Genomic DNA, 71,156 nt, shown 5'->3' with positions numbered 1-71,156 from the left:
CAAAATCAGAACTAAAACCCCTGTCTTTGAAGCTCTCAAATAAATGCTCTGGCCTCTGAGACAAGGTCAGCTTCTTCAGAGCTGTTAGCTTAACACAAAGAAAACAGAACCCAGTCAGTATCTGACCCCTCACCCTGGTCCCTGACCGCCGCCCGTCGTCATAACCATGCCTGACCCTTTATCTCCGCCACCAGCTCACTCCACCCTGACCACAGCTTGACCCCTAACCCTGACCATGAGTGACCCCTAACTGAGATCCCCATTTTACAGATGAAGAAAAAGAGCCTGGGGAAGTCTAAGTTCTTCTCTGAGTCCTTCCTGAGGGCCAGGCTGTCCCCCTAACACTGGTCACTGTCTCACACACGTTTAGTGCTGGCCAGAGTGTGGAGGGTTTCGGGCAGCCTGGTCTCAACACTGGTAAATAACTCTGTGTCATATCACATTTACTAACAATAATAAAATAAACACGTGGGGCCCGTGTGCCAGCCAGGAGGTTAGCATTTTCATGTCCATGATTTCTTCAAAGGCTCTCCCATGCTCTGTTAACTATCAGCAGGAGACACAGGTTTGATCCCTGATCCAGGAAGATCCCACATGCCAGGGAACAACTAAGCCCATGAGCCATGACCACTGAGCCTGTGCTCCAGCGGCTGCAAGCTGCAACTAACGAAGCCTGAACTTCTAGAGCCTGCGCTCGGCAGCAAGAAGCCACCACAATGAGAAGCCTGTGCACAGCTCCTAAAGAGTAGCCCCTGCTCACTGCAGCTAGAAAAAAATAGCCCGAGCAGCAATGAAGACCTATCACAGCCAAAAAAAATTTTTTTAAGTTTTTTTTTTTTTTAAAAGAAAACCTCCAACCAGTCCTGTCACTTCCCACCTTCTTTCCTCCATGTACCCAAGGCTTGCCCTTCCCCACCGTATGATCAAATACACACGCACTGTTACACTCACACGCCTCCTGGGCTGGAATGCCCTCGCTTCCACCACAAGACTGACCCAGGATTCCCCCCCGCCAAGACCTTGCCTTCTCAGGAAGTCTATGGGGTCCATAGGGTCCCACGTTGGTCCTGCTACTGATCCCCTCCAGAAGGCATCACCAGGCCCAAGAGAGATAACAACCCCCTGGTGCCATCTTCACCAGGTGAGGGAAGGTCACATGGCAGAGGTTACTTGTCTTTACACAGGCACTCACACACGCACATGTTCACCAAGTGTGTTTATAGAGTTCTGAGCAACTGTAAACTTGGCTCGCTCCGCCTGCCCCCAGGAGAGGGGAAACCATAAACACCTCCTGCTCTGGCCAGCTCCCTCCAACGAGGCAGGTCACCTCCAGGGACTTGGACACCTCATCACTGCAGGGACTGGCTGTACTCATCTACTTTCTCCTCGCTGAACAACACCTAACCTTCTGTCGCCAGCACAGCTGGAGGGCTTGCTCCCAGGATCCTGCTCATGCTTCTCCTGAGCCTTTGCCCCAGCTGTACCTGCCCCTGGAAATTCCTCACTCCTCTCTTATTCCTTCCAAACTCACCACCCTGGAAAGCCCACATTAAGTCTCACCTCCTCCAAGACGCTTCCACTGATCTCTGTCACATACAGGGAGTTCATTCTAGAAGAGCCTTTAGGACCAAAAAAAAGTCTGTACAATAAGACCTAATGTTTCACTATTAGAAATTCATTCCTTCGGCTTGAACATCACTCTCCACTCAGAAAGGGTCCTTGGGTATTTATGCGGATGTGCCCTATAGAGGTCATCATTACACAGGGGACACTACATTAGAACATGCATTCTGGCTCGATCACTACCTGCTTGAGGGCATCATGGCCCTGTGAATGCACAGTGAGGGGATGGGCCTGAAAATCTCTCGGCTCCCTCAGCTCCAGCAGACAGTGGTTTCTCTTTCCAATCAAGGCTTTTTATTGGGAAATCACACACTTGACCTTCCCACTTTGAAATGTCGCCATAACTTTAAAGGGGAAGAGAAATCCGACTGAGTCAGGCCTAAGGCAGGACAAAAGTGTCAGTTATAAGGGAGGCCATGCATCACAAGGCTTAGGGAATGGTAAAGAAAAACCACAGAACATTTCTTCTGGAAATTTTAAAATGCAAGAAAGACACCCCTCAAAGTCTGAGTCTGAATTTACTAGGCCATTTATTACTATATTATTATTAAAAGGAGAACGCGATCTCTCCTTGAGCAAGGGGGTGGGGGGAGGCCTTGATAGAGTTCCCAGTGCCAAATGATAGAGAGCTGAATGGCCCAGGGCCTCACCCCCACTTCCTCCATTGTCCCCCATTTCACTTAATGAAGGTGCAACCCACAACAGCCAACGAGGCTTGGAAAATCAGCCTGTTGTGTGAGAGGATTTCCATAAATCTCCCTCATTCAGGTGGTGACAGCCCTGTGCCCTTCTTGGTTCCTGGGGACCCTCGTTAAGAACAGGTGCTTTCTGGCCAGCTCCTTGCACCTCTGGGCCCCTTGGCTGTGTAGGGGTGGGAGAGGAAACCCACCCAGCCTCCCCAGAGCCATCTCCAAGGAAAATTGCTTTGGGCCTGCGGGACCGGGGACATGGGCTCTAACCCACCAATGGCATGGCAGTTTGGAGGGTCATTTGGCATATATTTGCTAGCCACCCATTCAGGTCCCAAGGGCTTCCCAGGTGGCGCTAGTGGTAAAGAATCCGCTTGCCAATGCAAGACGTAAGAGATGCGGGTTTGATCCTGGGTCAGGAAGATCCCCTGGAGAAGGGCATGGCAATCCACTCCAGTATTCCTGCCTGGAGAATCCCATGGACAGAGGAGTCTGGCGGGCTACATTCTATAGGGTCACAAAGAGTCAGACACGACTGAAGCGACTAAGCACACACAGCACATTCAGGTCCCACCTTGTGAAACTTTATAGACCTGCCTTATGGAGTATGGTGACCACTTGTGGCTATTTAATTTTAAGATTTAGTTTATTATTTATTTATATTTTTTTATTGCGCTGGGTCTTCGTTGCTGCATGCGGGCTTTTCCTGGCTGTGGCAAGTTGTGGCTACTCTTCATTGTGGTATGCGGGTTTCTCATTGCAGTGGCTTCTCTTGCTGTGGAGCACAGATTCTAGGCACACGGGCTTCAGTAATTGTGGCACGTGGGCTCAGCAGTTGCAGCTGGAGGGCTCTAGAGTGCTGACTCAGTAGTTGTGGTGCGTGGGCTTAGTTGTTCTGTGGCATGGGAAATCTTAGTTCCTGGACCAGGGATCGAACCTGTGTCCCTTGCATTGCAATGTGGATTCTTAACCACTGGACCACCAGGGAAGCCCCATGGATATTTAATTTTAAATTAATGAACATTCGATTTTACAAATTCAATAACTCAGAGTTTAGTTTAAGTGCACAAAATAAGTGCTCAGAAGCCACATGTGACCATCTGGAAATTTCTTTCCATCTATTTTATTGGACAGCTCTGCCAATAACTGTACTAGGCAGAGCGGCCTTCCAGAGGTGATGATGGTTCAGGGCAGAAACTCCAACAGCAACCACCAGGAACAGAAATCTGGTACTGACAATGGAGAAGCCTTCAAGGGCTCAGGGAGTCCTATCTGAGGGGGAAGACACAGCCCCTGTCCTCAGGGAGCTCCCAGCCCAAAGAGGGTTAAATAATTCCTTGGCCAGATCTTGTTTTCCCCGAGCAGGTGAGGAGGAAAGGGCCCAGCTGTCACTTAGCAGGCTCATTAGTGATGTCTTCTGGGGCCTTGCCCTCCCCAGGGGTAATTATTAACAGGCCTCAGGTGTGAGAGAGCCTGCAGCCTGGGCCCCTCTCCTCTTCTCCAGCCAACCAGGCCAGCTGCGCATCCTGGGGGGCCCAGAGTTGAGAATCCCACCTGGAGACAGACTCAGGCTGAGTAAACCCCCAGCCCCCACTCTGAGCCAAGCCTTGCTTCACATTTGATAAGATGAACCTCCATCCAGGGACAGGGTACTGACCAGGAATGCTGCCAACCACCTCCTGATTAAACAAAAGAAACTGTTCCACACTGGGGGGTCCATCCCTCAGCCTCACGTGGGAAGGCCAATCCCCCCAAACCTAGGCCCAGCCTCCAGCCTCATCAGCAGGAATTTTCCACATTTGCTGAGATTTCTGTTTGCCTTCCCCATTAGCCTGACAAGCATGGATGGAAAGATGACTAAGGCAATTAGTGACTGACTATAGCCGGGACAGAAGGGCCAGTCCAGGGACTAGAGTGTGGCTGGAGAGGCTGTGAGTCAGCCAGAAAGCGTGAGCACCCAGGGCCTGAGCCAGTCTGGGAAACTCAGGCTTAAGAGGAGGAGGTCTGGGAATAGAGGAAAGCAAGGGATGTCTTCAGCCTTGTTACCGTGGAAACACCCGGCAAGAAGGTGCAAGCCCCTGGGTGGGTCAGTGGGCCTGAGAAGGAAGAGGTCTATTCTGCAGCCACAGATGGCCACCCAGCCCAAGCCTGGCCTGCAAGGGACCCAAGTTCACAGATATTGACAGGGGCCTGGGGGTGCCACCACGGAGCCCCACCTGGATCTTTTGCTGGTGGGTGGAAAGGGTGGCATCAGGAGTGAGGTCTTAGAAACTTTTTCCCGTGGTGGATCCCAAGCAGGCCCCCAGCCATCATCCATTTCAGTAGGTTTCTGATTCTTTCGACTATATAATAGACCTCTATTAATAAAAAAATCTGTGGGGGCTCCCCTGGTGGCTCAGTAGTAAAGAATCTGCCTGCCAATGCAGAAGACACAGGTTCAAACTCTGATCCAAGAGGATCCCAGTACCACGGAGCAGCTTAGCCTGTGAGCCACAACTATTGAGCCTGTGCTCTAGAGCCCTGGGAACAGCAACTACTGAAGCCCACGTGCCCTAGAGCCTGTGCCCTGCTTCAAAAGAAACCACCACAATGCGAAGCCCGCTCACCACAACTAGAGAAAAGCCCTCCCAGCAAGGAAGACCCAGTGCAGCCAAAAAATAAATAGAATTATTTTTTAAAATTTGTGATGTGTGCTCTAACAAATGTGTATCTCTTTATAATTTACATGTATTCTCATACAAAGTTATATACATCATTGAAAAATACACCCCAAAAATAAATAGACATTTTAAAAAGATGAAAGAAAAAATAAATAGAAGTCAAGTTCCAATTCTTTCCCAAACATTGATGGACCAGTCTTGCCACACCCGATTTTTGGAGACCACTGATTTACTTAGAGTGTGGCTGACACATTGCTAAGCCCATTAAATGAGCAAATCTTCTTGTGTTTGCAAGTTTGACGTCAGCCAGTCCACCCAGGGGAGTGTTAAGCTTAGTTGCTATCTTGACATGAGTTTGAACTTGAGCAGACCCTTATCAGGGGGGTGGCAGAGGAGGTGGTGCCATCTGACAACAAGCTGAGACTCCCCTTCTCCACATCTAGCCCCCCAACCCCACCAATCATAAATTTTGCCTACTTCTTCTATGTGGAAGGCCCTGTCACCCCTCTCCACCTTGGCAATCACTCATCTTTCCAAACTCCAAATCTCTGCTCTTCTCTAGGATGTCTTCCCTGAATCTCAGACTGGTCAAGTGTTCCACTGCTATGACCCCACAGCACAGTGTGGATTCCTCCATTCTGGCATTCATGACGTTGCACTAGAATGAGGTGTTTAACCCTCTGCTCTCTCCCTGGATTGTGAACTCTAACAGGGCAGGGGGGTACTATATTCTTTTTTGTATCCCCGGCCACCAGCATGAACAGACACGGGCATTCCCATTCATATTCACCCCTTGACTGGCATGGGTGTGAGTTTCTCAAGTTGTTTGAGTCCTGGCTGACTCTTTGCGACCCTATGGACTATAGCCCACCAGGCTCCTCTAGGCTTCTCTGTCCATGGGATTCTCCAGGCAAGAATACTGAAGTGGGTGGCCATGCCCTCCTCCAGGGGATCCTCCCAACCCAGGGATCAAACCAGGGTTTCCTGCCTTGGTAGGCGGGTTCTTTACCACTATCACCACCTGGGAAGCCCTTGACTATCATGGGATCACCTCCCAAATCAGCTACTAGCACTCAAATCCTTCCCCGGCGTGGGGGAAGAGGGAGGAGAACAGCCCAAGACACTGACATATATTAGGTGCTTAATAAATTCTAATTAATGAGGGTCTATGGAACCACTGGAGAAGACTCTTGAGAGTCCCTTGGACTGCAAGGAGATCCAACCAGTCCATTCTAAAGGAGATCAGTCCTGGGTGTTCATTGGAAGGACTGATGCTAAAGCTGAAACTCCAATACTTTGGCCACCTCATGCAACGAGTTGACTCACTGGAAAAGACTCTGATGCTGGGAGGGATTGGGGGCAGGAGGAAAAGGGGACGACAGAGAATGAGATGGCTGGATGGCATCACCGACTCGATGGACATGAGTTTGAGTGAACTCCAGGGGTTGGTAATGGACAGGGAGGCCTGGCATGCTGTGATTCATGGGGTCGCAAAGAGTCGGACACAACTGAGCGACTGAACTGAACTGAACGGAGCCACATCTATGTCCAAGCAATGAAAGTTTCCAAGAGGGAAAATCTCACTGGGCTGGAGAGGTAGTAGAAAGTTCCTGAGGAGGTAGATGAAGCTGGACATCCAGGACGAACACGGTGGAGCAGGCAGACAGCAGAGGAGATGGAATTCCCAGGGGAAGGAAGAACATGAGCAAAGTGGGGATTCTAGAAAGAAGGCGACCAATCCAGAGGGCAATGAGGAAGGGCTGAGTGACGCATCTCACCCTGGCCTGAAGGGGTTTTCCCTGTCCCATGCCTAGTTCCTGGGTTCCTCTTTCCTTGAGTCCAGAGTCTTAGCAAATAGGCTTGGGGCTTAGCATCTTAAGAGAGGGGCTTTCCAGAAATTCCACGCACTGGCAGAGGAGCAAGGCCCCCTCCCTGCCCCCACCCTTTGGAGCACTCCTCATTAAGAGCTTTCCCAAGACAGGCAAAGGGATTAGGCTGACTTCTGGGTAGGTCGATGCCTACACCTGCCCCCTCTCCTCACGTGTGGAGAAGGGAGGGAGGCACAGGAGGGAGCCAGGGGTGCTATCTGTTTCTCTGCTGATCATGAAATACAGTTAAAAACAAGGCAGGAAACAAATCTGGGCATGCAAAAGTGGGCCCTGTAAACCCCCATGTCCACCCTGGCCTCTGGGGGATCCTGCATGAGCTGGTGGTCGCCCAGGCAGTGGTGTCTACAGCCGCAGCACTGACATCCATCCTGAACAGCCACACTCAGCCAGAAAAGGGTGTGTGGGCTTGTCCTGTGGCTAAGCTCCCACCCCTCAGAACGGAGCTCCGAGAGGGCCAGCCGAGGAGTCTGCTTACTTCTTGACCTGACTCTGCCATCTGCTAGTTGGGTGACCTTGGATAATTTCCTCATCCTACCTGTGACTCTGTATCCCTAGTCATACAATAAAGGAACTGGGTACAGAGTCCCTTCCACTCCGAGGTTTTATGTTCTAAGTCTGAGGTGCTTTCTGCCCAAGGTTCTTCAGCCCAGACATTCTAGAGGACTGACCCACACATCTCAAACTAACCTGCTCTGGGGTTTCAGGCTGAGGGCCAGGGCACAGTAGTAAAGACCACGACAGTTCGGAAGCAGGGAGGACCAGCATTCGAATATTCAGGCAGGTTCCAGTGGGAGAGGATCCTCACTGGACCTTCTCTGAGCCAACCAGATCCCAGCAAAGCTGGGCACACAGATTTAGGGTCAGGTTGCCTCTGGTTTCTCTCCTCTCCTCTTTTTTCTCAGGAAAGAGTAGTGATCATCTGGAGTAAGAATGGGGTCACATAGAACAAATCATGAAATTAATCTTGTTCTCTCTTTTTACAGGGTCTCTGGTCCCAAGAGACACCATGGGCCCTGTGGTTCCAGGGAAACCAAAGGGGGCTTAACACCCAGTCATTCATTGGAGCTTCCCATCTTGTGATTCTCCATGCATGGTCTTCAGTGGAGGAGGTTCAACCTCAGGGAAACTTCCCCACTGGTGTGAGGTTCCAAGGACATGGCCATATCTCAGGGGAGAGCTCTAAAGTAATACACCAAGGTCCCATCCCACCCATCCACGAGTAATCCAGTGTAGCTTTTCCAGGTGCCTTCAGCTTTGAGGATGACTTGGGTGGGTCCTGGAGCCAGTTGTCCATGCTGCTGCTGCTGCTGCTGCCACTAAGACGCTTCAGTCGTGTCCGACTCTGCACGACCCCATAGACGGCAGCCCACCAGGCTCCCCCGTCCCTGGGATTCTCCAGGCAAGAACACTGGAGTGGGTCGCCATTTCCTTCTCCAATGCGTGAAAGTGAAAAGGGAAAGTGAAGTCTCTCAGTCGTGTCTGACTCTTTGCGACCCCATGGACTGCAGCCTACCAGGTTCCTCCGTCCATGGGATTTTCCAAGCAAGAGTACTGGAGTTGGGTGCCATTGCCTTCTCCTAGCTGTCCATCCGTACCGTTCCGTCGCTCAGTCGTGTCTGACTCTTTGCTACCCCGTGGACTATAGCCTACCAGGCTTTTCTGCCCATGGGATTTTCCAGGCAAGAATACTGGAGTGGGTTACCATTTCCTTCTCCAGGGGATCTTCCCAACCCAGGGATCGAACCCGGGTCTCCCGCATTGGAGGCAGACGCTTTAACCTCTGAGCCACCAGGGTCCATAGGTTAAAGCAAATAAGATCAAGAGCACAGGTCCTGCCCTGACAGCTTAGCCCTGGGAAATCCTCCACTCCGGACAGAACACCGCATCTGTCTCACCACAGCCTGACTTTGTATTAATAAATATGAACAAGAGCAAATCCAAGTCAGGACTACAGTAAGATATAATTTTTCACCTATCAGATTGTCAAAAATTCAAGAAAAAGAATCTGAGAGCATGCTTTGTTAGCTGGGCTGTGGGGAAATCCTGACAATTATCCATTGCTGCAGGAGGCTTAATTGTTACAATATCCAGAGAACAATTTGACAATATGTATCAAGGTTACAAAAGCACATACCCTTTGACCAACAATTCCAGATCTGGGAATTGATGCTGCAGATATACCTAATAGGTGTGAAATGACGCATATACAAGATTATTCGCCGCCTCATTGTTTGTGAAGGCTAAAGATGGAAATGATCTAACTCAACAAAGGACTGGTTGAATAAATGACAGATCAGTCACTCAATAGAATACTATGCAGCTGTAAAGCAGAAGTGGAGGCATTAAGGCATTCTTTAGGTAGCTTTATTTTGAAATCATCCGAGAAGAATAAACTGAAGAGACCAGATACGGAACCATAGGTAAAGTGGACTACATTTTGTGGAGGAAAGAGGGGGAAATATGAATAAAACTTTAAAATTCATGCCTTCCCTCCTGGAGACAGCATAATAACTCAAGAGGGTTAGAACCAACTTGGCCTGCTCACATCTTCACCTTGGATTGAAGAGTACCGAGGCAACAGGAGAAAGTCAAACTCTGGATGTTGGCTGTCACGGATCAGGGAATGGCACTGCTAGACCCTAGCTGGAATTAGTCCTGTCCTGGGTCCTCCTCAACACCCCCCAGAGCCTTCTCACCTACAAGCTAACCTCAGGAAATGAATTTGTTGCACACTGCCCATGGCCTTATTAGGGTCCATTGTCCTGGGCCAATGAGGAAAGAGCAGAAGCGGAGCTTAGTATGTTAATGAGTCATTGTGTCTAGTACAAGCAAACCTGACCCCCACCCCTCTCCAGGAACCCCTTCAACAGAACAAACATTCTGGTGGTCTGTCACTCTTCACATTGCAAATGATGATTTGGTTTCAGCACTAAGGTATATATCCTCCCTTTGAAATTGATCACTTGTATTCTTTTCTTTCGGAGAAGGCAATGGCAAGCCACTCCAGTACTCTTGCCTAGAAAATCCCATGGATGGAAGAGCCTGGTAGGCTGCAGTCCATGGGGCCGCGAAGAGTCAGACGTGACTGAGTGACTTCACTTTCACTTTTCACTTTCACACATTGGAGAAGGAAATGGCAACCCACTCCAGTGTTCTTGCCTGGAGAATCCCAGGGACGGGGGAGCCTGGTGGGCTGCCATCTATGGGGTCACACAGAGTCGGACACGACTGAAGTGACTTAGCAGCAGCATTCTTTTCTTTGTATTTAAACTGCAAATTGATTTCGGTTTTTGAGTCATGTACAAGGGGCTCAGAGGTGAAGAATCTGCCTGCCAATGCAGGAGACTCGGATTCCATCCCTGGGTGGGGAAGATCCCCTGGAGAAGGAAACCCACTCCTGTATTCTTGCCTGGGAAATCCAATGGACAGAGGAGCCAGGCGGGCTACAGTCCATAACGTCACAAAGAGTCAGACGTGACTTAGCAACTAAACAGCAAAAGCTGCTAGTGAAAGCTGTTTTATATTTAGTTGTGTGTCTATGTATATCTAAGCAAACCTGATTGGAGTTGATACTGGGGTCCCCTAAGGATATTTTAACCTTGAAGTCCTAGTTGGGGGGTATCCTCTTGGGAACACAGTAGATGTTTAGAAAATGTTTGCTGAAATAATTTTCTAATTTAAGTAGGAATCTCAGATGGAAGCCAGAAGTTCCTGCCAACCCCCAACACTGGTCGCAGTTGGTGAGGAAGCCTGGCCTTCATCAAGGAGAAGCAGGTGCCCATACCTGGCCTGCACCTTCCATGCACCTGCCTGGGGCCTCCAGTTTTCAGCCTGACCTGCTGGAGGTGCAGACCAGGGCAGACCGATGACAACAAGGGGCGTGGTCCCCCCAAGTCGACTGGAGCGCGTTCCTGAGATAGGGATGCGATGGCAGGAATGTGAGGGGCCAGAGGCAGTGATGGACCATGCCAGCCCAAGAGCTGAACAAATATTGACCCTAAGCAGGGCGGCCTCTTGAAAGCCCTCCATGGGATGCCTCTCGCTGTTCTCCTATCTTCAGCCACCCTCACCCAGTGCCCCCAGCTGTGGGGGAAGGGAGTAAAGGAGAGAGTACCGCTCTCCCCTTGGGACCCAAGGCCCAGAGATCCTGGATAGGGACACCGTGTGGGCCTCGCTGGTCCTGGCATGAGGTTCCAGGAGCTTCCAGGCCTGGGTCTCCTGGTCCTCGGGACTCTCCAGCCTGGATGTCGGTGGCACCTGGAGCAGGATGTGGCTTCCCTGGAGCTGGGCTGCCCTTAAAATGCCCATGGAGGCCCTTGTCCCAAGGCGTTCATTAAAAAGGAAACTGGCTGCAGGCCACACGGACCCCTGCATAGCAGTTGACTGCCTTCCTAATTGCTACTACTAAGTAACATTCACTAAGAGACTCCTGTGTACCAGGCACTAAATGCTTTACATGTATTAATTCATCTATTCCTCACAACCACTTTAAGAAATGGGTATTTTTTTTTTATCCCCATTTTACAGAAGCACGAAGGCACAGGGAGAATGAGAAATGCCACGTGGAGGAAGGTCTGTCAGAGATTCATCAGGCCGGTTGGTCTGTGCATGCAGAGATGTGGAGAGGGAAGGTACTTTGAGAAGGCTGGGTATCTGCCTCCTTTTATAGATGTGGAGACTGAGACCTTGAAGGGGAATGACTTGCACAAAATTACTCGAGGCTATAGAGCAAAGGCACCGAATGAAAGCTGCTGATGACTGGCCGACATTCCTAGGAAGCCAACTGCTGAGCCCTAGGGTTACCTGAGGTCTCGTCTTCCAAGAATCCCAAATGCTTTGTTTTCTTTTCCTACAGGCCTGATACTCTGGGTAAACACCCGGCCCCCAGCCCCTGTCCCCACTGGATCTCTTTTCCCTCTCCCACCTCATTCATCCTCACCCTGATGCTTTCTCATATCGCCCCAGCAAATATCCTTCCAGGTTCCAGTCACTGGGCCCTCTGTTCTGTGGTTTCTCCCGTATGTTTTGGAAAAACCTCTATTGCCCTCTATGAGGGTATCGGGCTGGCTGAATCACAAGATCACACCCCTCCCTACCTCTGAGATGCTAGGAATCTCAGACTTCACTTCTGTGTTTGAAAGAGTGACTTCTGTCTCCACTTGGACCCTGATTGGACCCTGCAGGGAGCTGGGGTCTGCTCTTAGTTTCACAACCAGGTTGGGAGAAGGTCACAAATAGGGACAGGATATGAACACTAGGATTCTGGCTGTGATACTGTAGTATATAGGTTTGCAAGATGTCACCATCAGGGAAAACTGGGTAAAGGATACACAGGATCTCTCAGTATTGCTTCCTGTCGTTGTTCAGGAAGCAATACACTCAGCTGTGTCTGACTCTGGGACCCCATGGACTGCAGCATGCCAGGCTTCACTGTCCTTCGTCATCTCCCAGAGTTTGCTCAAACTTATGTGCATTGAGTCAATGATGTTATCCAACCATCTCAGTCACCCTCTTCTCCTCCTGCCCTCAATCTTTCCCAGCACCCCAGGGTCTCTTCCAGTGAGTAAGGTCTTTTTCAATGAGTTGGCTCTTTGCATCAGGTAGCCAAAGTATTGGAGCTTCAGCCTCAGCATCAGTCCTTCCAATGAATATTCGGGATTGATATCCTTTAGGATTGACTGGTCTGATCTCCTTGCTGTCCAAAGGACTCTCAAGAGTCTTCTCCAGGACCATAGTTCGAAAGCATCTATTCTTCGGCACTCAGCCTCATTTATGATCCAGCTCTCACATCCATACATGACTATTGGACAAACCACAGCTTTGACTATTTGTTGGCAAAGTGGTGTGTGCTTTTTAATCTGTTGTCTAGGTTTGTCACACCTTGTCTTCCAAGGAGCAAGCATCCTTTAATTTCATGGCCGCAGTCACTGTCTTCAGTGATTTTAGAGCCCAAGAAAATAGTCTGTCACTGTTTCCATTATTTCCCCATCTATTTGCCATGAAGTGTAACTGCACATAAATCTTCAATTTTAGTTAAAATCCAAATGTATTAAATAATGCATCCATGTGTACAAGTGCCTCAATTCCTGGCAGGCTGCATGCCCAGCCTCACAGAGATTACCCCTGGGAGATGGATGAGTGCCTCTGAGGGTCAGGGGATGGTGAAGACAGGACTCTTACCATTTTACTCCCATATGAATAGTGTGAAGATAAATCTCTTAACATGTTTTGCTTTTCTAATGAAAGGAAACAAGTTAATACAATTTTTAAAATTAAAAAAAAAAAGAATGGGGACAGGAAGGGTGGGGAGCTTGGAGAGGAATATTCAAGAAGGAATTCACTCACTGCCACCCCCAGTCTCCCAGTCAGATTTCATCATTCCATCCTCACAGGGCGAGCCAGTCTCCAAGGCCTGGGCTAGACCCCCAAGAACCGTTCTGCTGGTGGAGAAAAAGAGAAGGCAAACTGGGATGAGGTGGGGTTGGGGGCAGCCTGCAGCTCCCTGACTTCTGAGCCTGGTCTCCCCTCAAGGATGCCAAGGAAATCTGGCTGGAGATGAGGATGGGACCCTCCAGCTCCAGCGGACAGGCAGCGCCTTCTGCTCAGAAGGAAGCTGTGCGTATGTGTGCCCTGGCCTGCCTCACCCCAGGCTGACCCTTGCCTCCCAGGTCAGTGACCTCTGGAACTTCAAGAACACTCAGGGAGCCTCCCACGTCTCTGTCTATCTCCAGGTCAGAATCACTGACCGAGATCCCCAAGCAGGGAGAAGCCTCCTGGGCCCTCCACTTAGCTCTCACTGCCCACACACCCCTTTTCCAGTGCAAAAAGGGCAGGGCAGCCCCCCAGAGCCCCACACAGACTAGCAGGTGTCCCACCCTCACCCCCAGGGCTGTGTGAGAGCTGATGTAGAGTCTGCGTCTCGAAGGGGAGGCTCTCAAAGAGGCACCAGGTTGCCCCAGGCTGCCAGGACATGCATTCCCCGGGTCCAGGAGAAACAAGGTGAGAGAGGAGGATGCCCAGACACCTTCTGGGGACCAGGGACAAGCGCTCAGAGCAAAGCAATCCATTGTTGATGCACTGAGCAGGCTGGGAACCAAGGAGGTACCTTGGGATGGGGAGGGAAAGCCAGGCCCAGAGCATAAGTGGGTGCTTCAGAGAACAGAGGAATCCCTCTGCTTCGTTCACCTGCTGCAGGTGAAGTGGGCTTGAGAATTCCCTGAGGGCGGAGCTGTGTCTCCCCGGTCAGACTGGGGCCCCATGAGGACAAGGCTGTGTCTCCTCCTCAGATTGGGGTTGTCTGAGTTTTTCTTCCTCATCATGCCAAAAGTTTCTAGAACAGGGACTAAGAGCCAAAAATAGAAGTTAAAGAAGACCAATTCCAAGCCATAACCAGAAAGAACTTACTTTTTTATATCATTTATTAATAAATTATCTTTATGGAAAATAAAGCCCACAACACATTCTGGATATCAAAAAATTTTCAGTTTGGTCATCAATCTCACCTACTCTGAGAAACCTATCTCTATGTACCCTCAGGAAAAAAGGAATAGTTCTAATTTCATCTCACTTGCTTTTAAATTAGGCAATACAACACCTCCAGATAGTTCTAACATCAAGATAACACACCAGGATGCTTTTGTTGTTTAGTTGCTCTGTCTTGTCTGACTCTTTTGCAACCCCATGGACTGTCACCCACCAGGCTCCTCTGTCCATGGGATTTCCCAGCAAGAATACTGGAGTGGGTTGCCATTCCCTTCTCCAGGGGATCTTCCCGACCCAGGGATTAAACCTGAGTCTCTTACATCTCTTGCATTGGCAAACAGGTTCCTTACCACCAGCACCACCTGGAAACTCCCCAATATCTCCATTCCTCCCCATTCCAGCCACCATACGTAATCACCTACAGCAGCCTCCATGAACACGTGTCCTCCCAGTGTTTGTTAATGTAAATATAATACAAGTGAATACTCTTGCTTTCCCCTCCACAGAGAGAACTTTCTGGCATCTAGAACTAGTTTAGTCAAAAACTGAGGTCTGTATCTCAGGTATGACTCTGACCTGACTGACTTTCAGGCCCCTCACCTGGATGGGGTGACCACCTGTCGCCCCGCATGCTGTGAGGAAGGAGGCATACAGGTAATGGCCCAGAATACAGCAAGTGCTCAATAAACAAGTGCTTATTGGGTTTCTGCGGGGGTGGGGGGCTTAAAGGAGAAATTATCTGCAGCCGGCCTGCTCTCTATGCCCTTAAATTGGGCTAAGCCGGGCTTGTGGGCAAGTGGATGGGAGAGAAGAGCTCTCTAAGTGAAGAGGGCGGGTGAGGAGAGGGCACCGTGAAGTGGGGAGAGGCCAACACGAATGTAGAGCGAATGGCACTTCTGCGGTCTGTGGGTTCTGGGAATCTCCCCGCCAGACATCCTGGTCCTGGGAACAGAAGTCGAGCCGGTGTTTCCCTGGCAGCCTGGGCCGGGCAGCGGCAGAGGCCCACTCTAAAGCCCTATCTAAGGTACACAGCATTATCTGCATCCGCCCCACCCCCCACCCCAGGGAGCCCAGGCCTCCCGGAGGGCCTGGCTCCCACCGCTTCGTTAATGTTTACCATCGCTGGAGAACAGTGGGCACACACAATACAGGCCGCCTTCCCACCCAGAAATGCACACGGGGCTCGCAAACGCCACACGCAGCAGGTCACCTCCGAGGGTCCCCGTGAGTCCCTCTCACAGACAGCCAGGTGGGCACCAGCCTCAAGTCCCTGCACCCCCAGCTGGCAGCCCTGGAGCCTTCAAGCACAGTGAGGGACAGTGAGATAGATCAGCCAGACCTCACTGTCCAACCCACACATGGCAGGTGCAAATCAAGACGTGCTGAAAGCGTAGAATGCACCTGGATTGCGAAGACTGAGCCTGAAAAACTATCTCAGTGAATTTTCATTTATTGATTACTGGTTGAAACGATAATATTTGAGGATATATTTGGGTCAATCAGCACGTGCTGAGTCACTTCAGTCGTGTCTGACCCTTTGCAACCCTAGGGACTGTAGCCAGCCAGGCTCCTCTGTCAATAGGATTCTCCAGGCAAGAATACTGGAATGGGTTGCCATGCCCTTCACCAGGGGATCTTCCTGACCCAGGGATCGAACTCACATCTCTTAACGCCTCCTGCACTGGCAGGTGGGTTCTTTACCATTAGTACCACGTAGGAAGCCCTCAATCAGAACATATAAGTTTATAAAATCTATTATTAAAATTCATCTCACCTCTTCACTTTACTTTTTTTAATGTGGCTACTAGCAAATTTTAAAATACAGATGTGACTAACATAATTCTATTAAACAGCACTGATAAGAGCGTTACAGGAAATATATCTTGGAAGCTGTACCATTTCCCTCCTGTCAGACCTGGTATAGGGTCCCACCACCTCTTCTGGTCCTCAGAGCCTGCCCTGCCTCCTGCCATCAGACTGGGAGCGCTCTGAGGACTGCATCCAGGTCTCTGCTCTCTCCAAATTTCAACCCAGTGCCTAGCTGCCTAGAGGGCTGGAACGGGGGCGGGGGTGGGGGGGTGGGGGTGTGGAGAGGTGGCAACGTAGGAGCCAGAATCCACACCCTCTGCCAAGTCAGTGAGGGAGTGGCCCAGGGAAGGCCACGCCCCCAGTCTTGTGGGCTGCCATAATCACAAGTTGTCATTTCATTCAGTCTGTCCTAAGAGGAGGCATCATTTTCCCAAGACTTCAGATGCAGTCATTCAGCAAATCGTGGAACACACCCGGCTTGGAAATGGCTTGGAAGGTTCACAAATGGCAAAATGTCATGGGGAACCCACAAATAAATGTAGGAGAGGTCATGGCACACGGTCTGTCTCTTTTCAGCCTCATTCCACCATTTTTAGATACTCATTTTAGAGCCCTTCCTAGAAGGGCTGTTCTTGGAATGAAAGACGCCCCACATCCACTCTTTCCCAGACTCAGTGCCCTACTCATTTCTCACCGAGTCTCCTCTCCAGGTCCTTGCCCTCTGTGTACATTCTGCACACACTGTCTGTCCCCACCTTCCCCTCCCCCAGCTGAACCCAGGCTCCCTTACGTGCTGTGCTCAGCAGGTCAGTCACCTCGCTTGTTCTGGATATGATACGTCTATTAAGCCAGCCTGTAACTGCCTTTCTCGTCAGATCATTACACGTTACCACTGACACATCATGCGTTGTCAACAAGCCTCCAGGTCTTTTGTTCTAAGTCTCTCTGTTGCCTCCCAACTTAGACAGTTGGCCTTGGGGACCCCCAAGCAGGACCTGGCAGATGCCATCTTGTGTCACTGATCCCTCACAGCCACCTGCTGCGGCCCTTCTGGGTCCTGAGTCCCTCACTGGTACTTCACTGCTCTTGTCAGTCCTAAGGTCAGCCCTCAGACTTCATCCCAGCCAACTTCTCAGTACCATTTGGCACAGTTGGTCACCTTCTTATCAAAACCTCTTTGTCACCTGATTTTCAAGCCGTCACACTCTCCTGTTTTTCCTTCTACTCCCCTGGCCGCTCCTTCTCGGCCTCCGTCACTGGTTGTTTCTCAGCTCCCCAGCTCTGTAATGTTGGAATTCCCCACAGCTAGTCTTTGAACTCCTTTTCATCCTTATCTTCACTCACTCCCGTGGTGATCTCATCTAGACCAGGGGCTTTAAATATTATTTATAAACAGATACCTCCCAAATTTAAACCTCCAGTCCAGACCTCTCCTCTGAATCCCAGACCCACATTTGTCATCTCCACCCAGATGTCTAAGGGGCATCTCAGACTTAGCATTTCACACCCTGACCTGATCTTCCCACTCCCAGCTGATATGTCCACCCACAGGCGGCACATGTCTCAGGATCTCGGTCACCTCAACTCCATCCTTCCAGTTCAGTTCGGTCGCTCAGTCGTGTCTGACTCTTTGTGACCCCAAGGACTGCAGCACACCAGGCCTCCCTGTCCATCACCAACTCCCAGAGCCTGCTCAAACTCATGTCCATTGCGTCGGTGATACCATCCAGCCATCTCATCCTCTGTCGTCCCCTTCTCCTCCTGCCTTCAATCATTCCCAGCATCAGGGTCTTTTCAAATGAGTCAGTTCTTCACATCAGGTGGCCAAAGTATTGGAGTTTCAGCTTCAGCATCAGTCCTTCCAATGAATATTCAGACTAACTTCCTTTAGGATGGACTGGTTGGATCTCCTTGCAGTCCAAGGGACTCTCAAGAGTCTTCTCCAGCACCACAGTTCAAAAGCATCAATTCTTCAGCACTCAGCTTTCTTTATAGCCCAACTCTCACATCCATACATGACTACTGGAAAAAATAAAGCTTTGACTAGACAGACCTTTGTTGGTAAAGTAATGTCTCTGCTTTTTAATATGCTGTCTAGGTTTGTCATAGCTTTTCTTCCAAGGAGCAAGCATCTTTTTCATTTCATGGCTGCAATCACCATCTGCAATGATTTTGGAGCCCCCCAAAATAAAGTCTCTCACTGTTTCCATTGTTTCCCCATCTATTTGCCATGGAGTGATGGGACCAGATGCCATAATCTTAGTTTTCTGAATGCTGAGTTTCTCTTTCACTTTAATCAAGAGGCTCTTTAGTTCTTTGTTTTCTGCCATAAGGGTGGTGTCATCTGCATATCTGAGGTTATCAATATTTCTCCCGGGAATCTTGATTTCTAGAAATCTATAAATATCTTTCCAGTGGCTCATACCAAAAACCTTGCAGTTACAGTCAACTCCTCTCTTTCTCTCCCATTCCGTACCCATATCAAATTTGGCAGCAAACCCCATTGGCTCGGCACTGAAAACATATCCAGATCCAACCATTTCTTGATCACTTCCAATCCGGTTCAACCCACTATCATTTCTCGCTCAGATTTTTGCAACAGCCTCATGACTTTTGACCTCACTCTTTGGATTACTACGGTTCCCTGCTCTGCCCTCCCCCACTAGAGTCTATTCTCAACATAGCAGCCAGAAGCATCCTATTAAATTCAGATCCTAGCCCTCCTCTGCTCAGACCCTTCAATGGCTCCTGCCTTACTCAGAGTAGAAGCTGAAGGTCTTCACAGGGGCCCCCAGGCCCTTCATGACCCAGTTTCTCTTGCTTCTCTTTCCTTCTCTACTGCATCCCCACTCACCCCCGCTCATTCTCTCTGCTCCAGCCACACTGACTTACTTGCTGCTTCTCCAACACTCAGCTTGCTTCAGCCTCCAAGGTTTAGCAACTGCCCTCCCTCTGCAGATAGCTACATGCTCCCTCCCTCCTTCCGGTCTTCACTCAAGTCACCTTCTAAGGCCTTTCCTGACCACCGTGTCTGGAACTGCCACCACCTTCTGGCACTGCTTATCATTCCTTCCCACTTAATTTTTCTCCCTAGCACTTTTTTTTTTTTCATTTCTAATATACTATACGGGGCTTCCCTGGTGTTTTGTACAGTAAAGAATCCGCCTGCAATGCAGGAGACCCAGGTTCAATCCCTGGGTCGGAAAGAACCCCTGGAAGAAGGCACAGCAACTCACTCCAGTATTCTTGACTGGAGAATCCCACGGACAGAGGAGACTGGCAGGCCACAGTCCAGGGGGTCACAAAGAGTTGGACACGGCTGAGTGACTAACATACAATATACTATATGCATTTCTTATTGTGTTACTGTCAGTCTCCTACCACTATAATATAAACTCCAATGGGGCCAGGGTTTTTGTCTGTTTTGTTCACAGCTGTATCCTTGGCTCCTAAAGCAGCACCTGGCATGCAGTAGAAGTACGATCAATATTTGTTGCATGAATAAGACAGGACTAATGTGACGAGTTGACTCACTGGAAAAGACTCTGATGCTGGGAAGGATTGGGGGCGGGAGGAGAAGAAGACGACAGAGAATGAGATGGCTGGATGGCATCACCGACTCAATGGACATGAGTTTGAGTGAATTCCGGGAGTTGGTGATAGACAGGGAGGCCTGGCGTGCTGTGATTCATGGGGTCGCAAGGAGTTGGACACGACTGAGCGACTGAACTGAACTGAACTGAATGACTATCCTTGGCCACCGTGGAATCCACTCGAAATTGGAAACTGTCCTATTTTAGAGCTAGCAATGCCCTTGGCATGTGGTCTTCTAATACACTACATAACTTCCTTAATTGTTCCTGGCTTTCATTTATTGTTTGTCTTTTCCTGTAGAACATAAGCTCCATGAAGGAATTTGGGTTGGGGGGAGCACTATTTCCTTCATTGATATATCCCAGTGACTAGGGATATAGCAGTCAAATTGGTAGGCCCTTCAAGAATCTGCTAAATGAGTGGATGACCATTTATCCAGCTACTGATTCATAAAACCATTTTAGGATCCAGCTACATTTCTCCATCTTGACCATCAAATTGCCTGAGAGACTGTATCAAGAATTCTGTGGAATCCCCATACTTCCCACAATTTCCACATCTTCCAGTCTCCAATCCTCCTGCGAGTCAGAAAGCCCATTAGTCAGAAATCTTAATACAAGAAAAGTATATGAAAACTGGAGTTTTCTTCTGTCTGATTACCCAGCACCAGTAAGACCTAAAAGTTTGAAAACACAGTGTTAGCCAAAATATAGGGAGACAGACCCACTCATATATTTAAGATGGGGACAAAAATTGGCATAACTCCTGTGGAAGTTGACAATTTGATGATGTTCTGTCAAAATTAAATATGCACAAGGATTTCTCCGGTGGTCCAGTGGTTGAGAATTTGCCTGCCACATGCCGAGGGGCAACAAAGCCCGTGTGCCACAACTACTGAAGCTGGTGCACCCTAGAAACAAGAGAAGCCACTACACTGAGCATACACACCCCAACAAACAGTAGCTCCTGCTCTCCACAACTAGAGAAAACCCATGCACAGCAATGAAGACCCAGCAACAGCCCAAAATAAAAACAAATTGAAAAAAAAAACCATCAAACATGCACATAGTCTTCAGTTCAACGATTCTACCTCTGAGTATTCTATAAAAACACACGCATATCACAGGTATCAAACATACAGAAAGTGACATATATGCAAGTTTGTTTGTTGTAGAGATGTTGATGACAGAGAAAGTCTGGGGACTGTGGAGGGCTGGCTGAATAAACAATGGAGCATTTGGATCATGGCTACGCCCAGGGCGTTAAAAAGTGAGGCAGTTCCACATGCATAGCTATGTAGAAATCTCCAAGATAAATTGTTAAAGGCAGAGAAAGATTTTTAAATGATAAGTGAAATACACTTTGCCTTTTTAAAGGGTATGTGAGTAGGTAGGTAAATGGATGGATGGATGGATAGATAGATAGGTTATATCACCTATAGATATCATCTATGGATAGATAGACAGATATCACCATAGATGATATGCATCACCAATGATAACACCGATTGCCTTTGAGGATGGAAACTGGGAGGCCAGGAGGCAGGGGTGAGAAAGAGACTTTTCACTGTATACTCTTTGATCTTTGTAAATTGTATTCCATTTTATCCTTATCTATTTCTTAATACTCTTGTTTTTAACTGGGAAATGGCAACCCACTCCAATGTTCTTGCCTGGAACATTCTATGACAGAGGAACCTGGCAGTCTACAGTTCATTGGGTCGAATAGAGTCAGACACAACAGTACGCACATACATGCATACTCACACACACTTGTTTTTAACTGGCCTGACACACTAGTCACAGTGAGCCCTTCCTGGTGGCCCCTTCCTTTTCTAAGTACCCGCAGACCATTTCTTTCATAGTCTACAACTACCCTGGCCCAGGACTGCCCTCAGCTATGTAGTTGCAGGTTCCAACCTCCTCCTCTTTTTGGTACTGAACCACATTTCCTCTTTACCGCATACCCATGCTTTAAACTTCCACTGAGGGGGCCGAGTGGACCCAACAGACTTGTTCACAGGCTTCCTTTCTGCCTGCAATGGCATATTATGCGAGGAGGCCCTGCTACCTCCCAAGAGGGCATCTCCTTCCTCTCCCAGTGGGGTCCTGGCCTCTGGAAGAGGGGCAAACCCCAGGAGTGCGCCCTCCCTCCACTCCACATCCGCATTATGCCACCAGGCCCAGCGGCAGCCTCTTCCTCCCTTGGTCTCCCCTGGGGCTCTGATCCTGGCCAAAAAAGCTTGAGTAGGCACTGGTATCTTTCACAAAGTTCTGCTTGTTCTTGTCTTCGAGGCACCAGCTTCCCAGGCCCGTTGCCCTGTCTCGTGTGTGCCCTTCCCACTGCTGCTCGAACCCTCTCAAACCAGCAATCTGGCAAAGCCTGTGCTGCCCAGTTTCTTTGGCCACCTCCCCCTCTTTCCTCAGCCTTGAAACATAAACCAGCGCGTGTGTGATTGCATAGTCTGAAGGACGTTTTTGGGCGCTTCCAAGCCCCCTTGAGACATCTTTCCTTCCCAGAGATTCTTTCCACGGAATCATGCCTATCGTCGCTGAAATATTCTCAGGCTGACTATGGAAAGTTTTACTTCAGGCCCTCGGAAGCACTCGTCAGGATATTTGCAAGAACATGCCTGTTTCAGTCTGAGCTCCTTGGCCTCTCTCTTCCATTCTCTGCACCAGGACTGAGAGATCTTTCTAAGATGCATGAATAAGGACTTTCCTTGTGGTCCAGTGGCTAAGATTCCATGCTCTCAATGCAGGGGGCCTGGGTTCAATCACTTCTCAGGGAACTAAATCCCACATGCTACAACTAAGAGTTCACATGCTGCAAATGAAGGTTCCATAGGTCTCAACTTTAAAAAAAAAAAGATCCCACATGCCCCAAGTGAAGATTCCAAGTACTGCAACAAAGGTCAAAGATCCCGAGCGCCACAACTTAGACCTGGTGCAGCCAAATTAATAAATATTCAGAATAAGATAAAATGCACAACTGGCCAAGCCCTTCCACAATGGAAAGCCATCCAAGACCCTATAGGATAAACACATGACTTACAAAGCCCACCATGGTCTGGTTTCCACAACACCTCTCCACATGCACCTCCCACCTCTCTCTTTGTAACTTTATTTTTTTGTACTGGGGTACCTAGCCAATTAACAAAAAATGCTGTGATAGTTTCAGGTGAATAGCAAAAGGACTCAGCCGTACATATACATGTATCCGTTCTCCCCCAAACTCCCCTCCCATCCAGGGTGCCACATAACACTGAGCAGAGTTCCCTGTGCTGTACAGTAGGTCCTTGCTGGTTATCCATTTAAAATATAGCAGTGTGTACTGTCCATCCCAAACTCCCTAGCTATTTCTTCTCTGCATCTTTCCCGCTGACAACCATTAGCTCGTTCTCGAAGTCTGTGAGTCTGTTTCTGTTTTGTAACTAGCTCCATTCTTTAACTAAATCTCGAATTGTGCACACTTTCCTAGACACAGTACATTATTTCCCATCTTCACTTTTCTTCTCTAGCTGTTCCTTCAAATTAGGACAACCTTCCAACTGTTCTTGATAAGGGTATTCTGGGCCTCGCTCAGGGGCCACCTTTTCCAGGAAAACTTCCCCTTCCCTGACCCCTTCCTCCCCTGGGAGGACTAATTCTCCTCTGCTGGTTTCTCTTTGCTTCCTGGGACTGAACTTGGCTCTTATCACACATGGAAGACCCTGCTCATTCTCCTAGCCCACATGCACCCTACCCCTTCCTCCTTGCCACCAGAGCCCATATCTTTCCAGGTGGTGATGTATCCAGGCCCAGAGGATGAATAAAGCTTCATCTAAACTACCATAAACATCCTGTTGCCAGCCGCCTGAGCCTCACTTTCCCTACCTCCCTTGCAGCATCCTTTTACTCAGCCAGTGAAATACAAAAGGTCATTTTCTAAGGTTGCTTCTGGGGAACATGTTTCTTCCCCAATGAGAATACAGTCCCATTACTTAGAGATTGTCACGTGGAGTGAAGTAAATCAGAGAAAAACATGTGATATTGCTTATAGGTGGAATAAAACAAAAAATGGTACAAATGAACTTCACAAAATAGAAATAGAGTCACCGATGTAGAAAACAAACTTATAGTTAACCAGGAGGGGAAGCCAGGGCAGTGGAGAAGCGGGGGTGGAGGAGAGGGATAAATTGGGAAATTGGGATTAACATACACACACTGCTATACATAAAATGGATCATTAATAAGGACCTACTGTATAGCACAGGGAACTCTGCTCAATACTCTGCAATGACCAATACGGGGAAAGAATCTAAAAAAGAGTGGATATTCTGCCTGCCAATGCAGAGGACATGGGTTCAGTTCCTGGTCTGAGAAGATCCCACCGGCAGCAAGACAGCAAAATTCGTGTGCCACATGTACTGGGCCCATATGCTCTAGAGCCCCCAATAAGAAAAGCCACTGCAATGAGAGGCTCAAACACTGCAACTTGAGAGTGGCCCCCAGTCACTGCAACCAGAGATAGCCCTCAGGTAGCAGCAGCAAAAAAGACCTAGGGCAGCCAAAATTTAAAAAAAATATTAATAAAAAGTAAAAGAGTGAATACATGCATATGTATAACTGATTAACTTTGCCATACACCAGAAACTAACACAACATTGTCAATCAACTATATTCCAATAAAAAAATTTTTTAAGGACAGTTCCATTTTCTTCTTGGTCTTTTTCTTTTCTTCCTTGAATATAAATGTAGGAGGCACCATAGCTGCCAACTTGCAACCATGAAGCAACAAGCATTTGGAAAAAAGCTGACATATTGAAGATGGCAGAGCAGAAAGAAAAAGCTGGAGTTTTTTATCATCTGGTTGAGTCCTGCCACCAAGCCTGAAGTCACCTGCCTTTAGACTTCCTGTTGTGTGAGACTGATAAATGTCTTCATTGCTCAAGACACTGTCCACTATGTATTCTGTTCAGTTCAGTTCAGTTCAGTTCAGTTGCTCAGTCATGACCAACTCTTTGCGACCCCATGAATTACAGCACACCAGGACTCCCTGTCCGTCACCAACTCCCAGAGTTCACTCAAACTCATGTCCATCGAGTCAGTGATGCCATCCAGCCATCTCATTCTCTGTCGTCCACTTCTCCTCCCGCCCCCAATCCCTCTCAGCATCAGAGTCTTTTCCAGTGAGTCAACTCATTGCATGAGGTGGCCAAAGTATTGGAGTTTCAGCTTCAGCATCAGTCCTTCCAATGAACACCCAGGATTGATCTCCTTTAGGATGGACTGGTTGGATCTCCTTGCAGTCCAAGGGACTCTCAAGAGTCTTCTCCAGCACCACAGTTCAAAAGCATCAGTTCTTCGGTGATCAGCTTTCTTCCAGTCCAACTCTCACATCCATACATGACCACGGGAAAAACCACAGCCTTGACTAGACAGACCTTGGTTGGCAAAGTAATGTCTCTGCTTTTTAATATACTATCAAGGTTGGTCATAACTTTCCTTCCAAGGAGTAAGTGTCTTTTAATTTCATGGCTGCAATCAGCATCCACAGTGATTTTGGAGCCCAAAAAAATAAAGTCTGACACTGTTTCCACTGTTTCCCCATCTATTTCCCATGAAGTGATGGGACCAGATGCCATGATCTTCGTTTTCTGAATGTTGAGCTTCAAGCCAACCTTTTCACTCTCCTCTTTCACTTTCACCAAGAGGCCTTTGAGTTCCTCTTCACTTTCTGCCATAAGGGTGGTGTCATCTGCATATCTGAGATTATTGATATTTCTCCCGGCAATCTTGATTCCAGCTTGTGCTTCTTCCAGCCCAGCATTCCTCATGTATTCTGTTATTTGAGACTAAATCCATTCTAAACTGCCATAGCATGGGACATGAAAAAATTCTTGTTGGACTCTGTCTCCATGACTAGGTGGTATGCTTTTGAGGGCAGGAATGGTGTCATATTTCTCTTGGTCTTACCAGAACCTAACACAGAAATGATGGTTCAGACCTGGTGGTCCAGCAGCCAAGACTCCACGCTGCCAATGCAGGGAGCCCAGGTTCAATCCCTGGTCAGGGAACTAGATCCCACATGCTGCAACTAAAGATCCTACATGTTGCAACACCCAGCACAGCCAAAATAAATAAATACACTTTTAAAAAAGAAAGAAAGAAAGAAATGGGGTTTGACTGAACTAAACCAATTTCCCTTCCCTGACTATTAAGAATACGGAAAAAGCTCACCTTTATCCCACATTTCCCATATCAATGCCACTCTGTCCACCAATCCTGCCTCCATCCACCTCCCCAACCCTTTGAGAGATGGAATGGTCCCCAGCGCTCATTAAGAACTAGTCAGATGCGCCGTGAGTGCTCTCAGATGAGGTCCCCACCTGTTGCATCCCGCCCTGGGCTAGGTGGGCATTGTGCATCAAGAAAGCACCATCCCATCCCTGCCCTTCTGTTGCCCTGGTGGCCCCAGGAGCAAGACACAACCTGTCAGCCCAACTGGAAGGTCCCCCTTCCCAGAACCTGGATCCAGATCCCTACGGTTTCAGGGAATCTCACCACCTTCACTCTCTTTCGGAGTAGACATTCCTCAAAGGCAGAAACTTGGCCTTCAGGATGGAGTCCAGCCTCACCAAGTACAGCAGACACCTCAGTAACAACAAGGGCACTCCTCAGCCACTCCCAAAGGCACTAGCTACTACTGCCTTTCCCATGGCTTGCCTTGGGAAAATGAGAAGTTCCAGAGTGAACTGCCATCCCTGCCCACTCATTATTAATAGAAATACAAAGCATACTTTTTAAACCTAATCAAACTGATCATTTAAACCACTCATAGCATTTCATATTGATTCTCAAGGGCTCCGAATACGTGTACTTAACACTGAACACAGAATTCATCTTCTGGTTAAATATAACAGGGTGTCACCCCGGAGACAGTCCTCCCACTTGCCCACATTCTCACCTGGTGGCCCTCCTTGCCTGAGGCCTCATCTGATAACTCTGAACTGCCACTGAGAAGCCTGAAGACTGATGCCCTCTGCAGGGAGGGCTTGGGCCAGCCCCGCCTCCCCAACCCTGGGGCAGCTCTCCAACACGCCTGTCCATCTCTACTGGCCCCAGTCAAGCCGCTTGTGTCCCAAGAGCCATTGTGTTTGTCCCCAAATCTGTCTGCCAGTTGCACTCATTATTGTAATTACGTAATTTAATTAAATATGACACAAAGCAATGCAATATGACTATGAAAAGAAAAGGTTTTCTTTTTTAATTAAAAAATACAAGTTGAATGCTTTGGAATGTTTGGTAATAGCAAAGCACTGAAAAAAATTGCCATTGAGTCAAGCAGAAAACAGACAGACGGTGAAGAGTGGAGCTGGCAGGCTGTAGTCGGGGGGAGGGCTATTGGGAGAGCAGGAGGGTCTAAACATCTAGAGGAATCTTGCCCTCAACTGGTTCTTAAGAGGTATGATGTGCCAGTCCAGTTTCGATGCATGATACAGGATGCTCGGGGCTGGTGCACTGGCATGACCCAGAGGGATGGGATGGGAAGGGAGGAGGGAAGGGGGTTCAGGATGGGGAACACATGTACACCTGTGGCTGATTCATGTCAATGTATGGCCAAACCAATACAATATTGTAAAGTAATTAACCTCCAATTAAAATAAATAAATTTGTTTAAAAAAAAAAAAGAGGTATGATGTTCTAGCTCTACTTTAAATAAACCAGAACTGGAACCCAGAGAAGACAGGCAGTCACAGGGAGGTATTTGCAATAAAGACCATTCAAGGCTCAGGAGGGCCTGGGCCCAAGGGAGGAACCCAGTCACACATCTAAATGCAGGCCAATATTAGCGCATCCATGCGTCTCCAATCAAAATGAAATATTTACCCTGCATTTGTCTAATTATTTTATGATCCCCATTCCAACCAGCCAAGTGTAAGCCTTGATGTTATTAGATAGGAGGGCTTCACAGCGCCAAGTCTAAACCCTACAGCAGAGGGCTTATCACTCTACACCTCTGTTTCCTCATGGATTACCATCTGACCCGCCTCAGAGGGCTGTGAAGATTAATTGGGAGAGTAAAATAGTTACCAAATCGCTCAGCACATGGGAAACACTCGATTCACCAGCCAACCAATTAAGCAACTCGGAAATTTTGGAGTCTCTCCCAGCACCTCCCTCTCCCTCGGCTCCCAAACTCCTTCAACTCAGCCTATCATGGTAACCCGGCCAAGTCAACCACTGAGAAGGCTCCTGACTCTGTCCTAGGAGCTCCATCCTCATGGCCACCACCCCAGGCTGAGCCACCTCTTCGCTGGGGGAAGGTACCAGGTCCCTACCCAGTCCAGCTGTTTGCCCTCTCAACCCAATACCAGAGTCCAGCCTCCTCCAGCAACGGGGAATATTTTTAAAACACAAATCCAATTATGTCACTCCTTTGTTTGAAACTCTTCAATGACTTTGTGAGCTCCTTCAAATGACTGAGAAAGCCCTACATACACACATACACAGAGAAATCCAGCTGCACCAGCCACCTGACAGCTCCCAGAATGCATTCTGCCCCACCTGCCTCAGGACCTTTGTACATACTGTGCCTGTCATCTAAACAGTCCTTACCCCTTGTTGGCTCGGTAAGTGCCTCCTCACCCTTCAGGCCTCTTAAATGCTTTTTCTCAGAAATGCTTTCCCTTTCACTTAAAACGTATTTCTTCAGCACCTTCTACATGCCAGGCACAGTTCTAGGAACTGGAATACAACAGTAAGCAAGGAAGACCAAATAAATGCCTACCCTCCTCCACATTATATTCTAGTGGGAAAGAAAGATAACAAACAACTAGACTGAAGGCAAAAGGAGAAGGGAGTGGCAAAGGATGAGATGGTTAGATAGCGTCACTGACTCAAGGACTTGAATTTGAACAGACTCTGGGAGATGGTGAAGGACAGGGAAGCCTAGAGGGCTGCAGTCCATGGGGTCACAGAGAGTTGGACACAACTTGGTGATTGAACAACAACAATCAGAACACAAGTCATTTTCTTAACAAAAGATGTAAATTATTAGAAGAAATGGTTTACATTTTTAATAGTTTAATAAAATTGTTTCAGTAATATATCAAAGACATTTATTTTATATATAGCAACTATATATATGATATAAAGTAAGACACATGTATATATGTGTGTATATATATATATAAAATGGGGACTGTTAGCATTTAGTTCTAGAATGCTGTTTCTGTTTGCGTAATTTGGAAAATGTGACTCCAGCATGCTCCGTCAGTCAAAAAATAAAATAAAATACAGTGGCACAGCTCTGGATACACACATGGGAACACACACACCTCAAAAGTGACACACACCTCAAAAGCGACACACAGAGCCATCGCAGGCCACAGGCTCACACATGTTTACATACACAAAGATGAACCAGATGTGAAACAACACACACACACTGACAGGCATAAACACACAGAAACCACCCCCCAAAAGCCAGCCCTGCTGGCTGGAGGTGTGACGACCGAGGGTAACAAGTCTCTCCCCTCCTATGTCATCATCGTTCAGATGATAATCAGCAGCTGTGGGGGAGCGGTGGCAATAGGAGGCCCTAAATTCTACCCCCATTCCCAACAGTTACCCAGCAACCTGACCCCAGCAGAGGCTGAGGTTACATTAAAACAGAGGTCGAGGCACCTTGTAATTTTGTGGTCACTGTCTACGGTGACCTCTGCTTAGCCCCCCAAGTCCAGAACCAGCACCAACACAGTTCCCAACACAGACCACCCCACTCACGGTACAGGCACCAGGAACACACACTCTGCCCACCCTCCACGTCACCCCACTCCTCACACCCCTGCACTTACACTCAGGCCACACACTGGTACACAAGCCCGCCCTACTCTCACGAAGATGCAGGTCAGCTACTGGGCTTCTCAGGCTATGGGAACATCTCGGGTGTGAACCCGGGTTCCACACCCCTTCCACACCCCACACACCCAGTGCCCATGACCTGCCCTCTCTCCTCCTTGCTGCCTGAAAGTTGTGACTCATGGCTCTTACGCACAGAGCCACCCATGCAGGGCCCATGCCAGCCTACAGGCCTCCCCATCACCCACTGGCACCTGACCCACCAGCCACTCTGCCTACGAGCATGAGAGGAAAGACCAAAGTCTTCAGGCAGAAGGTTCCTCCCGAGTGGGGAGGGGCAAGTCACAGGATCTGAGTGATGTCAGGGGACTCGGGACCTCAGGAGCCCAGGGAGGGCTGACCCCAGGGCAGAGGGCATAGCTGACTGCCCAGGTCCACGTGGGCCTGGAGCCCTGGGGCTCAGCTGACAGTGGCAGCAGGGCCCAGTGAATGGAGGGCAGTGGGGCAGCCCGCAGGGAAGTCTGTCCCGCTGTCCCCAGACCTGGGGAAGCATCAGGGCTGTCCCTCCGCACTCACTCCAGGGCTTGGCTCCCAGCTGCCCCCAGAAGTAACAACAGTGCCAAGGAGATGACCCAAAGAATCGCACCCCTGGGCTCAGGGGCGAAGAGTCTGCCTGCCAGTGCAGGAGACACAGGCTGGATCCCAGATCCGGGAAGACCCCACTTGCTGTGGAGCAGCTAAGTCCATGCACCACAACTACTGAGCCCGTGCTCTAGAGCCGGGGAGCCACAGCTACTGAACCCACATACCTAGAGCCAAACTCCACAATGAGAGAGGAGCCCCTGCTCACCGCACCTAGAGAAAAGCTGGCGCAGCAACAGAGACCCAGTGCAGCCAAAAATAAATTAGTAAATACTATATTAAAAGAGTCACATCCTAGAACCTAGTCCAGAAGGAGACAAGATGTCTTTCAGAACATCTTTTCTCTCTGATTCCCTAGTTCCAAGAGAGAAACCAGGCAGCTGGCAAGCCACACAGGGAATAGGCACAGAGTGGTTCAGGTCTCTCCGTGGGGCTAGAACAGCCCTGGGATTCTGTGGTTCTAGGACTTGGGCATGAATACGAAGGACAAATGGAGAGGGGCAGCCCTCTCCCAGCCTCCACTGTTGTGACTGACCACCCAGCCCACCCGGCCCCAGGCTCGCTCTGTGAAGGACTGAGAACCAATTTTCCTTCCTAGAGGTCCTTTCCAGGGTGAAAAGAGACCTAAACTGAGCCGAGAAGCAGGATCATGAATAACAGGACTAAGAGTGTCAGGAAGATAGCAGGAGAAACTAAGGTCGCAGTAAAGGACTGCCTGGTGGACAAAGGACAGTTTAATTCAGTTAATAAATACGAGCACCAGCTCTGCGTCGGGCACTGTGCGAGGTGCTGAGGCCACAGTGAGGCAGGGAGTGTGTTCTCTGCCCTCAAATTGCTGAGACTGTGGTAAAGTAATAGTAACATCCAGCGCCTATATAATGTTTATGATATGTTAAGCCCTATTCTCCGGGTTTTACAAGCCGTTTGATTCTCATAACCAATCTTCTAAACTAGATACTATTTTTACTCCCATTTCAAAGACGGCCCAGAGATTGAGGCCCAGAAGGGTTAAGTAACTCACCCAAGGCTGTGCAACCAATGAGAGGATTCGAACTGGGCACCCAACTCCAAAGTCCGTGCTCCTCACCGTCTTGCTCTCCTCCTTCTGTTGGCAGCAGCCGGCTGTCTCGTGCCCATTTCTTTTTTTTTTTTAATTGCTATTTATTTGTTTATTTTTATTTTTGGCCGCACTGGGTGTTCATGGCTTTGGGCCGGCTTTCCCGCTTTGGGGCAAGCTAGGGCCGCTCTTCCTTGGGGCATGCGGTTTCCCATCGCAGTGGCTGCTCCTGTTGTGGGGCACAGGCTCTAGGGACACGAGCCTCAGGAGTTGGAGGACATGAACTCAGTAACTGTGTCACAGTTACTGAGCACGGGCTCAGCGGCTCCACGGCATGTGGAATCTTCCCAGACCAGGGATCGAACCCGTGTCCCCTGCACTGGCAAGCCGATTCTCACCCACTGTGCCACCAGGGAAGTCCTCTTGCACCCATTTCTCCATAATGCTTCTCATTTCTCCTGCTCCCCCCACCAACTCCAGCCTGAGTGATCTGTCATCACACGTAGGTCATTTTCACCCATTCACCAAACATACACTGGGCACCTGCTACGTGCCAGGCCCTGTGCTGATGTTGCAAATGCAGACCTCAATCAGGCTGGAGCTTGGCCCCAGGGAGCTCTCTGTCCATGAGTGAGGTCAGCCAGGTAAACAGGTCATCAACCCAGGAAGATAGGTCTAGAGGAAGCTTGGATATGGGCTACTCTGGAATGCCATATGAAGGAGCCCACCAACAGCACCAAGAACTACTGGAATTCATGGAATTTTTCAAACAGTTTGTGTATCAAAAGATACTATCAACAGAGTAAAAAGGTAACCCATAGAATGAGAGAAAATATCTGCAAGTTATATATCTGAGAAGTGATTAATACACAGAGTATATATATAGAAAAAAACAGAGTATATATATATATATATATATATATACACACACACACAGAACTCCCCAAACTCAACAACAACAACAAAATCAAACAACCCATTTCAAAAGTGAGCAAGGAAGGACTTCCCTGGTGATCCAGTGGCTAAAACTCTTTGCTTCCACTCCAGAGGAGTGCAGGTTTGATCCCTGGTTGGGGAACTAAGATCCTATATGCCATGTGGTGTGGCCAAAAAAGAAAAAGAATTTTAATGGGTTAAGGGCTTGAATAGATACATCTCCAAAGAAGTTGTACAAATGGCCAACAAGCACGTGAGAAAGTGCTCAACATCACAGTTCGTTGCTGCTGCTGCTGCTGCTGCTAAGTCACTTCAGTCGTGTCTGACTCCGTGCGATCCCATAGACAGCAGCCCACCAGGTTCCCCCGTCCCTGGGATTCTCCAGGCAAGAACACTGGAGTAGGTAGCCATTTCCTTCTCCAATGCATAAAAGGGAAAAGGGAGAGTGAAGTTGCTCAGTCGTGTCCGACTCTTCACGACCCCATGGACTGCAGCCTACTAGACTCCTCTGTCCATTGGATTTTCCAGGCAGGAGTACTGGAGTGGGTCGCCAGTGCCTTCTCTGCACAGTTCGTTAAGAAAACACAAATTAAAACTACAATGAGATACCACCTCACACCCGTTAGAATGGCTGCTATCCAGAACACCCCAAATCACATATTTTGGGAGGTTGTGGAGAAATTGGAAACTTTGTGCTCCACTGAGAAGAATGTAAGATGGTGTAGCCACTATGGAAGACACTAAAAAGAGAATTGCCATATGATCTGGCGATCACATTTCTGGGTATATACTCAAAAGCAGAGTCTGCAAGAGATATTTGTACACCCATGCAACCCACAGCAACATTGTTCAGAACAGCTAAAATACGGAAGCAACCCAGAAGCACACGGGTGGATGAACAGATAAACAAAGTGTGGTCTATGTATACAATGGAATATTATCCAGCCTTCAAAGGAAAGGGATTTCTAACATAGGCTGCAACAGGGGAACTCCTGGAGGGTATTTTATTAAGTACTGTTCCATTCATGCAAGGCATTTAGAGTAGTAAAGATCATAGGGACAAAACATGGAATGGTATTTTCAGGGGCCGAGCGAGAGAGAACGGAAAGTTGTGTAGTGGGTCTTCAGTTTCTGTCAGAAAAGATAAAAGTTCCAGAGACTGTGTTGACCATTGCACACAAGATGAATGTTCTTAATACCACTGAACTGGACTGTATCTTACAAGGTAAAGACAGTACATGTTATGTTATGTGTGCCTTAGCACAGTAAAATAAGTCAAAGAACTGGAGGCAAAACATAACTGCTAAGCCAGCCATGTGATGGGCAAGTTTCCCCAAGGCAGGGACACAGCCGAGGCCACGATGGAAGCAGCAGGAGGATCAGCTGAGTGGAGGTGAGGGCAGAGCTGACCTCTGCCACCAAACCTTGCTGTGTCCAGTTACTTCCTCGTGCAAAGGTTCAGTTTCCTCTTCCATCTAGTGGGAATGAAAAAAAAAAACCCTGTGCAAAGGGCTTGGGAAAGGATAAACCGGCAGCTTGTATTTGAGACAGGTGTTCAATTCAGTTCAGTTCAGTCTCTCAGCTGTGTCCGACTCTTTGCGACCCCATGGACTGCAGCACGCCAAGCCTCCCTGTCCATCACCAGCTCCCGGAGTTTACTCAAACACAGGTGAGAACCGTTGAAGGCCACAGCCGGGCGTGGAAGACATCAGGTTTACACCCCTGGAGAAAGCTTTCCTGAAGAGCTCTGTGAACCAGAGGCAGGAGAGGAGAGGAGTTTGAGGCCGCGCCTTCCCAGAGGTAGGGACAGGCCTTTCCCCGGGGGCTTTCCTGTGAGGGTCATCTTGTCCATCCCTCTGCCTCCTCCAGGCCTGTCCTACTTGACAAGCCCCTCAGAGCCTCTGGCCCTGGTGAGCCCCCAGGGCAGCAGGGAGGCCACAACCAGCTTGCAGCCACAAATCTCAAGACAGTGATGAGCAGATCCAGCCCGGCTGAACACAGGGCACCGAGGTTCTCACCCGGGGAGGACGAGGAGGAGAGCCAGAGGCTGGATGGGTAAATCTCAAAAGCTCTCCAGAGGCCTGGTTGAGCCAGACCAGCGAGGAAACAGCAGGCCACAGCCCATCACCCACAGCGGCGAAAAGCTCTGAACTTTGACACAACCCAGGCCGGGGGTCAAGTCCTGCCCTGCTCCTTGCTCTCCGTGTGATCCTGGGCCGTTACATAAGCTCTCCGGGCTTCATTCTTCATGTGGGTAAAAATGAGGATGATGTTTGTACTCTTCTCACAAACGGGGGGTTGTTTTAAGGAGTACAGGTGGCTCTATATAGTGTTCCCAGAGTCCCACAAAGTTCTCATTATTATTATTACTTGTGCTCTGCTTCTCAAGGCTGGGGTGACAGTGTCTGGGGCACCTTCCAGTGTCTGAGGGCGAGGGGCCTGCCTGGCCAAGGTCTGAGCCCCTAAAGTCCCAGACGTGCCCCTTCTTTTTGCTGTAGCTAGGAGCCCCTCCCACCTATTGGAATCCCAAGCCTGGAATGTTTTTTCCTCTCCCCAAAAACTGCTCTCCTGTCAGTGTGGGGTGGGGGGGCAGCACCCTGGACTTTACCCTCCCTTTGGGGCTCACAAGTTCCATGGGCTGTTTGCCCTTAAAGACCCAGGTCCCTCCTTATGGCCCATGCATGGAGAGGAGCCAGGCCCAAGAGGAGGCATTCAAAGGAGCCATCGTCCTCCTTTTTGGGCCGCCTTACCCTGTCCTGGGCCACCCCTCCGTTCCCACCTTCCAGCTATTCTTACACATATTGACATCTGGGGCTGTTGGTGACCCAATAGGTAATCATTAGCCCCAGGGAAGTGCTGGCCCTTTAAGGCTGCCCTGGGAAGAGATGACAAAATCACCCCACTGGACTTTGTGCCCTGAGGCAGCTATGGAAAACAAGGTCTGGGAGCTACGTGCAGCCTGCCCAGGCAGGCCCACAGCCGGGCAGTCCAGCCTGGAGTACGGCTTCTCCTGGCCCCTTTCCCTTTCCCTCTCTCTCCCTCTGATAAATTTGCTCTGCCCGTGAAAAATGGAGCCGGGCTGCGCACTCAGATGGGCATCCTTCTACCCGAATTGTGAGGCTCGGCTCATCCTCACCTCCTTCCAACAGGTGTCTCAGCCTGGACCACACTTTCAGTGTCCATCTTTCTCTGTGCAAGAAGGGGAGCCCTGGAGGGTCCGCCCATCTGTGCCCATCACCCAGCCCAGAGCTCAAGGGGCTGACCCAGTGAAAGCACTGGGCTAGTGAAGACAAGGGCAGGTGGGCATCTAGTGGGTGGGAGTCAGGACACTTGGGTTCTGAACCCAGCTCGGCCTGGAGTCATCCGGGGCCTCGGGAGTGTCTCTGCCCATCTCTGAGCCCAGCGTGTCTGCCAGTCGGCGATGGGTCTTCTCTGTGCCAGCCAGTGTCTGTGGCTCTCATCCCTCCGGGGGCAATGATTAGGTAGAGGGTGCTGATGCAGGGCATGGCCTCCACCTTCCTCCTCCTCCCTGTGAACCAGGGTCACAGATGGGTTACAAGTATCTCTTGGGCTGACCAAGATGGGCAAAAGCTTTCTTAAACTGCTTACACCAGACGAATGGCTGAGTAAGAATCTTGGAGACTTGCTCAGGGAAGATTTCTCTGACAGCCCCAGCTTTTGGCCGCAAAGCTGAGGCACTGTGCTGGTAAATATCTCACCTCTCTGAATGCTTTGTACTCCTGGGGACTGGGAACTGAATCACCTCCGACTCAGAGTCAGAGCAAGCCCAGTGCCTGGCACATGCAAGGCCCCAGGCAAATGTTTTTTGAGTGAATAAATGAATAAATGTCAATGGTTTTAAAACAGCACTGTACATAGAAGGGAACCCCAGATCTGAGTGATGATGTGCAGGGTGGGCCAGGACAAGACCAAGCTCTTTCATCAAAAAGATAGATGAGGACTTCCATAGTAGACCAGTGGTTAAGAATCCGCCTGCCAGTGCAGGGGACATGAATTCGATCCCTAGTCCAGGAAAATTCCACATGCTACGGAGCAACCGGACCTGCCTACCTCAACTACTGAAGCCCATGCACTCTAAAGACTGTGCTATGCAACAAGGGAAGCCGCAGAGTGAGAAACCCAAGTGCCACAACTAGAGACTAGCCCCCACTGACTGCTGTTAGAGAAAGTCCACACAGAAGCAGCAGAGACCAAGCACAGTCCAAAAAAGAAAAAAGATAGGTGAACTTGATTAATAATCTGACCTTCCTGGTCCCACTTTGGCCCAGAGCCTACAGGCCAGTTAGTTGGTGAGCATCCATTAGGGGGAAGATGGGAGAATCAGAAGACATAGTCTCTGCCTTTGCAGAGCTCACTGGAGGTCAAATGCAGCCCTCTGAAATAATATGAGAGCAACTGCAAGGAGAAATCAGTATGGGATAGACAAACCAAAGTTAGGAATGGGAGGGTAATAGACCAGGATGGAAGTAATCCCGGGAGGCTGTCCAGAAGAGGTAAGGTTTGCACTGCAGTGTAGGCCCATAACATGAGTCTCTTTCATCCAACTGTTGAAAAAGATATTGTTAAAAGCCAGGCTCTAGGGGTACAATGGCAAATGAGCACAGTCCCTACCTCAAGGATCTTACAGCCTTACTGAGAAGCCAGCATCTAAACCCAGATAACCACATGGTCTGAGATGTGACCTGAGATATATACACTATGGACCAGAAACTGGAGAAATGGGGAGCCTCTTGGGAAGATCAGTTATGAAGAAATCCCCACCAAAATCTGCCCAGCGGATCTGAACTTCTAAAGGAGCAGGAGACACAGGTAATGAGAAGGGGCAGGAAGAACCTTGTAAGGCCACATGTATCTGGCAGGTAAACAAGGTTAATGAGGACCTGCTGTTTCTCCAGGTCCTTGGTGACCTCACCTTTGACCAACAGTTTCCTGGCACTGGCTCAGGCTGCCAAGGGGGACAGAGGGGGAGGAAGAGGATGGTAAACAGCAGGTAAGGCCAAAGGTGGCTCTGGAAGGCAAGGGGCACATTCCTAAAAGTCTCCCCAGCCTGAGGCCTGCAGCAGAGCCCGAAGTCCGAGAGCAAACCCACACCTGCATTCCAACCAGCCGAAGAGGTCATAAATACCTGAGAACCCACCAGAAGGGGTGCTTTTGGCTGCCTCGGCATTCCTCCCCTTCCCCACTCCACAGCTCAGTTCCTCCTCCAGGAGACCTTCTGGGTTCACTTCAGGTCCAAAGGTTCCCACCAGACCTGACCACCTCCACCTCTTCTCCCTGCTCGTCACTCTCCTCACCCGGACTGGCCAGTGGGAACCCCAGAGGTCTTAATGTGTGCAACCCTTGTGAAATGTGAGACCATCTGTGCAAACCTCTTTATCTTTCCAGGTGAGGAATGAAGACAACAAAACGTATACTGACTCGCTTGAAGTCGCCCAGATAATCAGGATAGGGGCCAGGCATTAACCAACTCAACCCCACAAGCAGGCGCCAAGGACCTACTGTGGGTTCTGTGTCCTGCTGGCAGGGGTGGGGCCGCCAAGAATTGATGAGCTGTAACTTGATTGGCCAAGCAGGCCTAAAATCCTTGGAATGAGAGTGCAAACAGGTTACCAACCTTCTGATTGTGTAAGAGAGCTTGCAAAATCACTAGAAGTTCAGCAAAGGCAGAATTGGAGCCTTCATCCATTCGACAAATATGTATTGAAGCCCAAACACTGGACACGGGCATACAGTGATAACTCACCTGGACAAGTTCCCTGCTTTCCTGGAATCCTAGTGGGGGGGGGGGGGACAAAGACAATAAACAAGTAAACACATCAGATTAATTCAACTGGGGATAAATGCTATAAAGAAAGTCAATAGGGTAATCATTGAACAGCTCAGTGATCTAATTTACATTGGGGGGGTCGGTTCAAGGAAGGCTTCTTGGAGGAGGTGACATTGATTTGAGTCCCGAAAGGTGAGGAGAAGGCATCCATGCAAAGGTGTGGAGCCAGAGTGTTCCTTCCAGAAGGAAGGAGAGCAAAGTCCCTAAGGCAGACATGAAACTGATATGTCCAGGAATGGAGAGGTCAGTGTGTGCAGGGGGTGAGGGGCCCCCTCGGGGAGATGGAAGGGGTTGCCAGGAGGCAGATGAGGAAGGCCGGCTTTACGGTACACAGGGAGGGTTTAAGTAGACAGCAGGACGCTGTGTGTGTGCTGTCAAAGCTCATCCTGGCTGCTGGGAGGGGCAAGAATTGGAGGGGCTGGAGGGGGCAACCAAGAAAGCCACAGAGCCCAGGCCAGAGGGTGGGAAAGGGGGAGGAAGGGATGGAAATATTTTTGAGACAGAACAGGCCCCAGGGTTGCTGATAGAGTTGGATGTGGGAGATAAAGCAAAAGCGCTGATCAAATATGAACGCCAGGCTTCAGGCCCGAGCCATGGTGGTGATGGAGGCACCATTCACAGGTTCAGGAGAGTAAGCGGTTCCTAGGGAACCAAGGGTTACAAGTTGTAGATCAGGGGAAAAGCTCAACGTTCTTTGCTCACAAAACCTGTCCCGTTTGAATGTGCTATATAATAGTGCATCCATATGACAACAAAAGATAGAGCCTTTTAAAGAATTCAAAGGAGGTTGTGACAGATGGGGGAAGCAGAGGCCAGGCTCTGACAATGGCCAAAAATGTCCAGAAAGGTATCAGTCATGAGTAGAATTTCAAAACCGCTTTCCTTCTGGGTTTTCCACACCGTAAGGCAGACGGCCAGGCCTCTCCCCTGGGGCCAAAGGAGAGCGGTCAGGGACAGCGGGCTGGCAGGGAGACCTCGTGCCTACTGTGTGTGGTTCTTTAACTCTTGCTCACTCTCTCATTCCATCTCTGTTTATGGGAATAGTAATTATTGGATTTCGATTTTTTTTTAAGTAAGAGTTCCTATCTATCGGAAAATATATATATATATCAGCTGGAATCAAATACAAAACCAGCACTCTGGGACTTCCCTGGTGATCCACTGGTTAATAATCCACCTTGCAATGCAGGGGACGTGGGTTTGATCCCTAGTCAGGGAATTAAGATCCCACATGCCTCGGGGCAACTAGGCCCACATGCCCCAACTAAAGAATCCATGCCCCAAAACAAAAGGTTCCACACGATGCAACGAACATCTCAGGTGCTGCAACTAAGACCCAACACAGCCAAATAAATATATATTTTTAAAAACTTAAAAAATCACACTCTAGGTGCCATGTTCTGCAGGAAATGTGGGCATGGATCCTGCAGCCAGAGCTCCCACTGGAAGCCTTTTGGATTACAGGGTGACACCACCCCTGTGCCTGTCACTGCAAACCCCAGAGGAAGACCCAGCAAATTCCTTCCTCCAGGGATTCTAGTTGAGAAACTCAGCCTCTTCCTCCAAATGGGTATCCTGCAAGGCCCCCCTGTGCCTCAAACCCACAGTCTTAACCAGCCACGGCCTCAGGCCCAGGCTCAGCCTGGTCTCTCTCCTGGGCTTCTGCTGACCTCAGCCACATCCTTCCCCTTTCTCCCCCATGCCAGCACCCACCCCCCGACACGTGGTCTTTTCCTTCTGACTGGAAGTGTCAGAGGTTTTCCCTTCTGGCTGGTCTATCATCAGGCTACCTCCTCCAGAAAACCCCAGGGGTTAAGTCTGACACCACCAACATCCATCTAGATGTAGGCCCCAGCTCCCATGAAACTGGCATTCCGGGTGGGGAGTCAGATTATAAAAAAGGAGGTGGATGGGGGAGTGGAGAGAAGGGAAGAGTAGAGACGGATTGAGTCAAGATCTCTCTAACAGGGATGCAGGCTGTTCACTCACTCGACATACTGAATACCTGTGATGTGTTGGGTGCTGTTCCAGCAGCAATCAGACAAAGAGAGGGACCTCACTGGTGGTCCAGTGGTTGAGATTCATTTCTTTCATTGCAGGGGCAGGCATTCAACCCCTGGTTGTAAATCCTGCATATTGTGTGGTATAGCCACAAAACAAAGATAGAACTCCTTGACAGCCCAGTGGTTAGGATTCCATACCCTAACTGCCGAGGGCCCAGGTTCGATCCCTGGTCAGAGAACTAAAATCCCACAGGCCACGGCACAGCCAAACAAAACAAAGATACCTGTCCTTATGGAACTTAAGTCCTAGTTGGGGAGAGAGACAGTATACAACACACATAACAAATAACTGCATTTTATAATACAAGACTGTTAGTGGTCAGTGCTTAGAAAAAACAGTAGGGTAAGAGAGACAGGGTGTGGGAAGCATGATGCCATTTTAAACAGGACACTCGGGGGAAGCTTTCTTGAGAAGGTGATTTTTGAACAAAAACTTGAAGAAGGTGACGTAGGGAGTCCTGCAGATATCTAGAGAAAGAATAGTCCAGGCAGAGGAGACAGGCTGTGCAAAGGCCCTGGGGCAGGGGCAGGCCTGATATGTTTGAAGAACAGCGAAGAGGCTGGTGGGGTTAACAGTTAGGAGGAAAGGAGCTGAAGGTGGATTGAGGGAGGCAACCGAATTTGAAAGGGATCGTGTGGGACCTTGAAGGCCATTGTGAGGACCTTGGTTTTTACTCTGAGGAAAATGGGGAGCCATTCTAGATGTACCACAGTTTATTCATTTATTCGCCTACTGAAGGACATCCTAGTTGTTTCCAGGTTTTGGCAGTTGTGAATAAAGCTGGTATCTCTGTGCAGGTTTTTGCTTGGGAATCATAGAGGTTTTTTTTTTTAAAAAAAAAAAAAGAAAGAAAGAAAATGGGGAACCATTGCAGAAATTTGACCTTCCCTTTCCACATTTCCACCTGGGGTTTACCAGGTGGTTCAAGTGGTAAAGAATCTGCCTGCAGTGCAGGAGATGCAGATTCAGTCTCTGGGTGGGGAAGATTCTCTGAAGAAGGAAATGGCAACCCACTCCAGTATTCTTGCCTGGAGAAGTCCATGGACAGAGAAGCCTAGTGGGCTACAGTCCATGGGGTCGCAAAGAGTCGGACATGATTGAGCACACACACATTCCACAGGAAACGGTGTGATTGATGGAAAGCGGTGGGGAGGGGTGCTTTATTTATTGGCTGATGAAGTCAGGAAGGTTTCTCTGAGGAGGCACGGCTTAGCTAGGGACCGAGGGGTAGAGTATGGACACGCCTACCCTTGCATCCCTCCTCTTTCTCAGTCTGTCAACCCGGAAAAGCCTTCTGCTGTCCAGCTACCCCTCTGTCTCCTTCCCGCCCGCTCATATCCTCTCTCCCTCCCTCCTTCTCCTCTCCCACCCCTTTGCTGACCCTCCCTCTCCCCATCTCCCTCCTTCCCCTCACCTATTTTTGTTTGTAGCTTCACCCCATGGAGATAAGGGCCTCTCCCTTCCCAGGATTCTTTGAAAACGGTTGTAAAAAGCGGAAAGAAACCCCGCAGCAGGCCCTTGGCAGGAGGGAGGGCAGCAGATTACAGTGTCTGGTGCTGGTCGCTCACCCTGTAATCATCAGTGTGTCTCGGGTGGACAGAGACCCTGGGGCATGGGCCTGCTGGGCCAGGACTCCCCTGCCGCAGCCAGCCCCTCCCCAAGCCCCCACCTCAAGCACAGGGGAGGTAGGAGGGGGCATCTTTTGGGTCCTGGCCTCAGCCCAGCCTTCAAGCCCTGACAAGGGATAAGCTAAGAGGAACCACCAAGCTTTCAAACACAACCCCTCATAGTACAGAGGGTGGGGTGGAAGCTTCAAGAAAAAAATTGTGCAGCTCCGGGTCACATGATCAGAGTCGACCCCGGTATGCTGTCCGCAGCCCAGACTGTCTCATCCTGTGGCCCAGGCCTTGGTCTCAAGGAGCCAGTCAAGGCTTTGGCGTTCCTAGTCTCGGACAAAGAAGGCAGGGCTATTGTGGGCAGACATTGGGCTCTAAGGGCCGGGAAGGAGCGCACTGCAGGACACCAGTCCCACACGGCCAGGAAAACTCTCTCTCTCTTGGAGACTGGCCCTAACCCCACAGCTCTGGGAGGTCAGCAAAGGCTCGTCCCAGCCTGCTCCCACCCCACTCAGCCAGCCAGTGGGTTCAAGGCTGGGGAGGACAGGGAAACCAACGGCCCTCTTGTCAGCCCCACCCCAGGGGCCCAGGCTCGAGGCCCAAATGAGAGGCCCTTGTTCTCCCGGGAAGGAGACTCCCAAGGTCAGCCTCCTGGGTCATCAGTCTGTCCGAGAACAGGTCCGGCTCTTCTTGGTTGTCACGTGCCACGCGTGGCCGCAGCCTCCAGCACCTGAGTCATCTGTGACTCATTGCCCTGTGCCCTTGGTCTCGAGAGGGCTGGGCCAGGTGGACTTGGCATAGGGATGGTGAGACCTGTCTGGTATCCCTGGTCCAGCCTGTCCCTCCCCTTGCCTCCACCCTGTACAGACACAGGAAGAACCAGACCACGTGCAGAGGATATTGTGTGAACACACAGCTCACAGAGGAACCGGAGCGGCTCATCTGTCTCTTTCATACACACACACGCACGCACATACGCACATGGGTTGGCCCCACATCCTCCAGAGTCTCCCTCAGATTCAGAGCCGGGGTATGGGGGTTGGGCTCTGCTGTTACTCCCTGTGTGACCACAGGGAGGATTCCTCCCCTTGTTGGGCCTCAGTTGCCTCCTCTGATTCTGGGGCTCTCCGATCTCCAAGATCCCTTCTAGTCCATAATCTAAGAGGTGAATTTCATGAAGTGATTTCAGACCTGTGGTCAGTCAGCAAAGCGGGAGCCGGGAGGGTGATGGGGGCCGCGGCAAAGGTGGGGACTGTTTCCTGGTACCTTCCTGATCCCACCTAAGGCTACAGGCTAGCAGCGGAAGAGATGATAATGCCCTGGAGGACTCTTCCCAAACCAGCTGACTGAGAACCTCCAGGGCCCCTCTGCAGCCACCCTCCCTAGGGGAAAGGCCCAGGAGGTAGACTTCCACAGGGCTCCCCTCAGACCAGGGCTCCCTGAGGCAGGGCTGTGTCTCCCCTCAGACCGGGGCTCCCTGAGGCAGGGCTGTGTCTCCCCTCAGACCGGGGCTCCCTGAGGCGGGGCTGTGTCTCCCCTCAGACTGGGGCTCTCTGAAGCAAGCAAAACTGTGTAACCTTCAGTTTGAAAGCCCCACAGGTCAAGAGTTTTCAGTTCCTCCTTTTTATTTCAAATCAAGTCTCCTCCCTTCTTGCATGCGTCTGACCCCTCTCCCCTTTCTGCCTGTTTCATGAGAAGTGACTTGGATGCCAGGGTGCTGACACCCACAGGGACAGAGATGAACAGACCTGAGATGCTATTTGCATCTTCCACCTGTTTTACCTCAAATCATCCCAGGAATGTGGGTCACACCTAGATCACATTCCCTAGAGGAGAGACAGGGCAGGGTTTCAGAAAGCCAGGTATTTGCCAGGTCGCACAGCAGGGGTCCCTAGCTCCTCACCCTCTATCTATTGTGTTGTCCCCCGCAAGACCCCACCGCTCCTGTTGAGGGCCACCTCTGCCACCCCCAGGAAGGGTTAATGAGCACAAGGCCTCCTCACAGGGTGGAAGGTGGTTGGGAAAGCTAGGGAGGGTCAGCGTTTCTCCACTTGGCGGGCACGTCGGTTTCCCAATCCAGTGTTACTGGGGGGCCGAGACAGGAGCCGGGCAGGCTGGGCACTACCAGTGACAGATCCCGGCACTTTCTCCTGTTTGAGTGGCCATGGAACATGACTAGCCCCTGAAGGCACTTGGCCTGGAGGGGCCTGGCCTCTGGGGATGTGGGCCCAGGCCCAGGTGAGGCTAGTACTTAGAAGAACCGATTCATGTTGATGTAAGGCAGAAACCAACCCAATAATGTCAAGGAATTATCCTCCAATTAAAAATAAATAAATAAATATAATTAAAAAAAAAAAAAAAAGAGCCCTAGAGAGGAGTTTGCCAGCATGGGGGCCTGGCACCCACGAGGTGGAGAAGGAGCAGACACCCTCTTCTGGGTCTCCGACTGCCCCTACCACCCTTCTGTCTCAGCTTCTAAGATATCACCTTCCTGACATTTTTAATTTTTTAAGACTTCTTGATTTATTTTTGGCTGTGCTGGGTCATCCTGCTGTGCACAGGGGCCACTCTCTAGTTGCGGGGGGCAGGCTTCTCACGGCAGTGGTTCCTCTTGTGGCAGAGCTTGGTTCTCGAGCGCTCAGCCCTTAATAGGTGCAGTGCATGGGCTCAGTAGTTGCTCCCCACTGGCTTAGTTGTCCTGAAGCATATGTGGGATTTTCCCCCACCAGGGATCATACCGGTGTCCCCCTACATTGGCAAGGGGATTCTTTACCACTGAGCCACCATGGTAAGCCCTTCCTGACATTTACGCTTTACCATAACCCATGTGAAAAAACACACACCCTTCACAGGACTCCCTGAACATCCATGCACACACACATACCCCAAGAGTTTCAAGAAACGATACTTAGCCTTACTATGTTCAAGCGTCTCTGAATATTTTCGACTCTGTTCTCCTTCATATTTTAGAAAAAGCATCTGGTTGGTGGCAAACCACTCATCTGACCTCATGACCCATTGATAAATGACAATTTTCAGTTTGGAAAACACTTCTGCAAGCTCACCAAGCTAGGTCCATCACCATTGCACGGATGAGGACACTGAGTCCCAGGTGGGCACCAAAGCCTTCCCAAGGTCACTGGGCGGATCAGTGACAGAGTTCCAGCCAGAGCTCAGGTGACTCCCAGGGAAAATTTTCCACTGTAAGTTTCCAGAGCCTGGGGGACTTCTTGAGATAGCTGCCTGCAAAAACAAGGCTGGGGATGAGGATTCCCACTGGCAGATGGTCAGAAGAGATGAGATGGAGGTTGTTAACAAGCAGGCTCTCCTAGGCCTCCCCCAGGTCACAGTGCTCAAAGCCATATTGAACCTGTGGTGAGGTCATCCATATTGAACCTGATGACTGGGCGGGGGGCGGGGGAAGCGGCGGGGCTCAGCCTCCAGAAAGCACCCAGTGATGAGAGAGGTGAAAGGCAGGCTCCCAGTCTGAGGGGGAGACACGAAGCCCCTCCCTCAGGGAACCCCCGTCTGAGGAGGGAGACCCTATCTCCGCTGTGGGCAGAAATGGAAAACACATCCAGAATGTGGGCCCAAATTCCACATCTGCATTGGGAACCTCACTGGCGGAGTAATGAGAAGGGCAGAGAGGAGAGACGCACTAAAGCACCTGAAGGAGTCACCTTCCACCTGAGTGGAAGGACCAGCCATTCCCTTCAGGCAGGACTGACTAACTATAGGATCCTCAGTTACTGTGAATTTCAGATCCACTATGAAAATGGAATTTTAACTGGGCATCCTGTATTTTCATCTACCATATCTGGCAAAATGCCTCCAGTACAGGCCCTTCTCAGACCCAGTAAGTCAGGCCGACAGGGCCCACGGGGCCCACCTGAGACTGACAGCAGGAGAAACACAGGGATCCAGGTGCCCAATCCTGAGTAGGGGGGCCCTGTCCGCCCTCAGGAGGCAGTCCTCAGACCCACAGCCACTCCCAAGCGGCTGCCTCCACCCCACACAACCCCACAAATGTAGCTGGGATGGGGAAGGCCAGGGACGGCCTCTGGAGTGGGCATGTGGTGGTAGGCAGGGGGGCCAACAGCTTCCTCTGACCCTTCTCTGCAGCCCCACCGGGCCAGTTGAGATAAGATGGTCTTCAGGGAAACTTCCTGTTAGGCAAACGCCAACGGCTGGGCCTGGCACACCACCGGCATCTGGAGGCCGTTTCTCTGAAATCATGGGGCCGGGGGTGGAGGGAGGGTTTTACCAGCACTGAGTCAAGCTTTCCCCCACCCTCACATCTCTTCTACCCTCCTTCCTCCCTGCAGCCCCCAACACACACACCCACAGTTTTGGCTTTTAGTGTGGCTGCTGGAGTCGGGCAGTGCCAAGGGTGTGGCTACAGTGGCCACAGCCAGAAGGAAAGGGGGTGGTCCCACTGGCCTGAGCTTTCTTCGCTTTTGTGCCCAAAGACGTCCCCTTCCCCAGACCCAGGAGGGGAGCTCGGTGCTGGGTCCCAGGCCCTGCCTGCACCTCATGACTCAGAGGAAAAGAAAGTAGTTTCTATTTCCCTGTGGGTTTCTACACTGGCTGTTTCCACATTCCACACCAACCAAGGGAATAAACCACCTAAACTGCTCAGCCTTCTTTGAGTACTATAGACCAGCCTCGAAGAGGAAGCTCAGAGTTTACACCCTCATCCTCAGGGAGTACCCAGGCTGATGAGAGAGAATCCGTATTGGCCCTTGGGGACCCTGGCAAAGTGATGTGACTAATGTCCACCCATTCGTTCATTCGACAAGTATTCTCTTCATTGAGCCCTCTTAAGTGGAAATCACTTTATATTCATTACCTAATTTAATCCACATTAACACCTGGGTGATAGGTGTCCTCAAGCCCATATGAAAGATCATGACGATGAGGCCCAGACAGCTCAAGCAACTTGCCCAGGATCACAAAGCCAGAAAATACTAATGATGTCAGAAGTACAGCCCCTAACTCTGTGTAATTCCAAATCATCTTTTCCAGACTCCCCTAGTGGTCTAGTGGGTGGGACTCTGCCTGTCAGTGAAGGTGACATAAGTTCCATTCCTGGTCTGGGAAGATCCCACATGCCACAGAGCAACTGAACTCATGCCCCACAACTACTGGGCTCATGAGCTGCAACTACTGAGCCCGTGTGCCTAGAGCCTGTGCTCCACAGCAAGAGAAGCCACCTCAATGAGAAGACGGTGCACCGCTACAAACGGTAGCCCCCACTTGCTCCATCTAGAGGAAGCCCGTGCAGCAGTGAAGCCCCAACACAGCCAAAAATAATTTAAAAAAAAAATCCTCTTTTCCTACTACTCCACGCCCAGTCATAACAGCAACAATAGCTGACCCTTTGGGGCACTTACTACATGCCAATCACCACCATCAGTCCATCCAAGTTTCCCCAGGTCTCATGTATCATGGTACCTGTTAAAGAGACAGCTGAGTTTCAAAAAGGTAGTTTTGTCCGAAGACACATTTAGAACCTGTCAGGGTTGGGCCTATGGTTCGGGCTTGGGTTTTGGACATCATGGGCCCAGAATTCGCCATCAGGATTTGAACCCAGGCTATCAGGACAGGCTTGGACCCGGAAGGGACCCAGTGCTAATATTTCTGCAGCTGCCAGATAGCAGGTTATTAATAGCTGCGAGGTGTTTATTACTGCTGAACAGTCAGCAGTTCCCAGAGGGGAGCGCAGGGTCATGGAACTCCAGCCAGGTCAGCCCCCCGCCCCCCAGCCCCATGGGAGATCGTCCTGAGGAGCCAGATCCCTCAGCTGGGCCCCACAGCCCCCGCCCTGGGAACCCTTACCCAACCAGGCCATCGCCCTGTGACTGGGAGTGGTGACCCCTGTCACACTTGTGAGTGTGCGAGCTGTGCGGAAGGAGACCTGTGACCCAGCATCTTACTCCGGGTGAGAGGATGCAGCAACTGCCAGGGGTCATCTGCTCCATGTTTCCCAGCCATGGGGCCCAGCAGGCCCCAAATCCAGGCCCAGCCATCCTGTCTCTTTGTCCAGCCGGAGAGAGAAGAGCAAGGATGGAGCAGCTGGAAGGAAACCTGGGGAATGAAGCGGAGAGACCTGGGGTGGTGTGGGAAGGTGGAGATTCTTCTAGAAGGCAAAAGCAAACAGGTATTACTTCTCTGAATTACTTCCCCAGAATCATCTTCCTGCTGCTGCCCCAGGAGACGCCAGCTCCCACCTTGCCAGCTCCCCAGAAAAGCATACTTCTCCCGGCCATACCGAGCTCCACCCCACCGGTACCACACACCTTTCCCCTCAAAGATCCTGGAGTCCTCCTGGGAGGGCTTCTGAGAGGTACACTCCTGTGGGCCTGGCTTGCCTCACTCCTCAGCAGGGGAGAAGGGATGAATACTTGCAAAAATGGGTATAAAACCCAGCCATGGTATTTTGGTTTAAAAATTAAAAAACAAGGCGGGAAAAAACAACCAAATTATACTAAAGTAGGAGAAGAAAAAGTCATTGACGTGAGGACTAGAAACAACAGCATAATTATAAAGACCATTGTGAGCACACCCTACATACCCGGCACTGTACGGGTATTTTTGCACGTCAATATTACTCCTTCCCCTCAAGTTAAGTGCAGGCATGATTGTTCCCATTTTGGAGATGAGAAAGTTGAGGCCCAGGGAGGCAATTCAGCCAGTGACCAACCCAAGATTTCAATCTAGATCCGTCAGAAGTCCTGGTGGGGCTTCGGGCAGCCTGCATTGGGCTCTGCTGAGGCAGCAGGCAGGGCATGTGAGGAAAAGCTGCTTCGGGCTGGCCTCAAAGGCCATCGCCGCACCTCTGGAGGACTTCCGGCCTCAGGATGACTGCATCAGCTGCAAATGGGGTGGAAAGTGGGGACACGGTCTCCCTGCACGGAGTCCTGCTGCTACTGCTGTTAAGTCACTTCAGTCGTGTCCGACTCTGTGTGACCCCATAGACGGAGGCCCACCAGGCTCCCCCGTCCCTGGGATTCTCCAGGCAAGAACACTGGAGTGGGTTGCCATTTCCTTCTCCAATGTGTGAAAGTGAAAAGTGAAAGTGAAGTCGCTCAGTCATGTCCGACCCTTAGCGACCCCACAGACTGCAGCCTACCAGGCTGCTCCATCCATGGGATTTTCTAGGCAAGAGTACTGCAGTGCCTAGGAGGTAACAAAATGGGGTTTTCAGAGGGGTCAGGCAGGGCCCCAGGAGGGAGGTATATGTTGGCATCTGCCCGACTTGGAGCCAGACCTAGGGAGTATCAGGAGATGTGTGGGGAAACATCAGGGCCCAGCCGTTGTTGGCTCGAAAACGGTACAGAGAGAAGTCCTGTGGGGACTGTACACACGTGCTGGGAGGTGGGGAAGGTTGCAGGCCCTGAAAGGGCTCCTCAGGCACCAGTATCCCATGATTCTGAATATTTATAGCAGCCAAATGAAGGTGGGAGGGGTGCCTTCCTAAGAATGCTTTCCATCTTTATCAATAAGAAATGTCTGGACTTCCCTGGTGGTCCAGCGGTTGAGAATCAGCCTGCCAGTGTGGGGGACACGGATTCAATCCCTAGTCCGGGAAGATTCCACATGCATGGGGCAACAAAGCCCGCGTGCCACAACCGCTTAAGCTTGCTCACTCTAGAGCCTGTGCTCCGCAACAAGAGGAGCCACTGCAGTGAGAAGTCCACACATCGCAACTAGAGAGTAGCCCCAGCTTGCTGCAAGCAGAGAAAACCTGCCCCCATCAACGAAGACCCAGCACAGTCAAAAATGAATAAATAATTTTAAAAAGGAAATAAATAAATGTCTGACGGCAGGGGTTTTGTCTTCTTCCTGAGACTAGAAACTCTAGGAGGGCAGGGAGCAACCTGAAGGCAAGGACCACGTCACCCTCCCCCGCCCCTCCCTGGGAAGTACTTATACTTTCTTTACTAACAGATTGACCACCCAAAGGCAAATGCAACCTTTTAACACCTGTTTCAGATCTCATGATCCTGAATAGACCAGGCAGTATTCCCCCCATAGGCACCTATGCTCAACGGGGCCTTTTTCTTTGACTCCCTGTTCCTGTTGGTTCTAGCTCATCCCCTTTCCAAATGACTGCCTTCTCCTCCTCTGCAGACGCTCAGCGAGGCCCTATCTTTGCCTTGCATTTTCCCTTTCCAGGCAGATTATACATATTTACTGATTCCTTCCTTGCCCTCCCCCTTTTCCCCATGTCCTGATGGATAATGTCCTGTGCATGTAGCTGAATTATCTTCCTCCCAAGAATCCGGCAATGGCCACCACACTCCAATACTCTTGCCTGGAAAATCCCATAGACAGAGGAGCCTGGTAGTCTGCAGTCCATGGGGTCTCGAAGAGTCTGAGCGACTTCACTTTCACTTTTCACTTGCATGCTTTGGAGAAGGAAATGGCAACCCACTCCCATGTTCTTGCCTGGAGAATCCCAGGGACGGGGGAGCCTGGTGGGCTGCCGTCTATGGGAGAGACTCGTACAGAGTCGGACACGACTGAAGCGACTTAGCAGCAGCAGCAGCAAGAACCCTGAGGCCAATGTGGTGGAGGCTCCCAAAGGTCATCTTATCTGGCCCCATCTTTAGGCTGGTACATGCTAAAGCTGGTCCTGGTAAGTGAGAGTCCATTCTGCAACAGGGCATAAAATATATGGTTGCTAGTCCATATAAATAAAAGGAAGGAAAGGAAAGAGAAGACTCCATAGCCTTTTCCCCCAAATCTCTTGCACTTCTCTCTCTGCCAATTCTTCTCAGCCTCTAGCTTCTCTCCCTCATGCTGTAAGTGAGGCCCACTTTCTCTTAGTGAGACTTCAATAAAACTGAATCACTCTCCTCATTCTAGAGATCTGGACAATACTTTGTCCTGCCTGGGTCGGCCCTTGCCCTGAGTCTTCCCACCAGGGCAGACTGCTGCTGGACTCTGATTTCGTTTATAAATATCCTTCCTGGGACTTCCCTGGTGGTCCAGTGGTTAAGACTCTGCCTTGCAATACAGAAGATGTGGATTCGATCCCAGATTGGGGAACTAAGATCCCACATGTTATAGAGCAACTACTGAGCCCGTGTGTTCTGGAGCCCAGGAGCCAAAACTACTAAAGCCGGCACACGACTGGAGAGTTAATGTGAAACTAAAATACCCTGCATGACACAGAAAGACCCAACGCGGCCAAATAAATATTTTAAATAAATATCCTTCCTTCCTTGAACCTCCTTCTATCCCCTGAGACCATCATGCATATACTAAAGCCTTATGGATGGGAAGGGACTAAAGTCCTAGACCCAAAGAAATGACCCTTTAGCTGGTTCATATATGATCGGTGGGTAGCAATTACACCAACACATCACAGTTTGAGACAATAGCTATATATTTACTCACAACTTTGTACATTTGAGAAGAAGATGGCGTCTCTCCTTTATGTGTCATTGCAAAAGTGGCTCACCAGGGGCTAGAGAATCCAAAATGATTTCTCTCACATGTCTGGGGCTTCAGCTTGGGGTGGTTGGAACAGCTGGGGGCTGTCTGAGTCCCTCGCTTTCTCTCTACATGGCCCTCTCTCCAGCAGGGTAGTTGAACTTCCTTACAGCATGGTAGCTGCCTTCTAAGGCAGGGGGAGGGATGGAAGCTGCAATGCCCCTAAGGCTGAGGCCTAAAAGTTCAGAACATCTTATTCTGCCACATCTTCTTAGTCACAGCCAGCCCCAGGTACAACAGAGGAGAAGTAGATGCTGCTTCTTGCAGCATGCAGGTCTAGGAGTGGGAAGAACTGCTGGCAGCCATATATGGATCCAGGCCACCACAGCAGTCCTAATACATGAAACCGATCCAGAATCACCAAGTTCTGTGTGGATCTAGCCAGCTTCCTTGCAGGAGGGAAAGAGTAGGCTGACGGGTTCCTGAGAAAAGCAAGTGTTCCTGAGGCCTTTGGGGCTGTGAGCTGGGTAGGTTGCCCCTTAGGGAAAAAGGGCAAAGGGTTCAGGGTGAGCAGAGCAGAGACGAGAAGGAGCTCTGGATCTCTGGGGAGACAGTACCAGACCAGAGGGGAGAGTGTGAGTCCCACAGTGGGGAAAAAAGCTGGGACAGCTTGGCGTTGGGCCTTGGAAGGCCCTTGGGGAAGGCTGCTGGGGGTGCATGAGCTGGTCTGCTACAATTGGGGGATGCAGTGTGTACATTTTATCCTTCTTTCCTTCCAAGTCTATTTAAAGACTGTTTCTCTTTTCCGAGGCCGCGTGTTGCAATCCCTTTCGTGCTTAGGTTTCGGATCTTCTACTGATGAGCTCCAGCCCCTAGAGAAATCTCTTGCCTTGCCTTACCACACTTGAGGAATTTGGCTTTCAGCCGTGGGGTTGGCCACCACCACATCCTCCCCTGTCCCACTTTCCTTGTGCCTGTTGGTATTCGGTCTAGACAATTCGTTTTTATTTGTGGATGCTCTGCCCTAGCCTGGGGCAGCTGTGGTGAGGTGGGAAGAGCACTGGAATTGGAGTCAGAAAAGCTGGTTTAAATTCTGGTTTGGCCATTTACTGGCTGGGCATCAATTCAGGCAAGTTATTTAGTCTCTCTGAGCCTCTTCTGCCAAGGAAAAATAATGAGCCCCATCTCCAGGGTGGCTAAAAGGAGGAGCCAGGGCCTGGCACAGAGAAGAAGGCTTCTAATCCCCTCACCCAGCCCTGCTCAAGTCTCCACCTGTTAACAAGCCCCTCTACCCACCACCCCAGCCAGGACCAGCCATCACCTACCATCCACAGCCCTGGGATGAAATAAACCCTCCATCACCCAGCCTCAGTGTCAACAATGTCAGTCAGATGACAAATGTTTATTGAGCATGTTCTACATCCCAGGCCTGTTCTAGGAGCTGGAGATACAACATTGAACAAAACAGATAAAAATCTTGGTGCTCACATTGCTTGCATTCTAGTAGTTGGGGAGATGGGGGGAGGGTAAATTTTAAAGCTACACCATCCAAAATGGTAGTCACAGCCTCAAATGTAGTTACACCCAACTGAGGTGTTTGATGAAAGCAAAATACATATTAGATTCAAAGACGTAGTGGTGAAAAATGTAAAATCTCTCATTAATCATTCTTACATTGATTCGATCTTGGGATGATATTTCAGATAAGTGGGGATTAAGTTAAATGTATCATTAAATGAAATGTCACCTGTTTCTTCTTACCTTTTAAAATCTGGCTCAAAGAACATTTTAAATTACATATGTGGTTCATATCATAGTTTTGTTGAACAGTCCTGTTCTGGAGTACGTTAGGTGGTCACATGTGCCATGGGAAAAAAAAGAGCGATGATAAAAAGAGGACCCCAAGTGCAGAGGGAAGAAGGGATGTTGACTATTGATGCATTGGTTAAGGTGGCCTTGCTGAGAAGGTAACAAAACTTGACAAGTGAGAGAGCCCCGCATGACATGTCTGGGGGAAGAGAACTCCAGGAAGAGGGGACAGCATGTGCAAAGGCCCTGAGGTGGGAGCACTCCCATCATCCCGGGAACAGAGAAACCAGTGTGGCTGGAGCCCAGTGGCCAAAGTGGGGTCGGAGGTCATTGAGTCAGGGAGATGGAGGCAACAAGGATGATGCAGGGCCTTTTAAGGCCATTGCATGGACTTTGGCTTTTTTGTCCGAATAAAACAGAGTCTGCAGTGTTTTGAGCCAAAAGTGTTTTCAGCTCACATTTTAACAGGCTCACTCTGGCTAACTAGAGTGCAGGCAAAGGAAGAACCTGGGAGGCCAGGTGGAGGCTCAGGCAAGTATCCACTTGGGATGACAAGAACCTGACCTCACAGGGATTGTTAAGCAGCAGAAGAGCTGCCGGTGGCAAGCACTTGGAAAATGAGCACTTAACTAGATCCAAAGCTGCCTGAGGGCAGGGACCTCACCTCCTGTTCCCCCACCCCCTCCGCCCCCAGTGTGGCCAGAAGAGGCAGAGGGTACCCTCCCTGATCAACCACTGAAGTCACTTCTACCCTTCTCAGGGCATCTCCCCTGGGAGGACTACAACAGCCTCCTGTGACCTCCCTGCTGGTACGCTCCCTCTTTAAAACCCCTCAACTGCTGCTCTTCCCCAGGTCTAGGCTCCTGGCACCATGGGCACTGCAGGCAGGGGCTATTCCTGCCTCTCTCTCTCTTTTGACCCCGAACCCACTCCCTTTCTGAACCCCTACTCCGTGCCTTTGCTCACACCCCCACATCTGCCTGGGATGTCCGATTCAATCCTTCCACCCACCTCTCCCTGTTCTGTCATCTCCTTCCCATCCACCATTACCTAAGGGTAGTATCATAAGCAGACCCCTAGACTCCACTACCCGCAATTCTTTCCCACTCCAAGCTGGATCAAATGTCCCCCAGACCCTAAACGTTCCCTAGAAGTCCAGTGATTAGGACTCCATGCTTCCACTACAGGGGGCACAGGTTTGATCCCTGGTCTGGTCAGGAAACTAAGATCCCACCTGCCACATGGCCAAAAAGATGACCCCATCATCTTTTACGTATTTTTCTATTTATGAATTTATAGTTCTGTGTCTCTTCACCTGCCCTCACCAGACATGAGGGTTGGAATTGTGTCTCACTCATAACAGCATCCCAAGCTCTGGCACCATGGCTGGTGGCCCAATAAATAAAAGAAGAGGATTTGGAAGCATTGCTCATAAATGCCAAAGTCCCAGACAGCTTCCACCTTCCCCAGGACTGCATGCAAGACAGGCCTGAGCAGCAAGGCAAGGCAGGGAGTCCACTTAGGGGCAAGCAGAACTTGGGCCCACCTTCCAGAGGTTCAAGGGACTGGAGAACCATCCTGCAAAACTCAATTACACCCTGGTGTTACAGGCCCCACATGAGTACTTCTTCCCAGTCCCAGCCTGTTGTAGCCAAGGTTCCAGCACCAAAACCAGACCCTTAGTGTCCTGTGGGAAGCAAGCCCAGACACACAGCTAGTTTCTTCCCTGACATGGGACAGCACCTGGATCACACAGTACCTGAAGGCAGCACTACTCACTGCAGGGACCTTGGCTCCAAAGGAGCTGTCTCTCTCTCCCCAGTTTCCGTAGATGGCAAAGAATGGATGAGCTCCCCCAGGACCGGCCCAGTCAGAATGGAAGGACTCTGGCCCCAGCACAATGAAGTGGGTCACCCCATAGCCTATACACCTGGAACCCCTTTCCCAGACCTCAGGCAAAAGCCATGTTTCCCATGGGAGGAGGGAAGGGGGGGTGCAGGAGAAAGTCTGGAACAAAGATTCAATGGAGAAGGAGAAACCAGGAGGAGCTTTGAGATCAGAATTAAATTCTTTAATACAAAATGTTTTTTTCTTTAAGATATATCTGTATTTCTTCGTTGTTGTTTAAAAATAAATATGTACTACGGAATATCTCAAAAAACTGCACTAGAGACAAAGATGTGATGTTAATATCTTTTTCCCCACAATTATTACGGATAAACAGTAGCACCAATAAATAAATGATAACAAATATTAAAATTAAAAAAGGAGAGAGATTTAGTATGTAGAATTCTCTATTTTTTCTTGTTTTGTTTTTACATATAAAAAACAGAATAGCAATGTCTATTTTATCAGAATCACATATATACATAAACATATATATATATATATATATATATATACAAACACAAGTTGCCAAATATATATATAGTATGTAGATGTATATTGAAACCTTATTTCAAAGGAATGTGTGGTGGGGAGCCAGGGGAAGGGGGAGGGCAGAGTTGAGTGTTAGCAAAATTAAATATCTGTTCAGGACAAGCTAGTGACTGTCACCGATCAGAGAGAGAGATTGGAAACAGGAGTTTTATACACAAAGACCAGTACAAACCAGAGAGAGCAAGAGAGCAAGAAATACATCTCATAAATAGTTGAAATTAAATATTAACCAAGAATACTGAAAAAAACCCTACTCTTTAATTAAATTAACTGTTTTAATTTCTAATTAAAAAGGGATATTAAATAAGTACCGCATATAAAACACTTCTCTTTTCTCTGCCTCCAGGGTGGGCACGGGGATCCTGCCCTGTCTCTCTACGCCGCGGGAAGGGTTGGGTCGGATGGGGGAGGGTGGGGTGGGGGGACGGAGATGGGTTAACCACTCACACACACACGGCCAGGTCTCCTGGAGGGGACAGAACTAGTGGTTTCAATGGTCTGAGGACATCGGGCCCTCCTGGGCTGCACCCGGGGAGCGAAGCTGGGAGAGGGCCAAGGCAGAGGCCCTTCCCTCAGAGGACCAGCTGTCACCGGGGTGGCCCTTCCTCCACCAATGTCTCTTCTCTTCGCTGAGACATGTCGGTGGCCTCCTGGGCATCTCGGAAGCGGGTGAGAGGAGGTGAAGGCTGCCCAGGCTCCTGAGTCTTCCAGGCAGTGCCCCTGGAGGGGGCAAGATGCGCACGGAGGGGGTCTCCAAAGCACAGCAGTGTCCCGAGTCTCCCCCAAACTCCTGGTCAGAGCCAGCGTCCTCGTCCCCTGTACCTGTCAGCTGTCTTTCTGTCCGTTTGACTTGGGAGAGAGGCTCGGGGCCAGGGCTGGGTTTGTCGGTCTTCCGAAAAGCAGGCCAAATTTGCCCCCGTGCCCTGGCCTTGCGCATTCCCAGACAGGGGAGGGGACCCTGGCTGTCATAAGAGGGACAAAAAGACGATGCCAGACTCTCTCCTTCCGTCCGCCTCCCTGTCGGGATCTGGGCGGGGACGTTCTCCTCCCAACTCAAGTCCACAGCAGTCAAATACATCCAGTGAAGACACCAATAACATTAGCAATGTTAATTTTTAAAAAAGAATATATATATTTTATATATATAAAATATATATATTTATTTTTATATATATAATATATATATATAAATGTATGTATGTGGGTGGGTGTGTCTACAGGAATCCCAGAAATAAAACTCTCTAATCTTCCGGGCTCGGTGATTTAGCAGCAAGAGAAATAAAATGGCGATCCAATTCCAAGAGGAACCGTGCTGGGTCACCCGCCCGTGAATGCTTCTGCCGGAGCCTCACGCTCCGGACCCAAAGTGCTCTGCGCACAGCCTCCTCTTCCTTCACGTCAGGTTTCTGGATTCAGGACTGTTCTGTCGATGGTGGTGGTGGTGGCGGTGGTGTGGTGGCGGCGGCTATGGGTCGTTCCATGTCAGTCTTTCCTGGTGAGACGTCTGGTTCCCGAAACCCTGAGGGAGGCTCCTTCTTCCAGCCTGGCTCACCGCCTCGGCTTGTCACATCTGCGGGGACAGGGGAGACAAAGGCTGGGGGTCAGGGCCAGGGGAGAGGCTCTGGTGGGGAGGCTGCAGCCCCCACTTTCTGCAGCCCGAGGTGGCGGTGGCGAAGACAAAGAAAGCACAGTCCTAGCCCCCGGGAGCCTCTGCCCAAGGGCCCCCCACCACCACCACCACTGCCTGAGCAGGAGCTAAGCCCAGGGCTCCCAGGCTGCCCTCTGGACTTCACAGCCCAGCTGCGACAAGACAAAGATGGGATGACATCTCATCACAAGCAACAGATGAACACGTCCCCGAGAACGGTCCCTGCCTGACATTTAAGAGCTGATGGGTGAGCAAAGTTGGACCGAGTTAGTCAGCAGAGCGTCCCTGCCGGAGATGTTTCAGGGCGGTCCCTACAGGGCTGGTCTGGGGGAGAGCAAAGGATGGGCCTGTGCAGGGGCCAAGCAGGCCAGCGGGCTGGGGAAGGGAGGCTCCCGAGGGACGGGCACCGAGCAGGGCTTGGGGCCCCCAGGAAGGTGAGGGACACACCTTCCCTCTCTGTTTGTGCCCGCTGTCCGGGCCTCCACATCAGGCCCCGGGCACCAGACTGCCTTTCCGTTTCAATGTGCTATTTAACTTAGGGTGGGGGAAGCAAAGGGGCCTCCTGGAACTCTCCCATCTGTGTCAGGCCCGGGGCGGCTCACCTTTTACCCTCCCCATGTGAGGAAGGACCAAAGCAGACCCTCCCTTCTGAGAACCTAGAAATGGGGACTAAGCTTCCAATCTGAGGACGGATATTCCCCCATACAGCCAGATCAGAGGAGAGGTTTGGGTAACGTCACTTGGCCCCCAGGTCACTGCAGACATCCCCCAGTCCATCTCTCCAGAATCATCACCATGGTAACCCTAGGATGGTGAGTCCCTTATCTTCTCTGAGGCCCCTGGGAGATGCAGAGACCCCCTCATCCAGCCCCGAGGTGAGCCAGATCCCCCACCCTCCCAGCAGAGTGTACACTTTTGGTCTCCATGTACTGCCAAGACAGACAGAACGCACAGCAACACCCCACGGCCTGGTGCCCAGCCTCCCCCGACACTCACAACCACAGGAACACAGGGGATAGGGGAGACAGCCACATTCGAAGGACCTTGTTAGTTAATGAGGCATCTGGACTAGCTGGGGGGGGCGCGGCCCTGGCCCTGGCCCTGCCTGGGAATCCCCATAAAAGCCTCTTTTCCCAGGGTGAAGCTTGTGCTGGCCCAGAGGGCTCCCTGCCTTTGAGCACAGGCCAGACGATCGAAACTCCATCAAAGGCATCAAAAGACTGCCAGCCACCAGTCATGGGCTCCTGTTCCTGTCCTCACCCGTGAAATCGCTCATGTACTCACTCACCCGCCTGACAGTTCCCTGGCCCCTGGTATGCAAAGAGGTACAGACACCCGGCGGGGCGCAGGTCACACAGATGAATAAAACCCAGGCGTGAGGGACTCACAATCTAATATCAGGAGAACAGGTGTGGTTCCTTCCATCCACCCATCCTGAGGACATTTGGAAATAACAGGTGGGCTGTTCTGGGTTGCTGCCATGATGATCGGAGTTTTACGGTATCCGTTGTGCCCTGACAGTAATCTCCTATCTGCCCTAAACCAACAGCCAGGGCCCATGCCCTCCAGGCCCCCAGTCTGAGGATGCACTCAACCCCTGTCCCCACGGAGAGACACCAAGGGGATGAGAAACCCAGTGGTGCGGACCTCAGAGGCAGAGCCGAAGCCCCCCAGCTGTCTGCACTTTGCAGAGGCAGCATGCCCCCCATGCCCGGATGGGCCCTCCCTATTAGTAGCAAAAGTAGTCAACACAACATCAGGACCAACAGCCTCCAGGAGCAGGACCACAGAACACAACACTCAGCTTGCGTCCACACCACCACAGGAAGCCACGCGGGCCTGCCCACTCAAGCAACCACGGCGAGCTCTGAACGGGCCCCGCCAGGCTGGCCAGCGCCTGCCACCCAGCACAGGGGCCCCCCATGAGCAGAGAAGGCGGCAGTCACCAGGCAGGCAGCTAGAAGCAGAGCAAGCAGCTGGCAACTCTCAAGTGCGTGCTCGCTCGCTCTCTCTCCCCATCTCTGAGCAAAGCCCCTCTCTGACTTGCTTGCCCTCTAGGAACCAACCTGCAAGTACGTTCGTTTAACTCAAGCTGCCTCGCCTTGCAACGTGAGTCTGTGTTTTTGCAGGAACATTTACACGTCTGCGGATCTTGTACAAACAAATGCTTTCTCCGCTCTGAGCAAGGCCCACAGGGACTGCAAAAGGCAAAAGGAAAGACATCTAAGCTAGAGCGTCAGCAGAGAGAGAGAAAAAAAATCCATGCAACACCCCTACCATGTCCGCAGCTGCACCCCCACCCGGCTCGCGGGCCCCCACACCTTTCCACGCCCTGGAAGGCTCCGATGCCACAGCGGAAGGCAAGAGAGAGCGGCAGAAAGAGGCAGCAGTAACTAGAAGCCAGCCCGCAGGAAGCGGCGGACATGGCCGCGCAGAGTGCGAGGAGCGGGCTGGGCTATCCCACGGGCACAAGTGCAAGTCTCAGGCCACGGGGCCCCAACGGCTGCCACCCCTGAGAAAGCACAGTTTGACTCTCCAACCTGCTGGGGATGCCAACTGGGGCCAACTTCTCCCTGCGTGAGGGCTCACGCCCCGGCCCCTCCACCAGAGGGCTGAGGCAGGGAGTGACGGCAGGTTAGGCCCAGAGGCAGGGTCCACTCCACGGGCCAGGCCACTGGGGGCCAGAGGGCCCCCCCACCGCCTCAAACCCAGAGGAAGAGGCCGCTCTTGGGGAAGGCTTCTGGGAGTGCACTGGGGTGGGCTGGAATACGGGGCTCCCCTCTGGAGGCCCCAAGTCCACGAGGAGGGGCCACAGGGGTGTCTGACCCCACGTTCCCCTTCAGCCAACAACAAGCTGCCTCCTGTCATCTGCGCCCCTTCCTCACGCCACATCTGCCCTCCCCGCCCCGCCCCCCAGCTTCCAGAGAAGTGCGGAAGCCTAGAGCGGTGGAAACCAGTTGGGTGAGCAGGCGTCCGTGCCTGGCACCCGTGCCAACATGGGCCCGCCACCAGTGCCCAGTGGGTGAGGGAAAAGGCGGTGCCCCAGCCAAGCCAGAGACCCCCTCCCTGAGTCCTGCAGGCCCACTCTGCCCACCCTCCGCCTCCAACCCTGGACCGGTAATGCCGCCACCATGTCTACCCCCTCGGTGCCAATTAGTGGAGCGAGAGTGAGAGAGAGACGCTGGGGGAGGGAGGCTGGGAGCGGGGGAGGAGGGGGAGGATGGGGAGCTCTGGGGTCCTGCACGTGGGAGTCTGACTGGGGCCAGGGGAGCTCCGGGGGGCGGGAATGAGGCGGCAGCGGCACCACGTACGCGCTCCAGGATTTATACCGGGATTTCTTGCGCTTTCTTTTTTGCCCTTTGCCCTTTCCTCGAACTGATTTTCTGGAAAATAAAAAAACAGAGACAGACAGAGAGAAAGCGAGGGGGAAGGGGAGAGGGAAGGAGGCAGTGAGGCCGCAGGATGCAGGACACGCTCCGGGGCACACGGGGGAGCTTGCACGCGGGCACACCGGCGGGGTGAGCATGGGGAGGCGGGCACTGTGAAGGCACCTTCTTCTCACTATAACCACCCTCTGGGCGGGCAGTGGGGGCAGTGGCTTCACGCACTTTAGCCACACCCTAGCAAGGCTGTCAGTGGGGACCAGAGGCTAGGTGGAGGACACCGGACCTGCAGGCCTCCACACTCGTGGTGTCTCCTGGTCTCAGGCTGGGGGGCAAAGCGTAGAGGGCCAGCACAGTGCCTGGCAGCCCCGAACAGGTCTAACCCTGAAGGTCAGGGGCTCTGGAAGGCAGGCCAGGATTTGGGGAGGAAGTCAGAGACCTGACTGGATGAGGGGCAGGGGAGGGCATGTGCAAGCGTGTGCTCCAGGCACCTTCTGCCTTCACGTCCAAGTACAATGGCAAGGGGTCCCTCCAGGGGCCCTGCCTCCATGAACCCCGGTTGTGGGGGAGCAGCTATCTTGGAGCTGACACAAAACCAAGGGCGGCACATGAAAGGCGCCAGCTAGCCCAGCCATAACCTGGGCCGAGAGGCGGGGCTGGGTGCCCTGGGAGCCCCAGGCAGGCAGCAGGGTGGGGTGGAGTTAGGGAGGCGTGGGGAGGAGGGGGCCTGAGGGCCCTGGGTGGCACTTGGCAGCGGGTCCTCTCCCCAGCCTGTCAAAGCCTGCTACACCATCTCACCAGACTCTCTTCCGAGCCCAGGCGAGCCCCCAACTCTCCCTGTGGGCAAGGCAGGGATTTGGGGAATGGGCAGGTTGGGGGGGCAGGCTGAAGCCTGTCCCCCTCAGGGGAATCAGCACTCTCCATACCTGCCCACACCCCCAACCCACACCCACCGAGAATACCCCTCAGGAGGACAGCCACAGGGGATGGCAGGGGAGATGTGAGGGGGGAAGGGAGGGAGGAGAGGGAGAAAACACTGGAAGGAGGAGGGTCTGCACTCACGCGCACATGCTCTCTCTCTGCGCCTGCTCTCCCCACTCACTGCTCTGTAGCCACAGTGATGCTGGAAGCTGGGGGCTTAGGCAAGAGGCAAGGGGTCGAGGCCACGGGGGCTTCAGTGTCACCAGAGCGTTGGGGGGCAGACGGGATGGTGGGTGGGAGGAGGGTGGAGGTGCTCTCTCTCAGTCTCTTCCCCTGCAGGCTCTCTCCCGTGCCAGCTGCCCACCCCCTCCTGAAGGCTCACAGCCCCCAGACCTCTCCCCACCTGCTCTATCCTGACCTGACCCTCCACACTGGGCAACTGGAAGCCTCAGAAGATGGCCAACATTCACCTCTTTCTCCCTGGCTATGGGGACTGAGCGGCTCTGGCCTGTCTCACTCCCACAAGAGGACACGCATCAAGAAAACACCCCAGGTGGCCCCTCAGTCCAACTGCACCACCACTGCAGCTCTGAAAGAGACTACTTCCTCTGACACACAAAAGCTGGCCTCTCCGCCACCCACTCCCTCTCCCTGCCATGGGTGATGGGAGGCTAGAGCAGGCCCAGGGGCCAGCATCCACGCTGGCCCCACACACACCAAGACCGCAAATCCCAGCCAGGAATGGCCCGGAGACGCATCATCTCTTCCAAAGGAAGCTCCAGGCACCAGGCTGGGTTTTTGCCAGTCATTCTAGAACGGTCATCCTAGGGCTTGCTCCATCCTGCTGCGGCTACCACGCATCCCCATGAAACCAACTCTCAAACCCAGGTGACCCCCTATCGGACCCTCACCCCCTGAGAGAGGAAGACAAGAGTCCCAAACCAAGACTATCAGTCAAGGAGAGGGAGAAGGGCGAAAATCGTGGCCACTTACTTTTCTTGCCTTGCTTTATCTTTCTTTGGTCTGCAGTGGGTAGAGAAAGAGAAAAGAACAAAACAGAGAGGAGTTCAGATGATGATAGTAACAATAACAGTATTTATGATACATTAGTACAGTTTTAATCTCTTGACATATAACAACTCACTTAATCCTTGTAACAATGCTACACTCCAGTGTTCTTGCCTGGAGAATCCCAGGGATGGGGGAGCCTGGTGGGCTGCCGTCTATGGGGTCGCACAGAGTCGGACACGACTGAAGCGACTTAGCAGCAGCAGCAGCAGGCAGTACGTAATACTATTATTGTGCCCATTTCACAGATGTGGAAACTGAGGCACATTAAAATAAAACCGAAATGCCCACAGTTATACAGCTGGACAGTGAAAACGGGCTAACATGCTTAACTCCTTGAACATGCTTAACTCTGGCCCAGAGCAAGCCCCCTGCAGCTGTTCACTGAATGAATGACTCCAAGACTCCATCCTCACCTGCATTCACATTTGTTATGCTGTAGGAAGCTCATCTCTCCTATGTGCTGGCCTTGGTGAGGTTTGATCCGCATAATCTGAAGGGAAAGGAAGCAGATCACAGAGGTTAGTGACCCAGCCAGCCATACCCAGGTGGGAAACCCCATGGTTCCTGCCACTCAGCACCCAGGGGTTCTACAGAGCAGAAAAGGGTGGTAGAAGTATGGGGGGGACCAAGGGCTCTATCAGAAAGAGCCTCAGGCCTACCCCAACTCCTCCCACCCTGCTGACCTCAAGGAGCCCCCGCTTCTCTTGAGGGCAGACATGTCTGCAGGGTTGGCCAGGCTGGGAATTCAGGTCCTGGGTTCTTGCCTCTCCCTCTCCCTCCCCTCCTGTTATCCCCTCCAGGCCTCACCCTACCCCCAGGAGCCACCCAAGAGCCACCCACTCCTCCCTGGGGTCTCAGAGTTCCCTCCAGCCCCATCCAGGCTGAGACACGCCCCCGTCACCAGGCAGCAGCAAAGGACTGGGTTTTTAAACTCCCCACAGACCAGACTCATCCAGCTTCCCAAACAGAGCCCCCAAGGAGGTAGGGCTGTCTTCCTCCAAGAGAGGAAGGGAGGGGCTCCTGTCACAGGTGTCAGCCCCTTTCTGAGCCCAGGGGGCAGAGGTCAGGAAGGAGGAGGAGGTGATCAGGGGTTGCTGGAAACCTGGGCTCAGAAACGCAAGCATCTTTTTCTCTAAAGAGGGTCAGACGCCCGCATCTTCCCTTGACTGATTCTGCGGCAGGAGCTGGGCAAGGCAAGACTAGCTCCTCCCTTTAAGAGCTGCCCAGGAAAGGGCCGGGGAACACCTGTGGCCAAAGCTTGAGGCTCCCCCCCCGCCCCCACCCCGGCTCCCTGCCGGTGCCCACCTGCATGGTGATGTTGAACTCCTCAGTGGGCACACACTCCAGACTTTCGTCGTTACAGCAGCCCCCGCACCGCATCAGGGGCACACAGGACGGCTTGAAGATGAACTCGATCTCATCTGGGTACTCCTGGAAGATGTCCACCAGGGTCTCGATGGGGCGGCAGTAGCTGCGCTGGTAGACATCCATGAACTTCACCACTACGTGGGAAGGGCGTGACACGTGAGCCCAGCAGGTCACAGAAGAGATGGCCAGCCCCTCTCTCCACCCAGCTCTGCAAGGCCTCTCCTTTCTGTGAGAGGTAACCACCATGGGAAAGGCCTTCCAAACATCTAACTTAAGTGTCTCAGGCCGTGGTTGAAGTCCTTCCCTAGCTTTCCACCTCCAACACTGATGAAGACCTGTGTTTATTCTAAAGATTACATGGTGTTGTCAGGTCCCAAGGGAGTCAACCTGCCATATCTGTCCCCTTGCCTCACCATGACAGCCAAGCAGATCCCTAGGTCAACTGTGAGGCCAGAGGGCAGTCTGAGTATGTGTATACCTGCTGGGGGTCTCTAAGCTTCCCGTGAAAAGAGGAACAGCCAGCTTGGCAAACCTGCTCTCCATTTTCCTCCCACCTCCCCACAGCAACCGCGGCACCATTAGCCAACAGCCACTTAAAGAGCGCTTCTTCTGTGTTCTGGCGCTGTGTACAGGAGTCCAGGATGTTAACCCAGACAATTCTCCCCCCATGGTACTCCAAGGTTCTGGTAGGACCCACCCTCCCCCTGGCTTTACAAATGGGGAACTAGAGGTTTACAGAGGCTAAGTAACCGGCTCCAAGGCCACACTGCCATTAAGTCACACAGTTCAAGTTGGCTCTGAACATCAAAGCCTCCCCAAGCCAATGTCCTGTGAAACAGAAAGGGAGCCTTGGGGGGCACTTTGCCACCTGCCAGACCCCCTCCCCAGATATGGGCTGAGGAGGCAGTGGGCATTGGCCCAGGGGCTGGGTCCGCCTGGAATCAGCAGGTGGCTGTGGGCGGGCACACTGCACTGGCCCTGCCAGCCACCGATAACCCCACCCAGGAGGGCAAACTGCTTGCATCATGGAAAAAACGGTGCTGCCACCGCAGTCACAGAAAGCTTCTAGAAGCTGATCTGGAGGGAGACCAGGGTAAAGACAGCTTCCCAGGCTGGCCGTGGAGCCTGGGGTGCACCAGAGCATGAAGGGGTGATTCTGGGCCACAGGGGCGGGGCCCTTGAGAACACATGAAGTCAGGACTCCAAATGGCTGCTTCAGATTGCGGCCTGGCCTGCTGCTCCCGATTACCCCTCCATCACCACCACCACGGAGCAATCCTGTCCCTGAAATGAATTTCCCCTATATAGAAGGGAAGAAGCAGCACCCAGCTAGCGAGGAAGCCTGGGCCCTGGCCAGGACTCGGTGTGACCTTGGGCCAGGTCCTCCCTCTCTGGGCCTGAGGCTCTGCACATCTGTGTAAGTGGGTTGGGCTGATCGCTAAAGACACCGAAACAAGAGGCTGAAGTAGAGGGTTTGGCCTTCCAACACCAGCCCTAAGAACAAGCACCCTTTTCTCAGCCCAGGAGATGCAAGGTTGGAACCCCACCACAGCATCTGAAGTGCATACTCCCAGCTGCCTCCCAGTCAGAGGCCATAGCTAAGTCTCCCCTTACTCCTCTCGCCAGAAGGGTGAAGGAAGATGAGCCTGGGGGTGGTGGGGGTACACAATGGATTAAGGATAATGTGAGGAGCTGAGGGGAAGTGGGGGAGGCTCCAAGTGTGAAAACAGGAAAGAGAACAAAAGAAGCCCCTAGAGTAGTCTGAGGTTTCTGCTTTCCCCATGCAGACAATGGGTACAGAACTTTCCACCGCTAAAAGGGTTAGGATCAAGCGTCATCAAAAAGAGTATAAACCAGAGCAGGGACCTGAAGAAGTCCTTTTCTAAGCCAAGTCTATATTGAAGAAGATGACTAATCAAGAATTCTTGACCTGACACTGCACCCTGGTTGGGAACAGAGGTGGCCAAGACTTTGGGGCCACAAGGACAGGAGAGCAGAATGGTCTGGCCTGGGTCACGAGTTGGTAGCTGAGGATAAAAAGACCCAAGGTAGGAATTTCTTGGAAAAGCTCCCTGGGATCCCTGAGGCCCTCTAGGAAGTGGAGGGGGAAACACCCATCACACCCCAGCCACTGTCTCCAAGGAAAGCTGTCCTGCTTTCAGGCGTGGGCACACATACACTCCAACTTCAGACTCATGGCTTTCCTTATTTCTCGAAGACAACCTTTTTTCCCCAGCAGACAAAGACCATTTGTCTTGCCTCTCCCAGACCACAGAGAGAGACCCCTGGAAGCTGAGGGGGCTGGGTGCACCCTGGGAAGTGGGACTGTCAGTGGCACAGCAGGGAAGCCAGGCCCTGGGTCCAGGAAAGGACCCCCTTCCCCCCAGGTGAGGAAGGAGGCAAAACCAGCCAGGCATCACCAGCGGTCTGGGGAGTACAAACACTGGCCCTGGCCACCACCTGGGCCACCTGATTCAGGTCAGAGAAACTCTCCTGGAGGAAGACCCCAGGGCCTTTCCTCCTCAGAGGCGGAGCATGGGAGTCGAGGCTACATTCAGTACTGGGGAGAGCCAGGGCGTCCCTGAAGAAATGGGAGGATCCGTACTCCAAACCACAGTGAACAAAAGGCAGGCAGACTCGGGCTGGGCAGAGGGGCGGGGCTCCCGGGAGCTACAGCCAGCCCTCTGCTGGACCGAGAGGGAAGTTCACAGGCACCCAAACCTGCTCCTCAGGAGGGCATGGGGAGACTGTTGGGCTTTCTCTCTCTACCCCCAGAGGAATGCACACAGGCGGGGAGGGGGCGGCTGCACCCTCTGCGCCTCCAGCTCATGCACAGCCAGCAGTCGAGACAGCAAGGGTCACAGCCCCCACCACACAGACCCCACAGGTGGGACCTGGCCGGGTAGGAAGGGACATGGACTATTCACCCTCCCTGGGAGCAGGGGGGAACAAGGGACACCGCCCTTGACATCTGGGATCCTTGGATACTATTTATCTTCCTGGCTGTGCTCATGGCTCCCTCTCCAAATAAAATTTTACTGGAAAGAGCAGAAGAAACAGACCATGAGTTCTATTTCTAGCAGCGGTCTGAGTAGGTCAGAGTCTCCTGGAACTGAAGGGTTAACCTCTCGGCACTCACCCCTTTCCTTTCTAGATCCCCTTTCTAGATCCTTTCTAGATCACCGGCCCCAGTTTCCTATGCCTGTTTACCCCCACAACCCCGCCCAACCTTCCCACCCATCCCCTGGGGGATCAGGGAGCCCCATCCATGTGCAGGAGGGGTGGGGGCTGGGCTGGGGGGCCACTTACCTTCGTGGGGTTTCTGCCCTCCTTCTGCCATGGGTGCAGCCTGGGACCACTGAGGACAAAACAAAGAGCGAAGAATGGGCAGGGGCAGGGGCAAGGACGCCCAGGCCCAGCCAACCCGCCCCTGCTCCCTCCTGGAACCCCTCCCAGCCTGCAGCCTCTGGCTTTTCCCGGGCTTCTGAACCGAGCAGGGCACCTCCAGGGGCTCCCTACAGCACAAAGCACCCCCTCTCCGAGCTGCTTCAATTCTGAAGTCAGGGAAGATAACGACTGACCAGATATTGGGGGTGAGGGGGGCTCAGAACACAGGAGGAAAACACCAGAAAGCAATGCTGTTCAGGTCCCCGCCCCTCCCCCACATTTCCCTTCCCCAGCTCTCACCGGCCCCTTGCTGAGCTAGGACAAGTGAGTCTCTCAGCCCCCCTGACTCCCTGGTCCAAAGCCATGGGTAAGTATTAAGGTCAAATAGGAGGACAAATGTGGACTGGGGCAGGAAGGAAGGACTGGGGGTGAGAAAAACAACATGGTGACCTTCCCCTGCTGACATGACAAATACCAGGGTGAGCTGGTGCTGGGGGGTGGGGGGTGGGGGTAGTGCAGAGGACCGAAGGGCACCAAGCACCCTCCCCCATCCGAACGCTTCTGTTTTCAGGAATACTTAGTAAAGCCACAGGTTGCCTAAAGAGTAAAACCTGGGAGGAAACCCTAGGGGAGGGGAGGGCCCCATTTTTCCCTGTGAACCGGTCTCCCCAGAACCTGAATGTATCTCCAAAGCCCCGAGGCTTGCACTCCCATCTCATTCTCTGGCTTCTTCTCCCTCCCTGACTGAGGGGGTCCCCGAGTCCCTCTCACCTGCTGCGCACCTTTCTCAAAGGCAACCAGGGAAACCTTTAATGCCTTAGCACTGCCCAGCCCCTAGGGGGCCCCCTACACTCCCTAAGCCTGAGGCTTCTGGTTGCTCCCCACCCCCACTAGATCATGTCTCCCCTCCCCAGAAGCTGTGAAGGTCAACTAGCCCAACCATGTGGACCTGACAGCACCAGGCAGGCTACGGCTTCTCCCAGCCCTTCCAGAGAGTCTCCAGTTGTGGCCACCTGCCCACCCCACCTGCCCCTTTTTGGGGCAGATCCAGAGCAGCAGAGCAGCACTCTAGCGCACAGAACTGCAGACTCTGCAAAGAGAGAGTCTATCTGCCTGTCTCTCTCCCCACACCCTGCTGCAATACACCCCAGACCCCCGGCCTTGCCTCCAGGGCCAAGGTCAGATAACAGTTTCCAGGATCCCAGCTGGACAGCCTACCACTGCAGCTCCTTCAGGGACCCCCATGCCCAGGGGTCTCTGCCTGAGCCCCTTACCCATCTCCATGGCACCCCTGTTTCCCTCTGCCAACATTCTCCCTATGCCCTCCACTCTTCCTGGGCCCCAAAGAGCAAAGGGGTCAGAAACTTCATTCCCCCTTCAAGGCTAGGGGGCACTGGGAGGGGCAGTTCTGGGCAGGGAGGGACCAGGTGCCCTTCTCTGGGGGCCTCTGAAGGTCATACTGTGGCCAGGCGGCCTCTCCTCCCCCTCCCCCCCCCTTGGAGGCCTGGAGCCAAGGCCTTTGTGCCAGGGTCTGAGGAACTCCTGGTGGCAGCAGGGACCCCAGCCCGTTTCCTTCCTCTGCCTCTCTCCAAGGACGCTCTGAGCAGAAAAGGACCCCTCAGGTGGTTTGGGAAAGCAAGCTGGGTGGGCAAGTTTAGAGTTCCCAAAAACCACCTGCTCCTACTCCAACGCCCATTTCAGCAGAACAAAGTGTGTTTGCAAGGCTGGCAGGAGCTCCCTCCAAAGGTTCGGGGAGGGCTAGTCCCACACTGCCCATGTCACAGCAAATTTCAAATCATCTTCCCCAAAAGTGCAAAGTGGAATAAGGACACCCTTTAAACCCTCCCTGCGGTCGCCCCCCAAAAAGCTAAAGCACAGCTCACTCGGAAGTATGGGGGAGGGGAGGGAAGCAGACTGTCACCGAGTCGGGACTTTAGGTAGACTCTCGACAAAGCACCGGGCTGGGCCCGGGTAGCCCGACTCCTGACAGTGATCTTTCTTTCCTCGGAGTCTGGAGCTGGAGAAAGGTTACGTGGGTCTTCTCAGCAGAGAGAAGTTAAAAATAAAGGGGTGGCGGGGGCTTCTATTCGAGCAGGGGAGGAAACGGGGAAGGGGCGTGAGTTAATGCCTCCTAGGAGGGGTTTAAGGGCTGGAGACAGCGGGAAGAAACAGGGGTGGTTCTCCGGGTCCTCGGCATGGGGCTACCTCGAGAGGTCACCTTCCCGCGGAGGGCCGGCGGGGGGAGGGGTGCGGCTCGCCGCCCCGGGTTCCCCGCTCGGGCCGCCGCGGCTCCGGGAACACGCGGCCGGCCAGGCCCGGGCTGATGTAATCGGCTCCGCGCCGCGCGCGCACGTCCGGGCGGGGGAGGGCGGGCACCGAGCGGGACGCGAGCTGGGACGGGCGGGGGTTGGTGCGGCGCAGGTGGCCCGGCGGAGACGGGGGGGGTCCCAAGCAGCAATCCACCCCAAAACTTTTCCCCAACTCGCGGCGAGGGCCGCAGAGATCAAGCGGCAGTGACAGCAAGCCCCATCTCTCGCCTGCCCCCTGCCCCCTCCACGCTCTCTGCCCTCCCCCGGTTCAAGGTCCGAGCACCCCCACCCCCGCCTGCCAGGGCTCCAGCGCCCGCCCCAGCTGCCCGGACTTCCAGTTCGTCTGGGACCAGCGGCCGGGAGCAAACTTCAGCCGCCGGCGGCAGCGCAAGCCCAGCCCCCTCAGCCGCCTCCTCCGGCTCCCGCCCTCCGCTGGTCGGCCCAGATCGTACGTGCGGTGACTCTGGTGGGTGGGCAGGGCCCGCGTGGGCGGTGAGACTCTATCCCGGTGCCCTCCCACCTAGCGCGCGCCCCCTCCCCCTACACCTACGAAGCCAGAGGGGAAGCCGCGCGCCCGGTGCCAAAGGACCCGCGTGGGGCACGGAGTCCCCCACGCGCGCGCTCGCACGCACGTCCCCAGCCCTTACCTTGGCATGGTGAAGATAGAGCAGCAAGGCAAGGCTCCAATGCACCCAAGAGAGCAGAAAGTTCATGGTTTCGGAGGCCCGGCCGGGGCCGGCGCGGCTCGCGCTCCCTCTCCGGCTCGGGCTGCGGGGCGGCCCGCTCTCCTCGGCGCCCAGGCGGGCTCCTCTTCCTCCCGGAGCCAAGGCCCGGGCCGGGGCCTGGGGCGCGCGCGCGGCTGGAGCACTGTCTGTGCACACAGCCGCCTCACCCGTCCATGAGCCCGGCTTCCGAGAGCCGAGTAGCCACCGCGGCCCCTTCTCCTCTTCCTTCTCTTCTTCCTCCTCCCCCTCCTCCGACTGCGGCTCCTCCCGGCCCGAGCGAGCACTTCTCCCGGTGCCGCTCGGCTCGGATGCCCCGGCACGGACCACGGCTTCTCCGGAACGAGAACAGCCCAGAAGTTGGACGAAAAGTTTCAGGGCAACGTCGCGAGCCCCGACCCCCTCCACCCCGCCTCCGGGCGCGGGCTCCGGCTCCTGCCCGCGGCTCGCCGCCGCGTCCACCGTCGGCCGCCGGCCGGGGAGGAGGTGGGCGCTGGGGCAGGGGGCGGTGTCTGTCTGTCTGTCCGTCAGCGCTGCCGGTCCGACGCGGGATCCCGAGGGGGAGGGCTCACGCTGCGCTCTGGCGGTCACCCCCAAAAAACAGGTCACTCACTTTGCCCCTGTCCCTCTCGTGTCTCGCTCGTCAGCGCGCGCTCTCTGACCCGGTCTCTCTCTCTTCCTTCACTTCTCTTTGGAGCTCTTGCTACCCTCTTTCTTCTCTGCTCGTTTCCAGAATCCGAAGTGATTTTGGGGGGGAGTAAAACAGCAATCTCCCCAAACAGTCGGCCCGATTTAGTGGGGAATGGGAAGCAAAAATAAATTAAAACGGGAAAGAATACGGTTTAAAAAAAAAAAATGTTTCAGAAAAAAGGAGGAGGGTAAACCCTAGATAAATGAATATCAA

General features: G+C 51.9%; 1 protein-coding gene across 1 annotated transcript; it reads right to left on the bottom strand.

The window, feature by feature from the left end:
- Positions 1 to 56,551: 56,551 nt before the first annotated feature.
- On the bottom strand, positions 56,552 to 70,865 carry VEGFA (vascular endothelial growth factor A). The gene is made up of 7 exons (XM_088831509.1): positions 70,178 to 70,865; positions 67,144 to 67,192; positions 63,772 to 63,968; positions 62,880 to 62,956; positions 62,389 to 62,418; positions 59,158 to 59,289; positions 56,552 to 57,013 (listed from the first exon to the last, which is right to left on the bottom strand). Exons 1-7 carry the CDS (start codon positions 70,241 to 70,243, stop codon positions 56,992 to 56,994), a joined length of 573 nt encoding a protein of 190 aa, XP_088687635.1. The 5' UTR covers positions 70,244 to 70,865; the 3' UTR covers positions 56,552 to 56,991.
- Between the last annotated feature and the right edge of the window lie 291 nt (positions 70,866 to 71,156).

Source organism: Moschus berezovskii, chromosome 23 (assembly GCF_049115385.1).
Source record: "Moschus berezovskii isolate FMDL1 chromosome 23, NW_MosBer_1.0, whole genome shotgun sequence".
In the NCBI taxonomy this organism is placed as follows: domain Eukaryota; kingdom Metazoa; phylum Chordata; class Mammalia; order Artiodactyla; family Moschidae; genus Moschus; species Moschus berezovskii.
Note: the sequence above shows the minus strand (reverse complement) of the source record. Positions and strands in the feature narration are given on the sequence as shown.

Bases quoted from the DNA above. Each gene is read 5' to 3' on its own strand.
- VEGFA (XM_088831509.1), bottom strand. From the start codon at position 70,243: ATGAACTTTCTGCTCTCTTGGGTGCATTGGAGCCTTGCCTTGCTGCTC. The intron at 67,193-70,177 runs GTAAGGGCTGGG...TTTTGTCCTCAG, and splicing joins TCTATCTTCACCATGCCAAG to TGGTCCCAGGCTGCACCCAT. The intron at 62,419-62,879 runs GTGAGGATGGAG...TACCCACTGCAG, and splicing joins CATAACAAATGTGAATGCAG to ACCAAAGAAAGATAAAGCAA.